This window comes from Ricinus communis, chromosome 10, assembly GCF_019578655.1.
Source record: "Ricinus communis isolate WT05 ecotype wild-type chromosome 10, ASM1957865v1, whole genome shotgun sequence".
NCBI classification, from domain to species: Eukaryota; Viridiplantae; Streptophyta; class Magnoliopsida; order Malpighiales; family Euphorbiaceae; genus Ricinus; species Ricinus communis.
The window spans coordinates 18850130-18911077 of record NC_063265.1 but is presented as its reverse complement, the minus strand read 5'-3'; the positions used below and the strand labels follow the sequence as shown (position 1 = coordinate 18911077).

At 29.4% G+C, this 60948-nt stretch overlaps 5 protein-coding genes and 1 long non-coding RNA gene across 10 annotated transcripts; 2 read left to right on the top strand and 4 right to left on the bottom strand.

The window, feature by feature from the left end:
- The first annotated feature begins 1197 nt into the window (after nucleotides 1-1197).
- On the top strand, nucleotides 1198-4556 carry LOC8277506 (protein ABHD18). The gene is made up of 5 exons (XM_002532351.4): nucleotides 1198-2244; nucleotides 2996-3080; nucleotides 3204-3373; nucleotides 3563-3837; nucleotides 4196-4556. Exons 1-5 carry the CDS (start codon nucleotides 1869-1871, stop codon nucleotides 4370-4372), a joined length of 1083 nt encoding a protein of 360 aa, XP_002532397.2. The 5' UTR covers nucleotides 1198-1868; the 3' UTR covers nucleotides 4373-4556.
- A 1065-nt stretch (nucleotides 4557-5621) lies between these two features.
- Nucleotides 5622-6863, bottom strand: LOC8277505 (polygalacturonase inhibitor). The gene has a single exon (XM_002532350.4). The coding sequence runs from the start codon at nucleotides 6730-6732 to the stop codon at nucleotides 5746-5748; it is 987 nt and encodes a 328-aa protein (XP_002532396.2). The 5' UTR covers nucleotides 6733-6863; the 3' UTR covers nucleotides 5622-5745.
- Nucleotides 6864-13939: 7076 nt separating this feature from the next.
- On the bottom strand, nucleotides 13940-18549 carry LOC8277504 (protein RDM16). Of its 4 annotated transcripts, none has more exons than XM_048380216.1 (7): nucleotides 18193-18549; nucleotides 17391-18081; nucleotides 16521-16802; nucleotides 15960-16382; nucleotides 15653-15847; nucleotides 15406-15566; nucleotides 13940-14969 (listed from the first exon to the last, which is right to left on the bottom strand). In XM_048380216.1, the coding sequence occupies exons 2-7, from the start codon at nucleotides 17982-17984 to the stop codon at nucleotides 14099-14101; spliced, it is 2526 nt and encodes an 841-aa protein (XP_048236173.1). In that variant the 5' UTR covers nucleotides 17985-18081; nucleotides 18193-18549; the 3' UTR covers nucleotides 13940-14098. The 4 variants fall into 4 exon arrangements, with proteins under 4 accessions (XP_048236173.1, XP_048236175.1, XP_048236174.1 ...); XM_048380218.1 differs by lacking the exon at nucleotides 18193-18549 and having other exon boundaries at nucleotides 16521-16639; nucleotides 16722-16802; nucleotides 17391-17451; XM_048380217.1 differs by lacking the exon at nucleotides 18193-18549 and having other exon boundaries at nucleotides 17391-18107.
- A 10639-nt stretch (nucleotides 18550-29188) lies between these two features.
- Nucleotides 29189-30904, bottom strand: LOC125371368. The gene is made up of 4 exons (XR_007217709.1): nucleotides 30724-30904; nucleotides 30579-30607; nucleotides 30336-30450; nucleotides 29189-30074 (listed from the first exon to the last, which is right to left on the bottom strand). It is a non-coding gene; the product is annotated as an uncharacterized LOC125371368 (long non-coding RNA).
- A 155-nt stretch (nucleotides 30905-31059) lies between these two features.
- LOC8277503 (FT-interacting protein 1) lies at nucleotides 31060-33952 on the top strand. The gene is made up of 2 exons (XM_002532348.4): nucleotides 31060-31257; nucleotides 31360-33952. Exon 2 carries the CDS (start codon nucleotides 31483-31485, stop codon nucleotides 33862-33864), a length of 2382 nt encoding a protein of 793 aa, XP_002532394.2. The 5' UTR covers nucleotides 31060-31257; nucleotides 31360-31482; the 3' UTR covers nucleotides 33865-33952.
- Nucleotides 33953-36626: 2674 nt separating this feature from the next.
- LOC8277515 (bZIP transcription factor TGA10) lies at nucleotides 36627-43574 on the bottom strand. Of its 2 annotated transcripts, none has more exons than XM_048380316.1 (11): nucleotides 43051-43574; nucleotides 42788-42888; nucleotides 42097-42179; nucleotides 41841-41966; nucleotides 41578-41649; nucleotides 41381-41440; nucleotides 41197-41274; nucleotides 41009-41087; nucleotides 40615-40886; nucleotides 39416-39655; nucleotides 36627-37378 (listed from the first exon to the last, which is right to left on the bottom strand). In XM_048380316.1, exons 1-11 carry the CDS (start codon nucleotides 43353-43355, stop codon nucleotides 37229-37231), a joined length of 1566 nt encoding a protein of 521 aa, XP_048236273.1. In that variant the 5' UTR covers nucleotides 43356-43574; the 3' UTR covers nucleotides 36627-37228. The 2 variants fall into 2 exon arrangements, with proteins under 2 accessions (XP_048236273.1, XP_002532393.3); XM_002532347.4 differs by having other exon boundaries at nucleotides 42788-42885; nucleotides 43051-43572.
- Between the last annotated feature and the right edge of the window lie 17374 nt (nucleotides 43575-60948).

The window sequence follows — 60948 nt, the reverse complement described above, 5'->3', positions numbered from 1 at the left end:
ATAATATACAACAAAAATAACAATAGAATGATATTTTTTAACTAGAAATTTTTATTTTATATTAACAACTAAAATTAAATTATATAGTAATTTAATAATATTATTATAAATATTAGTAGTTTTAAAATATTTAAATTTTCTTAAATTAAATTGTATTAAAAATAAAAGTTAGAGTAAGAAAAATAATATTAAATTTATTATTTAATTAGACACCAAAATTAACTTGTGTTAAAAAGAATATTTGACTTTAATTTGATAATAAAATTAATTCTATGCTAGTTTGATATTTAATAATAAAATTAAAGATCAAATTATAATTGTAAATTATAAATTAATTGTTGAACTAACATGGAATGTGGTAGTAGTTAATTTTAATATCAACATTGATAATAAGACCGATTTCTGGCAGTTGAAATAAAATCAAAATAGATCTCAAAACTTTCAAGCAGATGATTTGTTATTAACTTGTATGATTTTCATTCTCTGGTGCTTATGGAAGGCTGAGAATGATCTAGTTTTTAATAAGATTCAAGACACAACAAATACCATTGTTAAAGTTCTCAATAATGATTTTTATGAATTTCAAAATGTGTGGATGGAAGAAGGAATTGAGATTCCATATGTGTCGCGATCAATCATGTTTGCTGCAATCAATATTAATGAAGATTTCATTAAAATCAACTTCGATGCAGGCTGCAAAACTATCTTAAATAGGGAAAGCATTGGTTTTTTCGCTCGACAGATGCTAGGTGACATATTAAGATCAAGTTGCAAATTGTTTAACGGTCTTAGCCGGCCTTTCATTATAGAAGTCATGGCTATAAGAGAAAGTATGGTATGGGCTAGGAGTGCAAGATGAAACCGACTGACTATGAAGGCGATGATTTCATGTTAGTCTAATGCTATGGCTAATAGCTTAGCTCGATTTGTATTTGTTATTTAACTTTTTAAATAATAATATAATTTCAGTTAAAAAATAGCAATGAAGTTTGTATTTTGATACTCATTCACTGTAGGGCACGTGTTAATGAATAAGCTGTTGATAATCTTGATTAGCAAGCATCAACAGCTCAAAGAAATCCAATTATTTTTTAAACACATATAAGATGGTAAGCAAGAGCAATAATGTGAAAAAGAAATAGAAATAATAAATTTTTCTTATTTGAACAATAACAGGTGAGCCTTATCCTCCCCAGCAGCAGCAGCAACAACAACACAGGAATAAACAAAAACCACAAAGAAGTGGGTAAACTTAAAGAAAGCCTCTTTCGGTGGCACGTAGATAATATGGGTCCCATATCCAGCGTGTCATTGCGCAGTCTCAATCCTCAGCCCCCAGTTTTCTTTGAAATTGTTTTGTTCGTAAATCACCATCATCATCTCCATGCCCTGCTCCGTCTTCCTTCTTTTCATAGTTTTGGATCTTCGCTCGATTCTCTCTTCATTATCTGATTAATTAAATCCATTCTTGGTTCTCTCCATTTTATTCTCTTTATTCTTTTATATCGTTTTCTCCATTCTCTTTCGTCTTCCCTTTCTTTTCTTGTCAATTTCTATGATTTACCGGATCTAATTACTTTCTATATTCAAATTTATTTTCCTATCTAGATCTAATTATATGAAATAGATTCATCCAATTGCTTTGCTATTTTCAAAGTTCGGTACGTTTGTTTATTGGATTTGTGAGTTTCTTTTTAATTAATCTCGACTTTACCTCAGATTTCTCTCTTGAAAATTAACTGTATGCTTACATTGTTGTATGGGTACGATCTATATTAGTTCAACTGTATTAAAATCTTATAAAGTTCAATCCTTTTTTGTATTTTGAGTTTCTGGGTTGTTTTCAAAATCAAAAAAATAAAATAAAAATGGTGACAGTTAATTTAGGAATGCTTCATTATGTTCTCGACCATATTTATGGAGCATTAATGCATAGGAGCAAATTAAGCCCACCGTTTTTCTCCAGAGGATGGGGTGGTTCAAAGCTTGAGCTTTTGGAAAGAATGATTAAGCAGCTATTTCCTGAATTAGAGGGTCAGAATTGGCCTCCAAGTTTGATACAACCCATTTGGAGAACAGTTTGGGAGACCAGAACTGCTTGTTTAAGAGAGGGAGTGTTTAGGACACCTTGTGATGAGCAACTTCTTAGTGCATTGCCCCCTGAGAGTCACACTGCAAGGGTTGCTTTTCTTGCCCCTAAATTTGTTCCTCCACAGAAGATGGCCTGTGTGGTTCATCTTGCAGGTAAGCTGGTCTATTTTTGTCCTCTTCTTTTATTTGAGGTTATAGGCAACATTTTCTCTTAGCTTAATCTCCCTTCTGATTTTAAAGATTTTGTGTGTGCGTAATGTTGATCGGAATCATTATGGCTTTCTTTCTTGCCTAATCTGATATTTCCAATGCATTCGTGGGTTGTGCTGACAAGTTTTTACTGGCCAATTTATATGTGTGGTGCAGCTTAATGTTTGCATATATAGTTCTCTAAAGTTCAATTTTGACAGCTAATTTTCAGGATTGGAATAAGGAGTTTTAGAGATTTGAATAAGGTGTTTTCGTTTTATCTTTTCTAGTTTGCAGATGCTCATTATCTGCAAAGGTTTCACCTGTATAGGAGCAATAGTAAAAAGTCACTTTTTAACCTGGTTTATTAGTTGTGCGCTGCCGTTAGATTGTTGAATTAGAATTCAATTGAAGAAACTTGAAGCATTTGCTTAATGTAGATGCTACTTTTATGCTTTCCCATCTGGCTTGATGAATTTTAAATGGAGGATACATAATGACTCCACTTGCATAATTTTGCTCGAGCGGTTCCCCTTCTTTGGCAGAATGATTTGTATGCTTATACAATAAATTCAAATTTTTTCCAGTCAAAACTGTATCATCTAGGGAAAATTTTATTTTTATTGTGAATTGTGGGGTTTATTTAGCATTAGTGATGAATTTGACAGTTATCAGTTAGCTGTACGAAATTATAGGTATTAGCCACTTTTTTCAGGAACCGGGGACCATACTTTTGAACGTAGATTGCGACTTGGTGGGCCATTGTTGAAGGAAAACATTGCAACCATGGTATTGGAAAGGTTAGAACCAATCTTGTGCTACTACTACTACTGGAAGATGAAAGTTTACTCTTTTATTATTATGATATTTCTTTTTAGTTATAAACTAATAACGATGGATTCAACTTATAAATGAAATTCCAGCCCTTTCTATGGACAAAGACGCCCTATGCTGCAAACTGGTGCAAAACTCTTGTGTGTTAGTGACTTGCTTTTATTAGGTAGAGCAACTATTGATGAGGCACGAAGTCTTTTGCACTGGCTAGATTGTGAGGCAGGGTTTGGCAAGACGGGCGTTTGTGGACTTAGCATGGGTAAAAAAGATACTATTTCACAGTGCTCAAAATTGTAATAGCCTTTCGTGGTGCAGTAGAATTAATTTAGTTGGTTAAAAACCAATACATTGTCTCAGGGAAACAAAAAATTAACAGTCCCTGAGGATATATCTTCTTTTTTGTTTTGATCTGTGTCTCGTTAAAATTTGATGATCTTATTTCATTTAGGGGGAGTTCATGCTGCAATGGTTGGATCACTACATCCCACACCTGTTGCAACCCTTCCTTTTCTCTCCCCACATTCTGCTGCTGTGGCATTCTGTGAGGGGATACTAAGGCACGGTACTGCCTGGGAGGCACTGAGGGAGGATCTTGCAGTGCAAAAGGCTGCAATAACTCTCCAGGAGGTGCAAGAACGGATGCGAAATGTATTGTCTCTCACAGATGTCACGCGCTTTCCAATTCCCAAAAGTCCCAATGCTGTCATTTTTGTTGCTGCAACTGTAAGTAACATTTCTAGTAGCACCATAAATATGATGTCACTTAAAAGCACTAATGAGAACTTGGCAGTTATTTAGTTCTCAGTTTCTTGTCCAATATTCTTTATATTTTTTCTTTTGCCTTTATGGATTAGCATTTCATTACCTATCACATAGATATTATTGGTTAACGTTCCTGCAATTCTTGGCTACCATCATCTCTTTCTTATATCAATTAATAACTTAACAAGTCTTTTTCCTTCTGAAATCTTTTAGTGCTCATAATCGTGCTATGGTGCATTTGTTATTGTTGTTTCTAAAAGTTTCATTGCCAAATTTAATCTTAGAACTTATCTTAGTCAACTACATTCAAATCATTTAGGATGATGGTTACATACCGAAGCATTCTGTTTTGGAGCTTCAAAAGGCTTGGCCAGGATCAGAGGTGAGATGGGTTACTGGAGGGCATGTATCATCCTTCCTTCTGCACAATGGCGAGTTTCGTAAGGCAATTGTCGATGGACTTAGCAGATTAGAGTGGAAGGAATCTCAAGTGTAACATATTGATGAAGACCACATTTGTTTTTTCTTTAGGTAATCATATTCGGCCATTATTCTTGACAAACTTGTAAATGTACCATAACTTATATCTCAGAACGCCCCTTGAGAGGCAAAAACAAAGGGGGTGTTTTGTGAATGAATTACTTTGTTTCTCTTGAAGGGAACTTTACCATTTTCTTTTCTTTCCTTTGAGTTGGCAACTTTACTGATCTTAGGAATATCATATCTGAATTGGGGAATCATTGAACTACCGAGGGAAATCCTATTCAAAGTCGGTGGAGAAACATGCATGTAGGGTAATTTTAATGTCATAGAGCAACATATAACTGTAAGCCGCATGCATAATTCTATAAATAAAGCTTATACATAAATCCTTAAAGAATTGTTGGATGAAATTAATCTGTCATATACTAAATAAGTCTTTGTAGCACAATCGTGGTAGTCTTAAGAATATTTGCTGGGGAATCCATCCTGATGATCCACACTGCTGAATTCATGAAATAATAGCAGACAAAACATTAATTACTGAAGCTGTGGGGCGCTTACTGTTAAACATTTGCTTCCTAGAATATCAGATATCATGAAACACTAAAAAAATAATCTCATGAACACTGAAAAATGATCGGGTACACAAAAACAAATAGCTGTGATGCCAAGGAAGGAGTAGGTATTTTCAGCCAGAAGCAAGAACATGGGTTTTGACTTTTGGGCTACCCATCAATGCACTTCAAATGCGATGGAAAGAGACAAATACAGTTGAATCTTTCTACAGTGGACCAGTTATAAAAAATTTCAATTTTAATTTGAATAAATTATAAATAAAAATAATTATTAAAATTTTATAAATTCTATCTTATAATAATATCTCTCAATATAGTAATATTGTATATATTTTTTAAAAATATATACAATGTTTCATATTATATAATATAACAAAAAATTAATTTATTTTATTTCTGATTATTAATATTTTATCAAAAAAAATAAATATTAAATTTCTATTAAATCATAATCTCTTTTTAAACATAAATTTTATTTGGGCAGTGCATGAAAACGTTCCATGTAAATACTCCTGCAAAACATTTCTACGATCTAAAGATAAAGTTAGCTCTGGTCACTGGACATTTGCTTTTCACCCCTCGTGACTCCGGCAAATCTCCACCATCCCAATTATAAATTAGAGGAAATGCCATGGAAGTGGGTCAACAAATTCAGATGAATATCTGTTATCCCTTGATTCGTTTCACTTTCTCAAAACATAATTTATAAATTATTTTATAATTAGATTAACTGCCTCAGCAAAATTTCATCATTAACATACCACTTCCAAAATCATACACCAGAAAATACTTCTCAGGGTAGGTACCATCTCTACTTGCTGCAGTTTTTAAGAGGAGCACCACACAAGCACCGGTTGTGGAAATATGTCGTAGTATCGAACTTCTGCAGCTGACCACCATTTGGAATCTGCCCACAAAGCCTATTGTAACTTACATTGAACGATGATAAATTTACTTGAGTTAACTCCTCAGGAATGCTACCATAAATCTTGTTGTGATTCAGATCTAACGATGCCAAGCTGCTTGAAAACTCAACTTTTGATAGATTAAACTCCAACAAATTCCTTGAAAGATCTATGAATTGGGTAGTTTTGTTTGGTCCAAACAACATGGAAGCATCGCCTTCAAGTTTATTGCGAGAGAAATCGACTTCGAAATTGAAATCCATATTGGCTAATGAAGCAGGAATTGTACCTGAAATTTGATTGTGAGACAAGTAAAGAGCTGGTGCTCTGCCTTGAAATGCACCAAATGATTCTGGGATTGATCCTGTAAGCCTGTTTCTATCTAAATGGAGAGCATCAAGATTTGGCAATAAAGAAAGTGAACTTGGTATTGATCCAGAGAGACTATTGAAAGAAAGATCCAAGAAAGTAAGATTCTTGAGTTGGCTTAGAAATTTAGGTATAGAACCTGTAAGATTTAGCCGATCAAGCTCGAGTGACTTGAGGTTTTTGAGCTTGGCAATAGTGGGTTGTATAGGGCCTGTAATGTTTGTTAGCTTGTGGAACATAAGGGTTTCGAGATGAGGTAAATCACCAACTGCAGGAGGTATTTGGCCGGAAAGTTCGCCGGCGAAAATGGTGAGGGAAATGATGCGGTGGGTGGTTCTGTCACACTTTACTTGGTACCACTCTTTGCAGCAATCTGTGTCTGATTTCCATGAAGCAAGAAGGTAAGGATTGCCAAAGTCTTGTTTGATTTGGAGGAGAACCGTTCTGTCACGGGGATTGCATAGTTCTGAGAAGGAAAGGGAAAAGAGAGTGGAAATGAGTAGGGAATGGAAAAGGGTCTTCATTTTTAGAATTGGTATTGCTTCATGAATGTTACATTTATAGAGGTTAGGGTATTTAATCTTGTTTGTAGTTTTGGCTCGAAAAAGTCAAAAAAGAAAAAAATATATATATATATATGTTCCCACTACAATAATTGACGAAAGGCATTTTCAAAGAGTGCTGGCACTAGTGATAGCTCAAATTCAAGTAGAGGGAGGCCTGGAGTTAATATAGACACTACTTTCAATGGTTGGTTGAGGCCCTCAAAAATTGTTGGCTGCAATCGTATTGTTCTTTTTTGAACACAAGACAGGATATATTAATATAAGGATTAATACAAATAGTTGGGTCTCAGAAGTAAAAAAACAGACTGGGCAAAATTATGAGCTAAACGGTTATTATCCCGTTTCACAAAGCTAAAAAAGACAAAAGTAAAATTCCGGATAAGAGGTCCAAGTCTTAGAAAATAACAGCAACCTCAGCATGGGGGGTGACAAATCTGAATGACCATTGAAGCATCTCCTTCGAATACGATCCTTCTCCAACCTTTCTGAATCGCCCAGATGACAGCATTTCTGAACCGTATTGTTCTTGAATGGACTCGAATGTGGTTTTTCAAGCTTTGAACTCGCCTCCTCAGAATAACGCTTCTTCTATACTTGGAATTGTTTTAGATGAGTGTTTAGCTTTGCATCAGCTAAGATTATCCTACCTTTTGTCAGACGAAAAGCTCATCATGAGTTAGCAAGGGCTAGTGCTTTATTCACTGAACCTGTGACTGGGGAAGGGTCTATTCCCGATTGTCTAGTTGATGTCACGTAATCTGATTTAAGTTAATGAAGTTTTCCCATTTGCTTCAAATTATCTAATGAAGATAATAACCAAGACAATAAATAATAATCCAACAACAAAATAAGATTTGAGTTAGAAAAAAATAACTAAATATGGTTGCATGAATCATTACAATCGAACAACCATAAAAAGTTTAGTGTCTCTACGAAATTAACTATGAGTGTTCAAATAGAATAAAGAAAATTCTAAAAGATATAGGATCATGACTGAACTAGAAGATTATGTCCTAAATATTAAAACTTATTACTACAATTAGCTCTTGGAGTTTGTGTCGGACACAAAATCTAAGATTCTTTTGACTTCCTACCCGACTTGATAACTAATGTAAGGGTATCAAAACTAGTTTCTTGATATCCACCTAACTTCTAGATGCAAGGAGGTTAGAAAGCACTCAACTTTACGTTTGGTTAGTAGTAAATTATATTGAATGATAAACGAAAGATTGATTATTTACGAGGAAATTATACCCGCTATTTTTATTCCTTTTATATTTATACGCTGCATTTTTTTTTTTTTTTTATGCTTTTGAGTTGTATTTTGTTACTTTTTTTTTTTTTGTCTCTAACCATTTTCTTCACTTATTCTATTTCTCTTTCACATGATATTTTGCTTTTAGTTTTTGATTTTGCAATTTTTTCAATATTTTTTTTCTATTTTCTTTATTTTCTCTTTCAATCTCTATCTAACTTCTTATTATTCATTCATCTTTAGTGATTCAGTTCTTCTTGCAAGTGGTTTTATGAATTTTAATTTTATGTGTAGATTGTTATGGTTAATAGTCGATTGTCATCCTCCTCAAAAAGAAACTTCATTCTAATCTATAAATTATTAGAGATTTAAGCAATGGTTTTTCTTCTACTAGTAAAGATTTAGGTGTAATAAGTAAGGCTGAGTACGGATCGGTCCAATTCGGTTATTTATAAATCACCAGTACCATACCAAACCTCGGTTATTTTAAAATTGAAGGTACCAGTACCGTACCAAACATAAAAGGATCCAATACCGTATTATACCAATTTTACAGTTCAATACAGTTCGGTTCGGTGCTATTTTCGGTTCTAAAAAATTTAAAAAATATAACTTTAATCTTATATTTAATCAAATACATTTAGAGAAAATATGATTACCAACCTAAACAAAGTAGCATGAAAATCTAAATTAAAATTGCAATCACATTCTTGAACAACCTATTTCGCAATTCAATCACTTGCAAATATAATAATTCATTCAATATTCAAATACAAACCATTAAAATATATATTACTGCAAGCATAAAAATATTTTACAGATGACAATCATTAAAATAAATAAATTTACAAACTTTATGTAGCACTAAAATACATGTCCAAAATTAGCAAAGAAATGTTATTACCTCCCCTCAAAATTAGCATTCCACATTTAATCTTGGCATAAGGGACTCACCAATCTCAGGATCTTGAATAATTCCTACAATAAAAGTAAAAAATTACGTCAATAAGACTTAACAGCATCAACAATAAACAAACATATGTAAGAAGTAAAGAAATTTTACCTGACTCTATGCTTTCAATATCCTCTATTGATTCTTCTAGTTAGATAGGTTTATTTGAACTTCTAAGCTAATCTTGACAACAAATGAGGACCTTCGTTGTTAAGGGAAGTAAAGAACTTCTATATTGTTAAAAGATGTTTTGACAATTTTTTTCAAGTTTTGTTTGATCATTTTCAAAAAAAAAATTATAAAATATAATTTAATATTTTTTTATATTTTAATATTAATTTATAATATTTTAAAAGTTAATAAATTAATTATTTCTAAATATTTAAGTTTTTAAGTTTTATTAGTATAATAATATAAAAATTATTTTTAAAATATTTATTTCTTAATTTTAATATTTATATAAATTAATACTTTTAGTATAATTAATATAATTATTCTTAAAATAAAAATATTATATAATTAAAAATTAATTTATGAATAAATATAGTGTAAATAATATTATATTTATATAACAACATCTTTTTATAATTTTTACTAATTTATATAACTTTTTATTAAATTAAGTAATTTTTTAATTAACTTGTCAAAAATTTCTAGATAGTAAATAAATTTTAAATTTAGTATTATAGTATGTATACTCGATTACTAGTATCAATATACTATGTGACATATTAATATATATAACTTATATTTTTTATAGAGTATAAAGTATATTATAATATTATAGTTATTTTTAATATATATTATATAAATGATAAATATAAAATAATTTTTTATAGAGTATATGTATTATTTTTTTAATATATGTATTTTTTATATAATATAAATAATTATTTATAAATATATGTAAAAAATTCGGTTCTACGGTTTGGTCCGGATCAGTACAAGACGGATCGGTTCTGGTACTGTTACGATACGGTTTTTACTAAAGAACCAGTACCATACCGTAATAGTAAAAAAATTCGGATCGGTTCAATTCGGTTATAAAAATTTTTGATTTTTTCGGTTCTGGTACTTTTCGGTACGGTTATTCGGTTCGGGCGCAAATCACCAAGATTCATGCTCAGCCCTAGTAATAAGTAAGAAAAAGAATTTTCGTTCTACGGTAAATGGAGCTGAGGTGTTGAAGAAAAAAAAAATAAAGTTTGAAATCTCCTACTAAGCAGGATGGAGATTTTTTTATTAAGAAAAGAAAGTTATTGATGATTTTCATTCAAAGAAGAATATTGATGTTAAAGCTTCAAAAGTGCGAAATGAAAATATTGATGATGGTGGTAAAACTGTCATTTCTGTTATCTATAAATGCACTCTAAATGTTTAATAAAATGCAAAACAATTGCAATAAAAGAAAAAAATATATATGCGCAGTTTGAGAGTTCAGAAACTTAGAAGGTAAAGAAAATATAAAATAGAAAAATAAGAAAATGAAAATAAGAGAAGATTTGGTCATTTTTTGTGAACACTAAAACCTGAACTCCATAGTATGTTATCTATTTTTTTCTTTTTGTTTTATTATTGTTGTTTTGATTTTAGTTATTATAATAATAACGTCAATACATACTCATTATCTACTCATAATATATTTTGAGTATACTATATACTATTAACTGTAATTTTTTGTTGTAATTTTAATTTCTCTCATGTTTGCTTTAAAACTATTATTTAGTCAATCATAATTATTAGTTAAAAATTAGGGCAAAAAGTCCAGTTTTCTTTTCTATTCACATGATATGATCTTGTTAAATCATGTTAATATGTGCATAGGACAACTAAAGTTTTGAATTTTAAAAAAGTAAAATGTAAATCTTGTTAGATTGTTTTTATTAGATCTTCAAAAAATTAAAACTTGTAGTTTTTTTTTTGTATTTTCTAGTTTTATATATGTATGATTTTCTTTTTTATGGAAAAATTCAGGTGTAACTATAGTTTTTTAAATGATAAGCTTACGAACATCGGAAGAGGCTTACTATCATGTTATTCCTTATGTAAAATTCAAGAAAGATTAAGATTTTTTATTGTGAGTTTGAATTATGTAGTAAGCTTAAGGAAGTGGATATAGCAAAGAAGAATTGGAGGAGGAATTTGATGTAATTGTCATATGATTTTTTAGTTAACGCATTATACATAAAAGATTATTAGAGTATACTTAGTAGGACTTATGGCTATATTTAAATTTAAAAAAGATATAAAAGATGATTTTAAAAATTGAATGGAAAAAATTCAGTAAGAATTAATGTATTATGTACTTGAAATAAACTCGTTATATGCTTACTATATATTGTTTATTGTATTCATTTAGGTCAATAATAACAATAGCAAGAAAATTATTTGGTTATGTCCGCACATGCATTTTGTCAAACATCTAAATTGCAATATGTGATTCAATAAAATGATTACATTTCCATAATTTGATAATTTTGAGTTTGATTTATGATTTTGAGTTCATGAAATATAATGAATAAAATTCAATAAGAATCAAGTATCATATATCTAAATATACTTGTATACTTAATATATATTATTTACTGTATATCTTTAAATCTTAAATCAGTATTATACCATAAGTGGTAGCGTATGACTCATGAATAAAAGAAAAAAAAAATTCTAAATACTTATTTGTTTTTAATTTTCTAATTCATTTAATACTTTTCTTGAACAAAAATGATACATAAAAAGCTTGAGCTAATTGATTTCCTTCTTTCTAACAAAGCTCACTCAAGAAACAATAAATAATATAATTATTATCTTTTATTTTATATCTCATTTCTTTCATTCTCACATAGTCAAGAACATGACAAAAATGATATTAATGAGAGCAAATAAAAAAAAGCTCATCAATATCTAAAAAGAAATTCACTGTATACTTAATAAAATAAAATCGGAATGGAGAAAACTCAATGAGAATCATAGTATTATACACTTAAAATAAACTCATAATATACTTAGTATATAGTATTTACTGTACACTTTTAAAATTGTCCTTTGATAATAGAATACCCTTTACATTAAAGTTTATATATGTGATATTTTCTTTTCAATTACCGTTGTGGTGAAGAAAAATAAATACTATTGCAATGTCTATATATGAGAAAAAATATAAAAGATTATCTCATAATCAATAATAGTCGCAATATAATATATACTTAAAATATGCTAGTTATATACTCATTATATACCTTTTATTGTTTACTTTTAAATATATTTTATATGCTTATTGTAAATATATACATTTTGTGTACCTGTAGATACTCATTAATTCTCAATATATAAATTTTGTACAATATATATGAATAAAAAAAATTATTTAAATATTAGTTTTCTACAATTTCATGATAGATACTTATTACCCGGCTCTATATATTTATGGTATACTTTTTACTTTGTACTTTTTTCCTCTGATATATACTTATAAATGTATGCTCATTAATACTCTTTGTTGTAACTTTTAAAATTTATTTTATATTTTTTTAAACTACTTTTTATGATCTATTATTGATTTATTTTTTATTTTTTTATTTATATCAATATAATAGTCAATACAAGTATTTTACAAGATATTTATCAATAACACATAAATTTGAATATATTTTTACAAAATTTCAAAAGATATACTTATAGTATATCTCTGTATACTTGTTATATACAATTTTTCTGAGTTTTTTACAGATAATTTTTGATTACTTACTTATCTTTAGATTTGAGAACTTAAATTCTATATTCACCTTATTTTACATGCAAGTAGTTAAGTAAATTACATAATATATTTGTTTTCAAGAGTTTTAATGCATTTTTTCGAACAACAAAAAGTCAAAAAGATAGATAGATGAAATTACATTACCTATTTTCATATTTGAATTTAATGAATGTTTGTTGAAGAAGCTTTATGTTCTCTCATTCTATTATTTATTATAGATTATTGTCGAAATTTCTAGTTAATTTCTTAAGATTTTGTGATATAATCTTGTTAGATTAAGTTATTGTAATTTTTTAAATATTTAAATCAGTTGTTTTTGAGCTGAGCACGTGTGTTAAAAGTAACTTTTTTTAGCCAGCAACGCATTTTTATAAGGGTTTATATCTTGTGGGATAAAAGTTAGAAAGCTCTATTTTTTAGACATTTCAATAAATTTTCCATTATTTATTGTATACATACGCTTCAAGCAATTTCATAAGCTTTTATCATTGTGCTATTTGAATTATACTAGCTTCTTAAACTCAATTTCACATTCTAATATAAATGTGTTTCCTTTTATGGGCATAATCTCCTAACTCGGACATGATCCTATATTTTTGGAATCTTTTATTATATACTAAAATAGTTTTTTAATAGTTCATTTGGATTAAAATAATAGACTTAATTACAGAAAAAAAAAAAAGCTAAACTAGATTAAATTTTCCTTTTATAGTTATTATAAAATTTATTACAAGTATTTCACTGTTATATTAAATATATAAAAATGATAATAATTGAAAAAAAAATTGAATTAATAGAGAACGAAGAGAGTAGTTATTACCATAAAATTTTATTACAATAGTCCTTTACTAGTTTCGGTAGAGCATTTATGCTCAGGATCTGGGGCTAATTGTATAGATTTTGGTCTAATTTAACTGGAAAAGCTGATTTTGGGAGTAAATTGATCCTGCGTTTAATTGTTGAGGCATTTACAAAGCACTAACAATTTAATCTCATAACAAAAAGACAGCAACTGCAAGATAGTGTGAACTACAACATAGGCATGGACCTCCTTAATTCCAGCCTCCCTAATAGATTGTGAACAGATCAGGAGCTCAAAAGTGTTATTCAATTGCCTAACCACAGCAGCTATTAAAGTTCATATAGTTAATGCATTTTCTGCCTAAGCACATAGCTCGCTTGATTCAGAAACATGGAACTCCAATTTACAGAAACTCTAAAGAATATATTAGCTGATGATAATCGGTTGAAATACTGCATCAAAGTACTTTCAAACTCTTCACTGCCAAAACGTTTCATATAGCTCAACTTTGACAAAAATATTAATGATGAGGAAAATTACAATTGAGGCAAGCACTCACATTCAATCATCAGAGAAGTTGACAGAAAGATCCCAATAGTGAGCAACACCGGCATCAGCAAACACTTTCCGGGCTGCAGCTTCAGTCACACACTCATGTACAGAAAACTTATTGAAGCTCAATTTGGCAACACTTCCTTGCCAGACCAAGACACATTTGTTCACAGGCTTTTCCTCAATGTCATCATCTTCTTCTTCTTCTTCTTCCACAGCCTCAGCCCAGTTTATGCGCCTAAGCATTAGCTTCCCATACCTCTTAATGGATTTACTTCCTCCTTCGACAACCACAACATTCATTCCTTCAGAAATTACAGCACAGCCGGTCAAGCGGTTTTCATGAGCATTAACATCCACTTTGAAACGGGTCTTCTTGTGTGAAAGGTCATTGATCTTGTAGACAGAGACAATAGTTTCTACAGAATTTGGATCATCAAATAGCTTCCTCTCCTTCTTCTCACGGCGTTCAGTAGGAGTGAGTTTGCGTGCAATATTCCTGTCAATATGAGCTTGTTCACGCTCAGCAGCTGCAGTACGAATTTCTTTCTCAAGTCTTGTAGGATCTTGTGTAGCTTCAGAGCCAAGAACTTTCATTAAATTGCTCATTTTAACTTTAGGTTTTGGGGGTTCAATCAAGCCTTGCCTAATCATCTCCTGCCTATCTTTTTCTCGGGCTAAACGACGCTGTGTACGAAGCTTCTTCTGCTCCTTCTTTGTTAGCTTCAGAGGCTGAGGTGGTGGTGGAGCTGGCTCAGCAGGGGGTTCAATGGGACGTGGGTGTTCTATATAGATTGTGATCTTCTCCATCTTCAGCTTATCACTTATATTGCAGTCATCAATTTCATTATATGTACCACCAGACAGAAGTGGTGCATCCCTGAAACCCAGCAACCATAACCAGATTAAGTTTTTCCATCAATAAACAGGAAAATAATAACTGATAAAAGAACCAAGAAAACAAAGTGGAATAATACAATTAAACTAGGAATTAAAGACTACCACTAAGACTTCAGTTATTGGAGCAGCAGCTAATTTATGCCAATAGACATAGAAATAGGACTCTTAAAAAGACTAGAAAGTACTGTAACAATATTCCGCATAATATCTACAATAAATCTGAACCACGTTTAAGTCTTTAATCTTTTCTTTTACCATTTAACTCTCTCTCTGTCAGAAACAAGAGCAGAACTAGTTCCCACCCAAGAGCCCAGGATAAGAGCCAGCAAGTCCACCCCAAATACTTGATGAATAATAATAATATGCAAATGGGATTAAGCCTAATTGACAGTCCACCATTTGAATAATGAACTTACCACCACTCAATTTCAGGAATCGGTTCCTTGGGCTTTTCTTTGATTATAACTCTCTCTGATACCTCTATCAGATTGGGATTTATATCAGGAGCTACGTTTGCCTTTGCATGTAATGCTTGTCTTGCCTTCTTATCTTTTGCACTTTCTTCTCCAAATTGGTTCTGTAATTACCAGATGAAAAACATAAAAACAGGTAGAATATCAAATAAAATGACGAAAGAGAGGATCAAGAGAGAGCAAAAGGCACCTTAATTTTTATTATTTCAGCATCCTTTGACCATTTTCCTTCCTCTACAAACTGGAAAGTCATCCGTTTGGGCCTCAAAAGCTTAGTCTTATTTATACCCATTCTTGGATCGAAGTGAGGATTTGACTCAGGATCAACATCTAATTCAGGTTTAAGAAGCTGAAAAGCATCCTTTTTCTGCTTGTTGATATTCACCTGTAAAGTTTATGACATAGCAACATGTAAAATTAATAATAAATAGTACAGATTTTAAGAAAATGGAAACCCAATCAGTATAATTGTTTTAATTTTTTAAGAATAAACATACCTTCAGTGTGCTAAGGTTGCTTGGCTTAGTCAGATTCACTATATTTCCATGTTCATCTATTTCTCGGCCAAGTGCATCTATACGAAGAACAGGGGCCTTTGTAGGCTTCTGTGGCACAGAAACTTCTGCTGGCACCTGTCCAGGGAACAAGTTTATAAGAGGAGGAAACTCAGGGTCCTGACGGAACCCAATTTTAGCAGCAAGCTCCTGAGCACGCTTAACAGCTTCAATATTGGGTAAACTAGCAAGTCCAGGAACAGAAGCCACGCCATTTGCAGGTGATGAACTTGGCAACGCCCCTACTGCAACACTAGCAACCGGTTTTGATGGAGCTGACCCCTGTGTAACTCCAATACCATAAGACTGCGGTTTCATTACAGCTGGAGCTTTATTATCTGAACTTGAGTTAGCACCCTTGCTCAACTACAAATTTATCAAAGTTAACATGCTATAGAACATTCGAAAAAAATGACACCCAACTTTAAAGTGCACGTGAGCAAGTGATTGCAGGATAGAAAAAGCATACAAGTGTTTGATAGATATGCCATAGTTGAAACTTACTTGTGGAATCTTCTTCAATTTCTCTGCAAGTTCCTTCTGCATTTGTAAAGCTTTTTTAGCTTTTGCTAAAGCATCAAGGGGTAGAGTTCCACTTTTCCCAGCAGCTGACGATGTCCCATCTGTACTAGATTTTCCAGGAACCTCATGAGATCTGGTAACACTAACTCCCTTATTTTCATTTGTGTTTGAAATTGAAGATACCTTGGTAGGAAGAGGATAAACATAGGCCATAGAGTTCTCAGCCATAATGCTTGTCTTAGTGAATGATGCCTGGGCAGGACCCTGAAAAGATCAAATTAAATAAGCATGTTAACATTCTAAGCTATGATAAATCAGCATTGGAATTAGGAAGGGCATTGCGATCAGCAAAATGATAACTAAGGAACTGCCACAGATATCAATGAACTTTTATAAGAAAATAGTGATACTAATAATAGTTATCAGTAACAGTTCCACAAAATAAAGTCTTTGAAAAGGCAATAACAAGCACTGGGCAGCATCATACAAAGATCAAACTAAATTACCTTCCAGTACATACCCTCCTAAAGCCTATAGCAAACGAGGCTCAATCACAAATCTCATATCCTAAACGTATTATCCTTGTAATTCCACTGCTGTTTAATTCAAGCATTATGGTAAACCAATTCACACAAAAATGCTAACAACAAATGTAGGAAAAAAAATCCAACTCAATCAAATTTTAATAGACCAAGAATCAAGCAGGCAAGCAAATAACAGAACATAAGAACTAGGAAAGTAGTGAAGTAGTAGTAGTAGTAGTAGTAGTAGTAATAATAACAATAATAATAATAACAATAGACATAGAACAAGATTAAATGTTTAAAAAATAAGCTAGCAAACTACACTCACATTCTGAGTTCCAATGCCACCAATAGCAGTAGTGCCATCACCACCACCACCAGCAGATGCCAAATTATCATTAACTTGTTCTACTTCTTCTTTAATCCTAATATCATAATTATCATCTTCTTCTTGTGGTTTTGCTTTATCACCAAATCTCCTCCTCTCTCTCTTATGTTCTTGTTGTTCGGACAATGAAACCCTAGCCCTTTTTTCACTCTCATTAACAACAGAAACAGCCTCCTTATTATCATTATCTTCACCATCTCTCTCCTTTCTCTTCCTTCTAGAAACTTCTTCATTCTCCTCCTCCTCCTTAATCTCTCTCCTCACTTCTCTCTCACGTGACTTCTCCCTCTCTCGCTGTTCTCTTGGTTCATAAGAACGTTCGCTCTTCGATAATTCACGCTCGCGAGAGCTCTCTCTCTCCTCACGCCTCGACTTGTGGTGCTCACGGTCCGATCTGTGGTTGTGGTGGTGGTGGTGGTGGTGACGATGAGAATCGGGCTCTCCGTCTTTATCTCTGGACCTGTGTTTGTGCTCACGCTCACGCTCACGGTGGTCACGGTCGTCGCGAGAGCGTTTAGAGGAGGATCGATCCATGGCCTAGGGTTTGGTTTGGTGTGGTACTGCACAATATCGAAGTGACGCTCTCTCTCTCTCTCTTATCTGTACCCTTTGCCTAAAATACAACTTAAAACTAGAATAATCTAATAATTAGAAAGACTTACTAAAGGAAAAACATTAATTATTTGAAATCCATTACATACATTAAAGCTGTAATCAATTTAGAGCGTGTGAAGTCCCTTACTTGCCCTTCTCGCTGATGCTTCTCATAATAAACGACGTCGGTCTTCGACCTTTACCGTTTAATTACTCTTCTGCCCCTGCGTACTTCTCCCGTTAACAAAGGCAAACAGCGCAAACTGCGTTATTGTGAGGCCAGGCACCTTTCTTCTCGCTCGAACGACACCGTACGTCCTCTGCATGCGTCCATCTACCTTTATTATTACTGATCTTTGTTTGCTTTTCTTTGACTGCAAAATTCATTGCAAGGCCTATGCAGAACAAGAGCCAGCATAATTAAGCACGTCAGATTAGGGGTGGATTTTGAACCCAATTACAAAATACGGAAATGGTTGAGATAGCTTTACTGCGCAATCAGCAGCTACATTTGCTGATCTATGAACAAAAGAAAAAATCACACACATTCAAAAACTTAGCTTTCTCCTTGATATCAACGAAAAGGAGAACCCAACTCCCACCGAAGAGCATCTGTAGTATTAGAAAAAGCCTGAATTGCAATTTTGGTATCAGATTCTGCTATTACTCTGTCGCTCCCATTTCCACAAGAAGGTTCACACCTTCGACAACGGCCATCATCTCAACATCACAAGAGGAGTGACAAAAGGGTCTCCTTAACCCTCCATCTAATAATTTTACCTTTACAATTACACACCATAACTGCCCGAAATTGCTCCTTTAATTGTACAAAATTGCAAGACGCATCACAATTAACTTTAATTGTTACTTGATTCTTGCATCTTATGACAGGTGTTTGTTTTGCATCTTTTTTTTTTTTTTTTATATCAAATGCATGGATCTTTTCTTATCTGATTATAATAGCTTGGGTTTTAAAAGTGATCCTCATTCGTGTGTTTACTTATTTTTATGCTCTCTTATATTTCCAATTCTTTTATTTTTTCCATGCTAAAATTTACATTGCTCTCTCTTTTTTTTGAAACGCACATTTGCTTTTTTTCTAATAAAATTCTCAAAAACTCACAATTAAGACTGACAATTCAGGTTATTGTGTTGTGTTGTAAACGTGTTGTGTTAATGTGTAACACCCGGAATTTTTTTATATATATTTAATAATGAGTTTTTTTTTATTTAAGTTAATTTTAGCTTTATTTTTATTCGGTTTAATTGGAATGATTTAAATACAAATTTTGAATGTTCATGTTAGATAATAATGAATTATTTTTCCATATCCAATTAGTTTGATTTTTAAAGAGTTAATTAAATAAATTATTTGAGGAATAAATTATATTTTTTATTTAGTTATTCAAAATTTTCCCAAATGCATATTTATATAAGTAAAATTATATATTGAAAAATTATGGTAGAAATTGTAAGGGACGTTTTTATAAAAGAATTTTGGAAAAAATTTGTATTATAATTGATTAGTAGTATTAAATTTTAAGTTGGAAATTGATTATTTAATTTAATTTAATTGTGTGTTAGGACTAAATTGAAAATTTATTTTGGAATAAGGATTAAAAGTATAATTTTATTTTTATGGGGTTTTAATGGAAATTTGTGAGTTTGGTATTTTCGTAAATAAATATGTCGGTCAGGGGTATTTTTGTAATTGTGTATTTTCAATAATTCGGTTTTGGCCCAAATTAAATAGTTAAGGGCTTAATTGAAAGGCTAAAGGAAAGTTCGGGGGTTAAATTGGAATTTTGATGGATGGAATTGTAAGTAATTAAGAAGTTGAGGGACCAAATTGTAATAAGGAAAAGTTCAGGGGTCAAATGTCGATATTGAAAGGAATGGGATCGGGGAGAGAGAAAGTAGATCGGGAGAGAGAGAGGGTGATGGTAGAAGAAGAGGAGGAAGTCGGTCGTCGTCGCTTGGTGTCGTCGGCGGGGGAGGCAGTAGCGTGGTGGGCCCGAGAGAGGGTCAGTCGGTTCCTGACACAGTGTCGGTAGCAGCGTCTGGCGTGCAAATGGCATGAGTCAGCGAAGGTCCGTTCGTCATGCGCAAGTTGAAGGCCGGTATTGCGACGATCGATACTCGGGTTTTGTAGCTTGTGGTGTCAGTCGAGGTGGCGCGAAGCCGGAAGATCCGGTGGAGAGAGAAAATGCGTACGGCGGCGACATTTGGATTTTTCCTACGGTCCGAGATCCCGGATGATGGACGATCGGGAGACGACTCTCCGACTCTCCTCCTCACTTGCGCTTGGCACCGGGTTTCGTGGCGATCGGGCTTTGTTTGCGAATCGACGGTCGAGATCGTCCGCAAATCTCCGAGATGATCGGGTGTCGGATCGGAAAATCGAAAGCGGGAGTCCGATGGTGTGTTCGGATCGTCGATCGGACTCCGGCGGCCGGAGGCGAGTCGACCGAGCGATCGAGCGTCTCGGTAAATTTCTCTGGCCGTTGATCTTAGAAATCCTTGATTTTAAATTTGTGTTTATTGGGTTATATTGAGTATTTGATGATATTTGTGAATCAAAAATAATTGTCTGTCGGTTTGCTTGCCTCGTATTTTGTCTTTGTGTAGAAGTCGGGAAATAGTGAAGTTTGGGGACCCGACTCCCATTGTTTAAATTGTTGGATATTTGAAGTGTTCTTCCCGGCAGTCCCTGGACCCGTTTTCACGGGGGGTAATGTTCGTGTTGTAGGGGAGGTTCTGGGATTTTCGAGTCGAGATTCTCGATGAGTCTAGACCTAGGATTAATGATCGATTGTTTCAGCGTTTTGATAAATTGTTTTCCGTGATTAGATGATCTGTCGCTCGCCCAACCGAGGAGAGCTAGGAGGTCGCCCAATCCCTGTGAGTTAAAGTCATTTAATCATTCTTGCTTGTTGCTAAGTTTGATTTTAATATGCTATTTTGAAAGTTTATGCATAATATGGTTATTAGTATCGCAACGTAAATAATTTCAACTGGACTATTAATTATTGGAAATAATATAAATATTATTATTAGTAACGTTATAATAATACGATATTACGTAAATCATCAATTGCACGTTGCCTTATCCTAAATTTTTAATCTTTATTTTGATATGTGTTGAATGATTTTATTAGACAATGATATTTATTAAATGTGGTGATTGCGATTTGGGAAATGTGGCTTGTAGAACATGCTGGGAATACACGGCAGGTACCATTAATGATCATGGACATGTAATAAGATTTTCATGGGTTTGCCCTGGTCAGTCGACTGCCGGTATTAGCCTGCTCGAGGGCTTCCACAGTCGGCATTGCTCCCGGGCCGACTTATTGGATATATATAACTTTCTGGTCGGTTGAGCGGTAGCCATTGCCCAGCCTTATTGGATTAAGAGAGGACAATGGCTACTAGATTCTTATTTGGATACTTAAGTGACTACCCAGGTAAGGTCCATGGTCGAGCATTGCTCTCGGGGCATGATCTTATTGGATTAAGAGAGCCGAATGGCTACTAGATTTGGGGTTTAGGTCCTCACCGAGCCACCTTTCCCGTCCGTATAAGTAAAAAATATATTTTTTATTTATTTCATTTATTTATTTTATTATGGAATTGATTATAATATGGATTGCATTTACGTGCATGGTTGATATATTGATTCGAATGATTAATATTTTATGTGAAGGAAATAGTAGGTATGATTATAGTATGGTTTGATATACCGATTTGAATAATCTATGTTTTCCGAGAAGAAGCAATAGTCCCTAGATTATTTGATTTTAACTCACTCTCGACCGATGTCTCCATTTATGTTTTTCATATTAGTTCTCCCGCGACTCTTATTCAGTAACTAGACTCCTTCATCATCGGGTGATGTATTTGATTTGGTATGTAAATTGGTAAATCTTAGATTCTCATGAGTAATAGTAAATGTATCAGTTGTAAATTTTCTGAGCTTCGGGTCTCGCCTAGTTTTTCTGGTAGACCGAAGTAATTTTGTAAAGTGTAACTATTAAGATAAATTGTGGCTTTAATAATATTAATTTGAGATGAGATTTGTTTAAATTAGTGAGTGTCAGGCTTACTACGGGTTTCGGTGGCCTTAAGCCTACCCATTCCCTAGTGCCGGTCACGGGCCCACGGGTGGGGTCGTGACATAATGTATAGATATAATATAAAAATAACAGGTTATAATTTCATCCATTTGTTTGTTAATCATGTCAATGTCAACTCCAACAAGTTTATTAAATAGATAAATTAATATAGTATGTTTAACCCGTTTAAAAATAAGAATCAAAATAAATATTTACATCATATGACCCATATACAAATTTAATCTACAAAAATATAAATAATATATAAAATAAATAAATATATGGTTTTAGTTTTTTTTATAATATTTAATATGTTTAAACATTAATTATTTTAAAAATAAAAATAGTTATACTAAAATAAAGTAACTATTAAAAATAGATTTAAATGGATTATATATTATACATTAATATAGAAACCTAATTAAGCGAATTATGTCTTATAATTTTAAGTTACGTGCATACTCTCAAATTTTAATGTGTAGTAAAAAGATAGACTTATAACCCAAATCCATTGTATCCCAGCCTAAAATGTCTAATGGCGCATCGTATAAATAGATTGCATTAAAATTGCCAACTTTATTGAAAAAATTATTAAAAGTATATCTATAAAATACTGAAATGATATTATTTTTAATTGTATTATTGTAAAATCAATCATATGAGATAAATTAATTATTTGTATTTTATATCTTTATATTTAGTATTAGTAAATCAAATGATTTTATATTTTTTTTTATAACAACTAGTATATTGATGACATAAAGATGTGTGATTTAAAAATATATTATAATATACCAAATGCAGAAGATGTAATTAAAATAGAATTAAAAAGTCATTTAACAATAACAAAAATATATTTAAAAATATGAATAAAATATCAAAAGAATCCACAGTGCAGTTCAAAGAAACTGTATAAATAAAAAACTCTTAAAAATCATAAAATAATTTTTTTGAAAAAGAAAATCGTAAAAAAGAAATATTGACTGCTTTCCCATAGTTATGTAAAAATCCCTAAATATATATATATTATGAACTCTAAATTTTTTTTGACATGTGTGCTTAATTTTTACACATGGAATTTTTATTTTAACATGTGTACTACTTTTGACACGTGGGATTCAAGTTTATGTGTAATTTTATATTTTTCTATTTAATTTATTAATTAATGAATTATATTTCTAAGTAAACATCGACTCTAATCCTAAAAGATAATATATTAATTATATTTTAATATTATATTAACTAATAAATAATTTTCTAAGTAGATAATGATACTAATTCTATCCTAAGATATAGTAGCATATTAATTATATTCTAATATTATATTAACTTAATCAGATAATGATATTACATCTATCCTGAAAAAATATTATATTAATTATATTTTAATATTTTATTAACTAATAAATTAATTTTTAATTAGATAAAAAATTTATATAAAAATAATATCTTAAATTATATTTTAATAATAAATTAATTTTTTATTTAAAAGATAGAAAAATTAATTATATTAATATATTAATTTATAATATTAAAATTAATTAATAAATAATTTTTATATTATTATATTAATAAAATTTTAAATTTTTATAAAATTAAAGATATTTAAAAATAGTTAGTTTATTATAAAATAATATTAAATATTAAATTTTTTGTTAAATTATATTTATCAACTTAATTTTATAATTAAAATAATAATAACAACAGTGTAAGACACGGATAAACGAGTATGATTATCAATTGTTATAATATAGATCCATTTGCATATGGCATTATGGACCCGAAACAAAGAAGAAATATGAAGATGTGTCATTCCTTTTCTTTTCATTTCTTTTCTTTCAACTTTTTTTTATTTTTATTTCTTTATCTACTTTCATTATTAATTTTAATATTTTCTTCTTTATTTTTTATTTTATTATAATTAATAATTTATTACACCTTTTATTTTAACTTATACATTCGGATATTTTATATTTTTATTACAATATTAAATTTATTTTGATATAATTTATTAGTATTTTATAAAAGGTATAATATATTAAAATTAAAATTTTATATATACCTAAAATTTTAATAACGGTTCAATTGTTTTGTGAAAGTATAAAATCTAATCACGCTTTAGTATATATTTATATTTAAAATTATATTACGTCTTTTTTTAAATTTCAAAATTTTATAATAAAATATATTAAAATTAATAATTTTAAAATCATAATTATAAATTATAAAAAACATCATAGATCATAAACATAAATTCATCAATAAGAATTATAAATATCAATTATAGAATTATAGATTTGTAAGTTAAAAATGATAAATTCATAAATTATAAACTATAAATTCATTGCATGAGGTTCATGTATTATCATCTAAAAGTACATAAAAAAAACTACAGGTTCATAGATTAAAGACAAAAGAGTTATAAATTGAAATTATAGATTCATACGTACGCAAGAAATTCATAAATTAAAAGATAAATTTATATGTAAACTGATGAATTTATAGTTCATAAATGATGAATCAATACAATATATTTGGTGAACATATAAATAATACTTAACAATTTTGTTATTTATAACTATATGTAATAGTGAGATTTTATATGGACCTACATCGTATTAGCAGTAGACCTATAAGTTATGTTTAATAGACTTATAATTATTTTATGTGAATATGATAATGAAAACTCAATATTATATAAAAGATAAAAATAATATTTTATAAAGATATAATTTTTTAAAAGTTTTTTTAAAATAACCTGTAAAATATTACAATTTTTAAATAAAAGTTCTATTAAAAATTTTATGCAAAATAAAATTTTAATTTTTTATTTTTCTATTAAATACTCATGATACTAAAATTATGATTAAAAAATTAAATAAATATAAAAACTAATCCATTAATGTAATTTTAACTTTAATTAAAATAATTAAGTATATAAAAATATAATTGTTAATTAGACTCGAAGAAAGTGTCTTATCAATGGAAAATAACATCAGTGCTTCACTATGGGCAACGGTTTCGGGCAAGTACCCAAGTGTTTTTAGCGACTATGTCACTGAAAGGTTTTTCAACCTAATTGGGAACACGCTAACTAGTCATAGAGACTAGCGCAGAGATGGGAGTCGCCACCCGAGTAATTCACCGGGACACTTTTACTAAAGATTAGCGTTTCTTGATTCCATAAGGAAGCTTTATGCCACAAATTCAGAGATAGATTCGGAAGTCAATTTCATTATTTGTGTATCTTTATCTTTAATTTTATTATTTAATGGGATATTCTCTATAAATGCAACAATTATATTTTTACACATTAAGCACTACAGCTACTGAGGTCTACCTAAAAGTCTATCCCATTTTTATTAAGCTCAGTCCACGTTTAAAGTTATTAATTTATTTTACTAATTAATTGTGTACGGGCTTTACCTAGTCTAGCTCAATTACAAGTTATGTTTTGGTTCGAGCCTTTAAGCCTGGATGGACTATTTTTTATGCTGACGCCGAATTATGTGTTCTTAAATTTAATATGGCCCAATTAATCATTTAAAAATATGGCAAAGCCTGCTAGGTCTATATTGATTTTAGATTTAGCTCAATTACCATTTGATTAACCTGATTGAGCTACAATTTCATGTTGGGTCTAATTTTTAACCTAAGATCTTTGTATCCAAATTTTAATTAGGAAATTACTTTACAGTTATTTGGCATATATCAAGCATAAAATAAAGATAAAATGTGCAAGAAATTAAATCTAGCTATTACACTCCTTCCTACAACTGAAAAATATAAAAAAAAAAAAAACCTAAAAACTAAGAACAAGACATGAAATCGCCAAAATACATTAAAAATCAGAAAATGAGGGGCCGTGATGTGTAAAGCCATTCGGCTTAAGGCATAGAGCAAGATTAGCTCAACGTAGAGTCGAATCGGCTCTGCATTAAGCCGGTCGACTCTAGGGCTTCAGATGGTCTTTCTGCCATTTTTCCTTTAGTTTTTTGCACCTAAAAGCCAATTCACATGTGCAGAAGATAAAGAATTGATCAAAACAAGTAAAATGAAAGAAGCAAAAAAACTATGAAATCTAACTAGAAAACTTAAAAAAAAATACAAACCTTTTCTTCTTTTCTGATAGATATAAAGTCAAGTAAATAAAAAAACCATTCGAAGCGTCTTTCTTTAAAAATTATAACAGCTAGTAGGCAAATATAATATTTTAAGAGAGATTTCAAATTTTAATTATATAACCCTAAAATCTAATTCGCATAGAAATATAAATCAATTATATTTACCTATTCATTAACTAATCAGATTCAAAATTTAATAAAATCATATTATCATATTCAAAATTTTACATGTTCATATTATCAGATTTAAAATCCAAGAACATAAAAGTTATCTGCTTCAAAATCCAAGAACCATGCATGTCATAAAAAATATGCAAATCATGTAGGAAATCTAATTCTAATACATATAACATTAGAAGAAATAACAATCATAGAAAGAAACTACAAAACCCTAACATCTTTCTAACAAAGAAAATATGAAAAAACAATAAAGGAAATTATAAGAGCAAGAAAAGATGATGATGTGGATGCTTTAAAACTCTCAAGTTATCATCCTATTATGGAGATCCTTGAGTCTCAAGAGTAAAGGAGGAAGTTGATCCAAAGTTGGGTAGGAATCTAAAATATTTAATGAGTTTTGTGTTTACTTTTAGAAAGCACAGTACGCATGCCAAAATCTTACCAATCGTTCTGTACTTAGTTACCCCCCTAAGCCTAAGGTTTCCTTTTCTATTTATAGAAAAATATTTTAAATATCTATAATTAAAAAATCTTAGTTTTTGGACTTATCAAAATATTTAATGATAATTATCGATAAATATTGAAAATATTAAAAAAATTATTAAAATTTGAATAATTATCAATAAAAAGATTTAGAAGATGTATTTTTATTTATTTTGACATTTTAAAGTGAAAAATACTAAAAAAATGACGCGAAATTTGATTTTTGGACCAGCCGGCACTACATAGAATCGAGCAGCACTATACAGGACCGATTCGACTTTATGCTAAGCCAACCGACTCTGTATATACCCGATTCGGCTGTACGCAGAGCCGATTGGCTTAAGAGGTAAAAAGTTTTAAAATCTTTTATAGTTTAGACCTTCAACTTGTAAAAACCATCGTTTCAACTCTCAAGCTTAATTTTTTTCTACCAATTAGGTCCAAATTAATTCTAAAAGAGCAATTTTTGATCAATTATTCTCAACCCTAATTGGGATTCTCCCATCTTCAATCTCCCAAGACTCGAGAAGGCAGTGACTTTCATCATTTGGGTTTTTGTAACTCTCTCGATATCTAAATCCGAAAAATGGATGTTGACATTCATGTTATTACTCATACACACTCAAATTATACAAAAAATTTCTCTATTTATTATTATTTTTATAAGAGCACACACATATTTTTGCTATAAAAAGGATTACGATAAGAAACATTTAGGGCTTGTTTATTTGTACAGAATTTTTTTCATTTTCATTTTCTAGTTTTTAAGGAAAATGTTCATAAAAAAATTTGAAAAATTTGTAAAACATATTTACTTTATTAAAAAAAAAATTTCTATTTAGATAATATTTTAAGTATAAAGAATAGACTTGAAAAAAATGAAGTGAAAACTCATTGTTTTCATTTGAAAACAAGTGACTTCTTATATAAAAAAAATATAGAAAATATATTAAACTTATTTTCAAAAGTCTTTCAAAATTTAGTTATAATTTTAAGAATATAAAAAAAAAATTTCTATTTCATTTTAGAAAAATAGCACCAATAAACACAAAGTTCTATTTTCTGTTTTCAATTGAAAAGTTTCTAGAAAACTGACATAATTTTCTATAAGTAAACAGACTATTAATTTTCCTTGCTCTTGCTATAGTTAAACAATCTTTTTTAGACAGTTGGTCTAAATTAAGGATAATAAGTAAATTATTATGTTAGTACTAAATGTTTGTACCTTGTATTTAATTGGCTTTAATATTTTAAAATTTTCTTTCTTTTATGAGTATTTTTTTTTCAAATTAGAGTATCTATGATTTTTTAAGTATATTTTTATTGATGAGGCCATTGAAAATGAGATATTTTTAATTGATTTACCATATCAATAATGTCGATTTACTAATAGTCTATCCTACTAAGCATGTGAAGTCTACATCTAAATGTATTGAAAAATCTATTTGACGTGGACATCACATGCTTAGTAGGATAATTTATTAGTTAGTTACAAAACTAACACAATGAATCGATTAAAAATATTTTATTTCCGATAGCCTTATTAACAAAAATAAACTAGAAAAGTTGTAGACTATATTACTTATCAACTGATAGCTGATTTAGTTTTTATTTATTTATTTAAATTTTATTATTCTTATTAAAAATTATTAATAATAATTTTAAATTGATCTTATATTATTAAATTTTTTTATTTTATAATAAATAATTATTATTTTAAAATTATTTTTAATAATTAAATAATTGTAATGTTTATAATTATGGTATTTAAAATCAAAAAATTTTATTAGTAGAAATTTAAATTTAAATTTCTACTTTTAAAATAACTTTAAAAATATTTTTAATAATAAACATAATCAAGCTAAAGAAAATTAATTATAATAATTTTAACTATTATAAATTATTTTTATTAATTTATAACATTGAATATAATATGATATTATTTAACAATGAATTATATCATCAATGGTCATTTAATATACTAACAACAATCACTAATAAGATTTTACTAAACAGTTTAGTTTATCAACCATCAGCTATCAACTGCATTGATTAACCGAACCAAATAGGCTCACAATATGTTACTTTATTAACCCGGTTAATAATTATTAAATAAATATTTTTATATATACTTTTTAATATTTAATTTTTATTTTTATTCTTATGTTAAGATATAATTATTTATTCTTATTAATAAAATATATACTTTTTTTCTAAAAAGAGTAAATAAATAAAAGGAAAAGTCTCTCGCTCCACCCATCCATAATTACTAATAATAATAACATACTTTTGGCACATAATATATAATTAATGATTTTAGAAAATATCAATTTGCAATCAAATAGAAAACATATATCATATACTTCCTGCTATCTATGTCATATAATTCAGTTCAAATATGTTGAATTTGATTTTAAATCAAAGCTTAAGTGATGCCTGAATATTTTACATACACTTCAATAAATTCCCCTTCTCTTAAAATAAATCTAAAAATGTATTTGTACTAATAAAAATTTCGAAATCATATAATATTTTTTTAATTGCACTCAAATACAAAACAAATAGTTAATACTGGCTGCAATGAAGTATGGTGCCATTCAGAAAGTATTTCTTTTTCCTTTCCCTCTCTCTAAAAAAAAAAAAAAAAAAAGTGAAATTCTTTTATTAAAAGCTGAATCAGTGGGAAATTCGTAACCCCAAATAACCAATCACAAACTTGAGCACAAGACCAATTTGTTATGCCAATATGGTATAAAGTTACTCCTTCTTTTAATGTCAAAAGCATCTTAACCCAGAGAATTAATAATTATTATTATTATAATACATGCCAAGCATAACATTTTTGAACCTGATAATCTTAAAATAATCACATACATGCAATTAATCAAACGTTTGTGATTAAGCAATCATGATGTTCCAAATACAAGAACCGCAAAATAAGTCTACTCATGTCCTTGAGAAAGACAGCAACTGCATGATTCTGCAATAATTGTAATTGAAAGTTACAATCATCTCAAATCTTTACAGTACAGAATGCATCTGCAAATCAATCTACTCTGCTGTATTCATCACTTCCGCGCATACGAAATTCCATCATTATTATATAGCAGAAGATGCTCCTCCTCCTTCTGTAAAGGGACATTTCTTGGTTCAAAAATGTTTAGTACCTAATCTATGATCCAATTAAATTACATCAAGCACAAAGAATTATGCCCATTTCATGATTCTATGGCCACTAACAAGCTTTTGACTAGCACTATGGAACTGGGTTTTCCCAAAACAAAATTTTATTTATATGAAGAAAAGTACTAGTGACAGCAAGAAATTAAATTAAAGAAGAATAAAGATGGAGAATATTAGATAAAGCATCTTTATGAGTAAGGCCTCACCCCTAAGCTTTCTTGTTTTGCTTTTGCTTTCCTGAAGGTCACCATGCTACTTTAGCTGTTTATAATTACTTTAATCATCTGTTTGGCCTCCTTTCTCTTCACATTGACTTTGTACCTGAAACCAGAAAGAAGATAACAGTCCACACATGAACAGTCTTAACTGATGCAAAGTTACCATAATTGTGGTGCCTCGTATGCTTTTTGTTTCTTTTGTTTTTGGTTCAAACGAAAATGTATGTGCACCTGTGCCTCGAATGCTAAAGTTCTGTAATCTGTAGAAAGAGAAAGAAGAGAAAGACAATGTGCATAGCTTAAATTTTGTTCTCTGTTTGATAAATTAGACAAAGAAAAGAATCTAATCTATCAAAGTAAACATCCACCAGTTCACCTTGTTTAGAAAATCTAGAAAGGCTCGCTTTGTCCTCTCGAGTGGGTATCAATCCCCTTTTGTTAAATGGCTAATTATGCACCATCCCAGTGTCCATATATGCTTTTTAAACAAAGCATATACGCCTTCCCCATTACACTTCCTCTTGCAAAAAAATAGCTTACATTCGTGTAGCAGTCACTTTCTTTTCTATGAAAATCTTGATCATTCTTTCTCTAATCTTTTTTCCCGTAAAATGAAGATTCCTTTGCTATTGATAGCAGCCAAAAAGGTTATGTCAAGCTGGTAGTGGAGTTGGCAGATGCTCTTATGTCAAGCCTTAGGACAGATAATAACATCTGCACTTGTTTTTTAGGAGTTGTCTTCCCAAACCAGAATTCCTATTTCCTAATGCACTAAATCCTCCTTAAGTAACCCAAATTTCTTGAAGTTCACAAAACTCTACTGAGAGGAGCATTTCATGATTGCTACTTGCTTGCAGAGACGTTCACTGTCAAGATATAAATGTTCAAAGAGTTTTTCTTGTTTACCAAGGTAATCACTAGACAGTAATCAAACTACTTAGTGTTGGCGTCCTTTATTTATACAATATACTTCTATTACTATTGAATATTGATATTGCTGTTTCTACTTCAGCCACTAAAGCTGCAAGAGCAGTGAAGGATACTTCAACTTCCAGATTTCCAAAAGCTCAAAATTGCATTTGCTTGCTTTTCTACAAGAACATTCTGTAAAAGAAGTGCACTCAAGTTTGTGCCAATGAATCCTCTAGATGCTAAGGAGGACTTCAAGCTGAAGGATACCAAGCCTCAGCTTGGAGAACGATGGCCACATGGTGGAGCACGTGGAGGAGGCGGATGGATTAGCAGCGACAGAGCTACAAGCACCTATGATCTTGTTGAGCAGATGTTTTATCTCTATGTTCGAGTTGTCAAAGCCAAAGATCTTCCCACAAACCCTGTAACTGGAAACATTGACCCGTATATAGAAGTGAAACTTGGCAACTACAGAGGAAAAACAAAGCATTTTGAGAAGAAAATCAACCCTGAATGGAACCAGGTCTTTGCATTCTCGAAGGACAAGATTCAGTCTTCAGTTCTTGAAGTGTTCGTTAGAGACAGAGAGATGGTTGGAAGAGATGACTATATCGGGAAGGTAGTCTTCGACATGCATGAAGTGCCTACAAGGGTTCCACCAGATAGCCCTTTAGCACCTCTGTGGTACAGATTAGAGGACCGGCACAAGGATAGCAAGGTAAAAGGAGAGGTAATGCTTGCAGTCTGGATGGGAACTCAAGCTGATGAAGCTTTTCCTGAGTCTTGGCATTCAGATGCTGCAACAGTGCAAGGAGAAGGTGTTTACAATGTTCGATCAAAAGTTTATGTATCACCAAAACTCTGGTATCTCAGAGTCAATGTGATTGAAGCTCAGGATGTAGAACCACATGACAGAAGCCAAATGCCACAGGTTTTTGTAAAGGCTCAAGTTGGAAACCAGGTACTCAAAACCAAGCTATGCCCAATTCGCACGTTCAACCCAACATGGAATGAAGATTTGATTTTTGTGGCAGCTGAACCTTTTGAGGAACAGTTGGTACTTACTGTAGAAAATAAGGCGACCTCTGCAAAAGATGAAGTTATGGGAAGGCTAATGTTGCCCCTTCACATCTTTGAGAGACGATTAGATCACCGACCTGTCCACTCTAAATGGTATAACCTTGAAAGGTTTGGGTTCGGTGCTTTGGAGGGAGACAAGAGACATGAGCTCAAGTTTTCAAGCAGAGTTCATCTCAGAGTCTGTCTTGAAGGTGCTTACCATGTACTAGATGAATCAACAATGTACATAAGCGACCAGCGGCCAACAGCTAGGCAGCTGTGGAAGAACCCTATTGGCATTCTTGAAGTTGGTATCCTAAGTGCTCAAGGGCTTCTTCCAATGAAGCCAAAAGAAGGTAGAGGAACTACTGATGCTTATTGCGTAGCCAAGTATGGATTAAAGTGGGTTCGAACTAGAACAATCCTCGAAAGCTTCAATCCCAAGTGGAATGAGCAATATACGTGGGAGGTCTATGATCCTTGCACAGTGATCACAATAGGAGTTTTTGACAACTGCCATTTAGGTGGAACTGAAAAACCAGCTTCAGGTGGTGGAGGTCGTGGCGATTCAAGAATTGGAAAGGTAAGAATTCGACTATCCACCCTTGAAACAGATCGAATATACACACACTCTTATCCACTTCTTGTTCTGCAACCATCTGGACTGAAAAAGATGGGAGAACTCCAACTAGCAGTTAGGTTCACCTGCCTATCTCTGGCAAATATGATTTACCTCTACGGGCATCCATTACTACCAAAAATGCATTATTTGCATCCATTCACTGTAAATCAGCTTGACAGTTTAAGATATCAAGCCATGAATATTGTAGCTGTAAGGCTCGGCCGAGCCGAGCCTCCACTAAGGAAAGAAGTTGTTGAGTATATGCTGGATGTAGATTCTCACATGTGGAGCATGAGAAGAAGCAAAGCTAACTTCTTCCGAATTGTTTCATTGTTCTCTGGTGTGATTTCAATGAGCAAGTGGCTTAGTGAAGTATGCACGTGGAAGAATCCGGTCTCTACTCTCCTAGTTCATGTTTTGTTTTTCATTTTAATCTGCTATCCAGAGCTAATTCTTCCGACTATGTTCCTATATATGTTCTTGATTGGAATATGGAATTACCGATTCCGACCTAGGCATCCACCTCATATGGACACAAAACTATCATGCGCAGAAGTTGTTCATCCAGATGAACTAGATGAGGAGTTCGACACTTTCCCTACATCAAAGCAGCAAGATGTAGCACGAATGAGGTATGACAGACTTCGAAGTGTTGCAGGAAGGATTCAGACAGTGGTGGGAGATATGGCTACACAAGGGGAGCGATTTCAGGCTCTGCTTAGTTGGAGAGACCCAAGAGCAACCAGCCTCTATGTAATTTTCTGCTTTATTGCAGCTGTAGTTCTCTATATTACACCTTTCAAGATAATTGCCTTAGTTGCAGGCTTATTTTGGCTTAGACATCCAAGGTTTCGAAGCAAGCTACCATCGGTTCCAAGCAATTTCTTCAGGAGATTGCCATCTCGAGCTGACAGCATGCTCTGAAAAGGAGAAAGAGAAAGTTTCTTTCCTGTTTGCTTTCCAGCTTCTATTATGTTTCTTAGATCTGTTTCTGATAAACTATCATTTCTGACTCTGTTTTGTTTCTTTCACGTAATTTGTTTAGCAACCACGGCCATTTAACACTTCATTCTCCCTTTCACTACATTAAACCCCTCTCACAAATAAGCTCCAGAATTGGTTGAGAAATGAACATAATTAAAATAGACACCATAGATCCAAACAAGAACACTTCAGAAACAGCACATCTATCTGTTACATATGATTGGACACATAATGATCACATTGAGGGCCATCTCATCACAAATTTGAAAAATGGAAGGAAGGTTCTTCCCACGGATAAGACTATTGTCACCCATGTATTTTTTATTCCACATCCTTGAAGATATGCATGTCTGCGGTGTACTATGCTTGAGTCTTCTGAACCCATACCATTACACACACAGCGCACACTGAAGCAGACCAAATAATAAAATTTACTCGCATAGACATTTTCAGTTCACACCATTCTTATCAATATGTTTCCTGTTCTTTACCCAGCAACCAAAAGTAAACCAGAAGAAGAAGACTGCTTCCAGAGAACAACTCTCTTCTTCAACGCCGTCCCTGCCTCCCCCTATCAAATAAAAACCAACAAATTAAATTTAATAATATATATATAATTCATTATTTAGTTTTCAAAAATTGAGAAATGACACTATAATCTGCTGTGTAAACCTCAGCAATCCCATTGGTTTTGCAGTAATACATTTAAACCCATTTTTGCTACATAAGCTAGAAACGTCATAGAACATTGAGGAAAAGATAAAAATAACATCCTTTCTCTTTTTTTTTTCTTTTTTTTTTCTCTCATCCTCCATATCCATTCTTTCTGTATCTACAAATGCTATCCATCTTCAAATGCAATAATTTACAGACTTGTTCCTTAAATCAATAATTTTAATAATAATATATAAAAACTCACTCAATTTTTAAATTTAAAAAGCATCAGCCCTTCATCTTAACTCATTAAAGGATACATATCATAAGTTTTTTTAATTATAGTTAGTTTTAAAATTAGAAATTGATTGCATGTATGGAGATATTAAAAATGGACATAGAAGAAGATAGGGAAAGAAGAAAGAGAAAAAAAAAAAAAAAAAAAAGAAAAGAAAGGAAGAAAATAAAGATGAAGTTATTTTATATTTTCATTAATTTTGTATCATATGCCTAATTGATTTTATAAAAAGCATACCGATTTTGTTTAATTATTGGTCCAGTGAGTCTAAAATTTTTAAAAGAAGTTAAATGTATCATATTTTTAAGATTAAAAACTTTATTTTTTTTCAAAAATTAGCCACTAGGTTGAACAAAAATATTAAAAAAAAATAAAATCCTAAGACTTTTAACATTTGTATGACGATATGATTAGGTTAATTGACATATTTGTAAGAGCTTTTTATCTATGAGTTTTTAATTTTAGCTTTTAACTTTTAAAAATTTAAATATTTATTTTATTTCAATCCCCTCTTAACTTTAAAAAAATAAAATTGCCACCACTTAAATTTTCTAGATAGTTACGTCAACTATTTGATTTTAACTTTTAATTTATTTTATTTTAAAAATTTAATTTTTATTCTATTATATGAAAATAAAATAAAATTATTTTCATAAATATGATGTCGAGGAAAATATTTATTGTGAAAATGAACAATGCTTTACTAGGGATCTTTGTAAGGTTGGTGCAAATGTGAATCATCATTCTGAAGGTAGCTGCTACATGAGCAGCGGTCTTCGTTTAATGGGCCCAGCCCTATTTCATCCGCACGTAGGCTGCTTCTAAGCTTTTTTATGTTTATATTTTATATGTTTATTTTATTATATATTTCATGTGTGTAATTTTTTTAATGATTTAATTAACTTGAATTATAAATGATTATAAGAATAAAAATATAACCAATAAAATGGTTAATTCTAATCATTTTGGTATTGATTGGATCCAAGTCCGACTAATAGAATTTAGTTGTACATTTATTCATTTAACTCTTATCTTAATTAATTTATTCAATTTCTAATATAATATCAGACTGTATCTGATCCGATTTCTTAATTTCTCGCTTTTCCTATAGATGTTGAGTTACAGCAGCCCACTTCGATATTGCCGATGAGTTTCAATTCAACTTCGAGTTTCAAAGTGGGATTTCAATTTCAATTGATAAGCGGACGTCAAAGTCAAAATTTAATTGCATCTTATGGAAAGTGTTAGAAATCTCACGTTACTAAAAAATAAAAAATATAAACAATTTATAAAGATAAGATCCAACCAACTAAGTAGTTAGTTTTAATCATTTGGTATTGATTAGATCCAAGCTAATTCTATTAGCTGAGATCTAACTTTTAAAAAAAAAAAATTTTAAAATCTATCTTTACTATTTATTATAAATTTTCAAATAATAATTTCACTTTAGATATTTATTTTTTTTTTTTTTTTGTATTTAGGTTGTCTAAATTTCTGTTTAACGTTTTTTAGTAGTTGATATGTCCATTTTTCAACAAAGGCAAGAGTTTTTAGCAACTCTGCAAGTATTCTTTAGGATTTTGGTTATTAAATTATTTTTACCCATTAATTAATTTTGAATTTTTTTTTTGTTTCTCCTTTTCAGAAGCATTTGACACGAGTGTCTGAATGTAAATATGGATACATATTGACTAGAATTTCCTACTAATTAATTATCTCAAAGTGAGAGACGCCAAAAAAGAAAAAGAAAGAAGTAAAAAGCAAAAAGCTTGTATAGTTGTGAGTATGAACCTACATAAAGAAAAGAAAAAAGAAAAACCAATGCATGCAGCTACACCACAACCACAAATAGGACAAATGGACGTTGAGGTTTCAAAACTTTCTAACACTCGGCTTCTACTGGAACAATATAGTTTTGGTCTTACTCTTACAATTACAAACAAAATTATTAAAAAAGAAATAATAGAAAAAAAAAAAAAGAACTAGATCAATCTTTCTTCTTCCTTCTTCTCTATTTTCAATGCCTGCCTGTTTCTTCCTCTTCGGTTACTTCTCTCTGTTAATTTCCAGTCAAAAAGGGCTGCCAAATCATTGCTTCACTGAATTTTAAAATCCTAATCCAAGAAGAGACCAAAATGAAGGGAAAGAAAGTTCTACTGTTTTTTTTTAAATTTAATCTACCTTTTGTTCTGTCTATACATCGATCTCTGCAGAAAGTAAGCAAAAGGAATATATAATTAATTCTATCAGATGAAAGACATGTATTTCTTTTTTAAAATATATAATTGATAAGAAGAGATATTTATATATGAAAGTGGCTAATATATATTGTTCTAGCTAGGGTTTCTTCCATTATTCTTGCCGTGGACGAGCCAACCACAGAGAGCTCAGAGCTCTAAGACGATGAGAGTACTCGGCAATGGCCAGAAAACACCTTGCAGCTTGCCGGGTTGTCAATACTTGATGCAGCCTATGAAGGGTTTGGTGCCTCAGATTATCTGCCTGTAAGTTCAGTTTCTATATCAATCACGGAATATGCTTTACTGCAACTATATCACAAAAATCTAGATTTTATTTTTGTCGCATTTGCTGCTCATTATTTGTCTTGTTCACAATATATATCTACCGTTAAACTAACCCTGTAAAAAATATATTAAATCAAACTTGATTAATTGACTTCTAAGAGCAATATAAAGAATAATTAGGTTCAATTCTTGAATATTTAACATGTAATAGCTATCTACGATGACTTTACGATAATATGGTGAGTGGTTTCAATGTCAAATAGGCTAAAGAAAGAAAACCCTTGAAAATGAAATGTAAGTGAATAGTTGTGGCTAGCTAGTAGCCTCTCACTGTCACTGATATGTCCAGAAGTTTGACAGGGAACAAAACTAATAAACATTTATAAATAAATATATATATATATATATATATATATATATATATATATATACTAGAATAAGAAAAATAAAGAAAGAAAGAAAACAAAGTAATACTTTGGAACTTAAAGGATACCTAATTCCTTGATTTCAACCAGTCCTCTCTGCTTATAAATCTCTATAGATGACTATCATCAGATATTGATGGTAATTAATGATCGATGTTCATGTATTTAGACCACACAAAATCATGGTCAATTACTTGTGCACACATAGGTGATTACTATTGCTATCATTGGCATGACTTTCAGCAGATTAATTTTGATAGATTTTCTTGATTAAAAGTTTTCTAGTTGGAATTGTTCAAGAGTAGAGACCAATGCAATGCAATTAAACTCTTCACTTTTTCTATTCTAGGTCTAAATTTTCAAAGGCTGGTGCCCCAGCATTCCAACAATTGGCCCACCTCATCCTAATACATCTTAGGATCATAGTCTAGAAAATATCTTATAACCAAAAATTAAAGTAAAACTAAAATGATTAAATTCTGATCTGTACACTTTTGTTGTCAAATTAAACAACCTTAAGGAATAAAAAAGTATATGAACTACCAATTTCTGTTGAATAAAATTAAATAATAATAATAATGGTCCACCTAATTAATTCATTCAAGCTCTAGGGCAAGCATATACATAACAAATGAGGTGAGTTAACTCGGTAAAAATGGTGAATTCTCTCATGTTCATAATCATCATCAAGGGAAGTCTAAGTTTATGAATGCTTAGATTTGGTGTTCAATAGTCAAAAAGGAAGTTATGGAGAATGGACTGCATTAATTTGTCCTTTTTAAGTCAAACGGTTACGACTCTGACATCATAAAAACATGGGCTTATGATCAGATATGTTGTGCTTTAGATGTTGATACGTATAAACTTATGTTTGTGGGGACTAGCTTGTCGTGTACTGGTTGGGGTCTGGTAACCATCATGGTGTTGTCTTTCCCTTAACCAGGTTTACTATGGTCTGAGCTCATAAGGCATGTATAAGACCCAGTCTTCCCTGCATGCCTCTCTAATCAAAATTCAATCTAGTGTCCTTTCATTCTGTAACTTGGTGTGGTTGACTAGTTATTTTTTTGTGTAAAATATACATTAAGCTGACTAAATAAAAAAGAAATTGAGATAATCACCTAGTTTTATTAGTTTGAAATTATGCAACTGTGTGTGATGAAAACTTACATGTAGGAGTCGCTTTTAGAAATTATGTATAGCCCAACAATGTTTTTGTATTTTTGGGTTCATATGCATAATACCCCAACATTTCCTGTAGTAGCTGATATATTTGTCTATACTATGTAACCATAAAAGCCACCACATGAGGGTGAGACATGGAGTAGTTCATGTGTTTGGGGTAGGTTTTCCCAAATAGAACAGAATTTCTGTCCTTTGGGACCCACACTGTATCCATACATGTGGCCCATAAAACCCTAAATTATTATTATTATTATTTTTTAAGAAAAAAAGATGTTATTTAAATTAAGATTTTCACGTATTTAAGCTGTGGGTGAAAATTGATTTAACAGAAAATGTTATAATTATGTCAACTTTGAGCTAGGAAGAGGAGAGAGCGAGAGAGAGATAAAATAACAATATCATACCTGTCTAACAAAACCTTCAAGTGTAGAAAGCTTGTTCATGGCTACAGCCATCTGGCCCATGTAATTAGCCATGTTAGGAGGGCAGCTCAATGAATCAGAGGCTATTGTATCAGATAGAGATTGATTGAGAGCTTCAAGTCCTTGTGACAAGGCTTCTTCGGCTTCTTGTGTTGATTGCTGTAATCCACATATACCTAATATTTGTTGCTCTGTTAAGGGCTCGATTTGGTTCAGTATAACCTGGAAAGCCAATTAACAAAATCGACATTACATGAATTAAGCACCCAAAAAAGGAAAAACAAAAGAATCATATTCTTCTTGTCTTAGTCATTTTTCCTTTTTTCCTTTCTGTTCTTTTATCTGCCAAAATATCTTTGTTTGTGATGGTTTGGTGAAAGTTGCGGAAAACATTGCAACATTATTCACTACACACCAAATGAAGAGATGAAAATTTTAAAAACAAAAGCTATTGTGAGTAAAGGGAAAGAGAAGACAGGGGAGTGAGTAGAGAACCGTGCAATTCTATCCTAACCAACTCGTTTCTGTGGCACTCTATAACCATAACTTGTATTAACAGACATGAACTTTATTGGATTGACACCTAACTCTACCTTTTAGTAGAAAAACCTTCACTACTACCTCTCGTCATTCTTTGATATTTGATCATTTTTGTGGGCTTTGTTTTCTTGCTATTTATCTTTTCTTCTTTGAAATCCTACCGACAAGTTGCGCCATGCAATTATAACGTTCTACATGCCTCGTGCACAATTTCTTGATAATTTGTATCCCCTCATCATGCTCTATGCACCCTATCTTTCTTTTTTCTATATCCTAAGAGGACTAGGAAGGTTTCTAACTTAGAAAAATTGTAGAAAAAAATTTAATTTAGAAACTGCCCATGCAGGACATCGGGATGATAAATAATAACTTAGTTAAATTTAAAGAAGCCTTTTATTATATTATCTACAGCCCCCTGTTGAAATGTGAGTACGTATTACTACTAAGACAAAACTCATTATTACTTCAAATCCAATATTTACTGCTTTCTTTGTTATTTATCTTGACCTAATATTCCACCGAGTGCCCGCTAGCTTATGTCATTTTCTTGTCACATATGTTAGGACATCCTTCTTCTAATTGCTAAGTACTTGAAACTTATTTTTTTGCTTAATAGGAAAGGGTAAGATTTGATTATATACCTTGATGAGCTCCGACGGCCGGAAACCTCCCATCCACATGAAGCAACGTTCAGCCGGAGTCTTCCACATGCCAGAAACAAGATGGAAGACGTCGGATTTGGCAACCATGCTTTTGAGGTTCATCACCTCGTCATAATGAGCTAAGCAGTTGTCCACAAAGAGCCTAAGCTCGTTCTCAGGTAAATGCTCCTGTACTGCTGCTCGAAGCTCGCATGTGAGACGATGATGCTCCTCTACCCATCTTGCGTACTCCAGGTCAAATACAGCAGCATCTACCCAAAAACGAAGATAAGGTAAATCCTTCATTATTTTACTTCCAAGAGAAAAAAGAAAAAGGAGGAAAGTAACCTTTAAAAATCAAGAAAATTAACTGGATTTGCTCTAGTGCCAATACCTGAACTGATGTTGTTGATACCTACAGGAAGACCTTGATCTCCAGCCAGAAGATTTCCTCCTCCTCCAAAGAAAAGGCCCTAATTAAGAAAAAATTAATAAAAAAGAAAAGAAAAGAAAGGTCATGTCATTGATAAGCACATGTTAAAAGGGTTTATATATAACTTAAAAAGGATTAGATTAACTTACTTGAGCTCTAGCTCTTTGTAGCTCTTGTTCAAGTTGGGTTAGCCTAATTCTACTTGACTCTAGCTGCTGAACGTAAGCCTGTAATCATGAAACAAGAAAAGGAAGCAAAATTCATAATTTTATGCGTTGAATATACCATTGTTCGGAAACTGGAAAGAATAAATAATTTCCAATATGGACTAACCTTTTTTCTTAGCCTACTTTTCCTTGCTGCCTCTCTATTCTGAGCAAGTCTTCTAAGTGTCTTCACGGAAATGATCAAGGCAGAAACATTTCAATAATGGAACAAAAAGAAGAAGAATAAAAAAAACTATATAGAGGTACAAATGAATATAAATTTATCTGTGCTATAAATAGCGAACCAAAGAATCTATAATTTACCTTTGGGTCTGGTGTCTTAGGTCCTTCTTGCTCTGAGCTTGAAGTGGTTGGACCTTTGCGGTTCCCTTCACGCTGCCATAAAACAAGAACCAAAGACTTTATATTAATAATACAAGTTGAAAACACAGAATCTCAGTTTTCAACTAATTTATATACAAAGACTTCGGTATGGTTCTTGATTTAAAAATCCCATAGTCTATTGTTCTGTTTTAATTTTTATTTAAGTACTGCCCCAATCGATCTTAATAATATTCTAGCTATACCTTGAGAGTTTTAGCTGGTTCAGGAGCAGATGCAACATCATTTCTTGCGTTGGCCAACTCCATGGACGGCTCTGATGGTCTCTTTGAACCACTAGTTGCTGAAGAAACTAATCCTGGAGTATTAGTCTACCAAATCCAAACAAACCCATTAGACAGAAACATTAAAAAAAGAATATTAGGTTATATAACTCACAAAACAAGAAAACAAGACTAATAAGTTAATTAACGGTTTGGTTAGATATGAAACTGATTATACCTTTGCTGATGATGGCTCTACTACATGCATAGGCTGAGAAGGGAAAATGTTCAAAGTTGGAGGCCTCATTCCAGTATTACTCTCTGCAGGAAAAAAAAACACAGAAAAAATACTTGCACGCATTAATTCTCTTTATAGGTATTATATAAAAAAGAACAAAAGAGAAAGAGAGATATTGAGTCATTAAGTGAGGACCCAAGACAAAGAGAGAAGAGACAAGGCAACAGAGGTATGAACTATTGAGTAGAAGGATAGGAATCGTCATGCGATTATAGCTCTATGCCATGAGAACAGAAAAAGCAAGAAAGCAAATGGTAAAAGGTAGAGAAAACCCATACCCTATTAAGTACCCATCGTACAAATTTAAGTGATGGAGTTCAAGAAATCAAAAATCCATTCTAAAAGAGAAGAGAACCATTTTTGTTAATTCTTGAAAATTGGGGGAGAAAAAAAGAAGAAGAAGGAAAAAGGAGAAAGAAATCTTTTTTCTTTCTTTTATCTGCGCAAGGATCTGGTCAAAGAAAGTACCAACTGAGTTGATCAGTTGAACATGCTTTACCTGTGACCCAAAACAACCAAAGAGAATCTCCCAAGTCCCGAACAGAAAAACAAAAGTAAGGAAAAGAAAAAAGAAAAGAAAATGAAATTATTGTATTCTGATATAGAGATAGAGATAGAGGAGAGAGCTAACGTCTTTGGTCTTGAACAGCAGAAGGGTCTTGTCCATCAAGATAAAGAAAAAGTGCTTGATCCAATTCTCCCAAGTCATATGCTCCAGCATCTTTGCTTCTGCTGACACCAAAAGTACATCAGCTATATAAAAAGTACCCAGATGACTTATTTTGCAGTACTAATAAACTAGACTGCAAGAAGAAGAAGAAGAAGAAGAAGAAGAAGAAGAAGTGAATTGTGTAAATGGATTTTTGATGCTTTATTTAGTACTAAAGAAATTACATAAAGCTTCCAGGGATTGAGGATGATGATGATGATTGCAACATTCCATAAGGAATTTGCTGCTGCTGCTGATGTGGATGATGATGTTCCTGTAATTGATGATGATGTTGTTGCTGATGATGATGGTGATGATGATGATTTTGTTGTTGCTGTTGTTGTTGATGTTCTAATTGTGTTGAGTGATTATTGATGACCTTATTACTAGCCATGAAAGAGCTGTCAACAAGCTTTCTTTCTTCTGCTTGATTTTCTGTTTCTCCTACTACAACTCCTTGAAATGCCCATGAAAACCCCATTAATGACATAACCGCCTTGTTTCAATTCCTCCTTTCAAGATCATCATCTTTTATGAACAAAGAAATATAGAGTCGAGAGAGAGGAAAGATTCAATGGTGCCAAAGAAAAAGAAAGAAATGAATTCAATGCAATACAAATAAAAAGACAAACTCTTTTTCTTTTTTTCTTTCTTTCTTTCTTTCTTTTATATTTGTATCCTCTCTCTTTCTCTGCTGTATAAAAATTAGACTGACTTTTTATACACCAAGATTATTATTATTATTATTATTTTCATATAAAGCGGTCTTGAGATATCTTGTTTCAATTTTATTTCTTTTCCTTTCATGGAAGATTAAATAAATAATAATATGAACATAAAGAAAAACCAGGAGACCTGGAGAAAACAGCTCTACATTTTGTATAGAAACCGCTTCATTATGGCTTCCTTGTCCAAGTTTCTTTAGTGGATCTGTAAAATGACCAAATTGCCCCCCTTTGGCTGTTGTGAGAAGTTCACTGTTTGACATTTCCATGCAAACTTACACGTAGACAGTGAGGCGGCTGTTTTCTTTGCCTTTGGCTTTTTCTTTTTTCTTTCCCTTATAATCTGGAAAATTTTTAGGAAAATGAAACTATTTTTCTTAATTATTATAATTTTTTTGGATGTGGCAAGTCAATTTAAAGAATTAGGACTTTGCAATTGCATTGGGAAAATCAGCTTCTCGAACATCTGCTAATTAAGGAGCGGTATAGTATTATTATTTCTACTTTCTAATCAATATTAATAAAATAAATGAAAAATAGAGGCATAAAATGAATTATGAAAGATATAGTATGCTCAAAATAATATATCTTTAAATTGTAAAAATATATTTTTATATTTGATTTATATGATAGTTTAAATTAGTTATGGAAAATGACCATGTCTTATATTTATAGAGAGATAACAAAGATAATGTAATAAGAACAAAGTTTTGTCCCGCTTCTGTGGGAATAATTATCGCTTTGTATTCATATAAATTAATTTAGTGTTTCTATCTCTTGAAAATAAATATTTTTACTATTTAAATTAAATTTTGAATATAATTTATTTTAGTTTGTATATATGTACGATTTATTATTATTATTATTATTATTATTATTATTATTATTATTATTTAAAGTGATTAATAAAATAATTTTGTACCAATAATCAACTTGCAAAGCTTAGTAAGATCTAATTCTAGTCCTAAAACGATTTGACACCAATTTTCTAGTTTGGAGTGTGAGTAGTTCTGCCTGCATGCTCAGAATAAACTCAGTAGAACTAATTGCTTCATTTGAGCTAAAGCTAGCTCCAAATACTGCAACTAATTAATGTTTCTCCTAACACTGTCATATTGCTTGTAGCTTTCTCCCCTTCAGCCTCTTTCAAAAGGAATTAATTCTGTTTTAAGATGATGTTTTGAGATAATTCAGACACCGTTAGGTTTTTTTTTTCAATTCATAAAAAGTTCAGTGGGCCGTGAACTAAACGGTATGAATAGTTATTCCGTTATACTTACTATAAAGATGAAATCTCACCTGCAGAGGCTCAAACTCAACTCCACCTCTCAAAAGCAATGAACTCTTGTCACTTGATCTAATATATTTTTAGATAATTCAGACACATTAGTTAGTCAACTATGTTTATACTACTTCATTCCTTAATATTGTGTGTTGATAAAATTAATTTTACAAACAATTATTTGACTTGTAAAAAAAATATATTTGGGGATTGTTTATAAATGGATTTTTATATCTTTTTTCTATAAAGAATCAAGAGTTTTTCAATCCTTTAAATATAAAAATACAATTTTATTAATGATAAAAATAAAAATAAAAAATACAATTAAGAAGTATAAACAAGATTTCTCAATTAAATAGGATAAATTATATTCATATTTTTCAATCTCATTGACAGAGTTCTTTCAATATGCAACTACCAATCTAGGCGCTTTACTAAGTGGCTATATGAAACCACATATTAACTCTTTAAGTCTTTATATGATTCTGACTATTAAGAACTTCCACAAAAAAGGTTTTACTACTAGCATCTCAGATCTATTAGATTCTATGAATATTTCTACAAAAAAAAAAAAATTAATGTCATCAACTCCACGTAGGAAATCAGATGCTCCATAAAAAAAATCAAAAACGTTTGATAATTAATTAAAATATAAAACAGATAAATCTTAAAAATCTATATTCTTTCATAGATGGCAGAGTGTTCTTCGAATCTGGAAATTCGATCCAATTCGCCCCAAACTCGAATTTGTTCCTACCTGAATTTTAATAAAAAATATTACAGATCTAAACTCAAAATGACCCAAAACTAAAACTGCTAGGAGCCAAAATGACATAGACCTGAAGAAACCTGAGACCGAAACGATTCGAAATCCAAGTGATCCAAAACTAAAACATCCTAAGCTCGAATATTTCTGAGATCCGATAATCCCTGAATTTAAAATCAAACAACCCGATTCAAAATCTAAAATAACACTAAATATAACATCTTGTTAAATAAAATAGTATTTTGGTGATATTTAATTGTTATAATAACTAATTTTGATATTAATTTTCTTGATATATTTTATTTTCACTTAAAATTTAAAAAATATCTTTTGTAATATTATTTTTGAATTTTTAAAGTTATTGCTTAATAATTGTTAGTCATTAAATAAAATAATTGGCTTGTTATAATATACAGTTACCTCCCCTATCTCTTAAAGCTTCTGCCTTCAGACTTGCCTTGCTTTCCTGCCCTCGGCCTTCGGACGGGATGCTCTTGTTGCTGCTGGCTATCCTTTTAGATAGATAATTAAAATTTTAGATAGATAATTAAAATATATATATATATTAAAATGTAATCAAACAAAATAATTAAAATTAAGAATCTTAATAATATAGTTTAACTTCTATTTAAATTTTTCTTTAAGAAAAAAGAAAAAATTAAAATATTTTATGTTATATATATAAAGAAAAAATATTTGAGATTGAAAATAAAATTATACTTTGAGTAAAAAAATAAATTAATAATTATAAATCGTTTTCTTATAAAAGTTAATAAACTTAAATGGTAATGAAATTAACTAGATAATTTTTGATGATGATACTATTTTGAATTTAAATTTTTTAATTGCAACATTTTTGTAAGTAAACTAAATAATTAAGTTAATTATTTTTAAAATTAATAAAATTTATATCTTTTATTTTTTTCTTCAATTTTTGAAGAAAAATTCAAGATAAACTAAAACTATGCTTCAACAAAGACTTAGATATGCATATATAAGGTTGAGGACAGTTCACCATAATATAGAGATTTAAACTTCGAATCTTCAACTGGAAAAATAAATTAAATATATAGAATTTTATTGGATAAAATTTATTAGATAAAAAATTTTATCAGATAAATTAATCATAAAATTTAACCTAACACGATAAGTTAATATGAAATTCGATTCAAAATTCGAGGAAATACGAAATAGATTTTGTCTAAACCCAATTTGAACCGAATCTGTAATGATCTAAGTCCGAAAAAAAAAAAAAAAGCAAGACTAGACAGATCTATATCTAGACTAACTGAAATCCAACCCGATCCAAATATGAAACCACCAGAACCTGAAATTACTTAAAAATGAATGAGGGAAATAAATAAATCAAGATAAATGTATACAAAAATTAGATATATTAAAATGTAATTTGGAGGGAAGACGGAGATAGTAGGGACGAAATAGAATCGCCACTAACATCGGTTCCTTTTAAATTGAAGACCTAATCTCTTTTAAACAAATTGTAGTTATTAAAAGGGTGAAGTTTAAAAAACAACCATTAGTTTGATGTTTTTACACTTGAGAGATGTATTTTTTATATCAAATGAGTAATATGAGTTTCCTTTTTATAGTATTTTTTAGGTACATTCAATATTTTTCTCATTTTTTAAATCATAAACATTAATAGAAATATAAATATTTGATAAAATAAGTATTTTTAATTAATTTAGCATCCAATTACATATTTTGTGATCATAGAAAATTATTAGAATATATATTCTTTAATTTTAATTAAATCTAAGAAATAATTTTTTAAAATAAAATTTTAATATATTTATGGATTCTTTGATGCATTATTAGATGTCAGATTGCTTAAAAATCATAATTTAATAATAGTTTATATTAAAAAAATATCAAATTATGTGAAAAATAATAAAAAAATATAAATATACACTTAATAAATGCTAAGAAAATAAAAAATGTGGTACTCATTTGATGCAAAAAATATCTCAAGCAATAAAGTATCAAACCACAAACTAGTATTTTGAATTTTATCCTTATTAAAACAAATTACATCAAGCAATTGTATAAATGTTTCTATTAAGCTTTCTTTTTTTCTTATAATTTAAAGCATAAGATGTTAGCTTATATTTCAACTAAAACGATGCTCTTCTCTGGATAATTCTATAGGTACATTTTCAGATTCAATTTATATTTAGAAAAAAAATTTAAATAAATTTTTGTGTTGTATTTGATTGAAATCTATATATTACAAAAATTATTTTATTTAAGAAAGAAGACGTAAAGCAGAAAGTAAAATGAAAATGATAAAATTATTTTTTAGTGTTATGAATGTATAAATTTAGTGATGTGAAATTTACTCTATTTATTTTATAAGAATTTAATTTAATTATAATAAAATTTTAGATTAATTTTTATTTTAATCACAGCATATAAACTTTAAAATAGCAAATAAATTTTATAAATTTTATAGAATTCAATCAAATACTGTTTAAATATTTTATAAATAAAATTTATTAGTTTGAGTCTTTTTGGTCATCCTTCTAAACTTTAATACTAACAAGTTTCTATAAAAACAATTGTGTTAAAGATACGTACGTAAATTGCAACAAATGCTACAATATTAATCTTAGCAATATATATATATATATATATATATTTTTTTTTTTTTTGAGAACTAAATTCTGATATGTATATTTAATTTCTTATACATAAATTTTTTATTTTAACATGTGTATTTACTTTTAATACATAGAATTCAAGTTTATATGTAATTTTATAGCTTTTCTTATTAATTTATTATATCATTTTTAATTATATTTTAATATTATATTAACTAATAAATAATTCTCTAATAAGTAATTCTATCATAAAAAATAGCATATTAATTATACTTTAATGTATATTAACTAATAATTAGTTTTGTAATTAGATAATAATTCTATTTTTAGAAAATAACATCTTAAATTATATTTTTAATATTATATTGAATAATAAATTAATTTCTGATTATATAATAAATTTATAATCTTAAAAAATAGTAATATTAATCATATTGATAGATTAACTTATATAATATTAAACTTAATTAATAAATAATTTTAAAATAGTTTTGCTATTATTGTATTAATAAAATTTTAGAATCATAAAAAATTTAAGTACATTAGTTTGTTATTATTTTTTAAAATCTTATAAATTATATTAAATATTAAATATTTTATTAAATTGTATCTATCAACTTGATTTTATAGTTAAAATAATAATAACAATCGTGCTCATGAATAAACGACTAATATTTACTAATTTTGATATAAGTTCACATACCTTCAAGTTAATTTACATAATATTAATATTAAAGAATTATACTATATTTATTTAAAGGCAAAGACTTATAATATATGACAATTATTTATTATTTGCGGTTTATAGACCAATACCGATTTGATTTTACTCTTAATTTTAAGCTCTAATTTGAATATATATTTTTATTAAACCTTCTTTCACATCAAATGATTAATTCAGACTTTCATTTGTTTAAATAACATTGGCGATAAATAAACTATAAGAAATTATATAAGTAAGTATTTTACATAGCTCGATACATGTTTAATACATAATAAACAATGTATACAAAGATTTATTTATGTTTCGATAAAAATTATAAATTTTTAACAGATAAATTTATAAATATTGCAAGTCGAGTATAAAAAATTAGTATACATAAAATGTTGTTTCAATTTTTTGAGTTAAATTAAATATTTATTAACAGATCATAAATTATTTTTATTCTCGAAGTTTAATATAAAAAACCAACGTGTATTGTAAATGTTCTGCATTACATCAAATTAGGAGATAAATATGTTGGCTAAGAAACGAGGTATAGCAATATTACATTCTTAATGCATTAATAAAAGATGTTATATTATTAGTCAAATTAAAAATTGTCAAGAGCACATATTCAAACATAATTTCAAAAGGGCATAACAATCTGCAGGGTAAAATTGCCAATAAAGGGAAGTATCACCACCGCAATCAGCTGTCGACCGATGGATGCAGGAAGGATTGTTGACTATAAAACACGTGTCACATTAGCTTTATTGGGTCTAATAAAATGGGAAGAGGGTCGTTGGAAGTGGGACCCATCAGATCAATCAAAAATAAAATTAGTATAATCGTACGGCTGGAAATTTAGGAATTCAGTAAACTGATTAAAATAGTGTGGGACCTCCAAAACCGGCCCCACTGTTCTCGCGATTTTTAATTCTGAAATATTTTTTTCAACCACTCCCGAGACAAGGATTTGTCTGCTAACTGCAAGGAAAAGGATATAGAAACTCCATTTTAATATTAATTAGTAATATGCATATTATATGTTTTTACAATCTTGTTATTTGTGGGCACCCACATTTTTTGCAGGTCGAGGCCCACCTACCTCTTTTTGTTTTTAAGAAATTTCACTATTTATTTATTTTTCAAAAATTATTATAAAAATATTTTCACTTTATTGTTTTCAGAATTATCATGGCTGTTTTTAGAAGGATTTTTTTTATTATTTTTTTAGAATTAATTTTAGATATTTTAAATATATCTAACATGTATCATATTTTAATAAATATATACCGTTTATTGTTGTTGAACAGTTGAGTTGAATTCCTTTTTATTTTTAGTAGTTTAAAATCTCTAAAATATATTTTTATTTAACAAATGTATATTCTTTATTGTTTAATTGTTTAAAATTTATATTTTATTTTATTTGAAAAATATTGAAATATCTAACATATATTTAATGTATACTATTTTTAATCAAATATATCTTTTATTGTTATTTACATTAAAAGTATAATAAATATCTATTTTTTCTTTTTCAATATATACAAAATATATACTTCTTTTATTTTGTAATAATTTATCTACCTTTTCATATATGATATTTTCTACATACCTCTAAATCTATAAATCAGAAAAATACTTTTTAGATTTATTTATTTATTTTATCCATTATTAATAACATAAAATTAAATAAAATGTAACAATATTTTATAAAATTAATATATTTTAGATTTATTGTTTATAAAAAAAACTGAACATATAAACTATTCCTTTAAATATATCTAAAATATATTTTTCATCTAAAAAAACAAGTCAAATATTATTAGAATAGGATTCCGTCTTAGGATATTTTTATAAATAAAATTAACTTTAGTATTTTTATTATCAGTAATTTTTATAGATATTTTTATAATTATTTTATAGTTTTATGGCATTATAAAAGAAATTTTTTATTTTTTTTTAAAGATGTTTACACTGCAAACTTTTTTTAAGAAAATTATTACATTTTTTATAATTTACCTTTTTTTAACATTTTATGTTTTTCTTTTTAAATTTTTACATTATCTCTCCTCATTTCAATACCGTTTTCGGCCAAAGTAGGACAAACAGTCGTTGTAAAAAAATCCAAAGAGAGACGAGATGATTTCTACCAATTTTAGCTGTTACATCATCAGAGGAGAGAGATTTGACATTTTGAAACTTCAATTGCCGAAATTTCTTTAACCAGTTTCGCCGTTGGTAGTCGTCGTCCACCGCTGTTACTACTGCTGTTGAATTCGTAAATGCTTCCTCTACCTCCAGCTAAGTTCCTAGCCTCCGTCTCCCTTTCTAACATCGTCCGCCATTAATGGCAGCTAAAAAAAGAGAGTTTCTCTCTCTTTGATCTTTTTTCTTTTTCTTTTTCTTTTTCTTTTTCATTAACTACCCCGACAATTTCCATAAGACTCTCCATTGTTGTATTTTCCTTTAATTTAAGTACATAAATATATAGATTTGGTAGATTGAAATTATTAAAAGTATAAAATTACTATTTTTAGCCTTGTTTTAGTATTAAAAGTAACTAAATTACCCCTACCAACTTAAATAATTATAAAATTACCAGAAAATATTTCTGCATAATAATCCCTCAATTATCAAATTGTTATAAATAAGTGCATTTATATTTTAAATATTATTTTAATATAATTACTCCTTTAATTTGATAGAATAAATTCAAATAACTTAATTAAAAAAATTATGATAGCTAACCATGCTTCATTTAAAAAGAAATACTAGCGATATTCAAAATAATCCTTCAATAATATAAAATTATATATATTCTACTCTCATTAATGTTATTAAGTTATATATTAATTGCATAATTTAGTTATATATTAAAAGTTATGCAGTTAAAAATAATGTTACCGCTACCCTAAATTTATTATTTATTTATTTTAAAATAAAGTCCTATAAACATAATAAGTCTAAAAAATTTGAGATATTGTATAGCTACTTTGGATTTTTTTTTGGTGATGTTTAGTGGATATTAATTGATGTTATGATGGCTATAGTTTATGTTGGTTGATGTTTGGTTAATTTTCGATCTATAAATAATTTTATTTTCAATTTTCTTAAATTGATTTTTCTTTTTGTCTCTATTTTTTTTAACAGTCGCTAGACACTATTTTCTTTTGTAATAAACCTATATTATTTGTTGATTTTATTTATTTATTTATATAAAATCTTCGTAACTAAAATATTATATTGATGTTTGATTTTATTTCCAGGTCTATCAAGAATAATCTTCAATTTTTTTAGTCAAACTGTTTTTTTTTTTTTTTTGAGGTTTCCACTTTTTTTTTCTAATTGTCATTTTAGGTTTTTTCTCTGGTTAAATGTTTTTAATTCTTTTCTTTATAAAAGTTCAATTTTTTCAGATTTTATATAAAGTAAATTATTTTGATTATATATAATATATATTATATATATGTTTCAAATCTTGTAATTGTTTTCATTATGTATGATAATATTGTTATTAGATATAAATTAACTCTGTAAGAAAGACTAGCAATTTCTTGATATTGAAAAAAATAACTTTGAAAGTGTATTTTTATAAAAAATTTTGCTTGAAAAGAAATTTTTATGAGTTTACTTTTTCTTTTTTAGGATAAGAATGTTATTATCTTACGAAATCTCGATACATCTTTTTTATTTATTTACTTTTTTCTTTTTTAAATTTTTTATCTTCCATCATGTTTTCTGCTTCTTTCTCCATTTATTTCTTTATCATTTTCTATGCTTTTCATTATTCTTTTATTGCTCTGTTTTATAATTTTTCCTTTTATTTCTTTCATTTCTCAATACTTTTATTTTTTATGTTTATTTTTCTATTTTTTCTTATTCCTCTATGTTTTCTTTATCCTCCCATCAATTTTTCTTTGTATCACTTATTATTAGTTATATTATTATTATTATTTCTTCCTTTTAACTTTTATTATTATTACTATTAAAAATATATTGGATATTAACATATACGTAAAAGAACAAATGCAAATAATTTTATTAAAACTTAATTGATATTAAAATTAAATTAATAATTAGACAATCAATTTAAATAGATATATATTTTTACAAAATAGTTAAAGCTTAACGATAAAATAGCAACAGAATTTTTCTATATATTTTTCAAAAACAACTAACTTTAGCGATGAATATTTTGTTGCCTTTAAATTTATCGAGGGATTATCTGTTACTAATTCGTCACAAAATAGTCAATTTGTCGCTAATAATAACAACTATTATCCTTAAAATTAATGTGGGACGGTACATGTTAAATTAGTAATAGATAAGAATATTTTATTGTTAAAACATCAACAACAACTATTTACGCGAAGGATATTTGTCATCGCTAATCTGTTTGTAAAACTTTTTTAGTGATAGATTTTCCAGCTTTAGTGATAAATTATGTATATTGCTAAATATATTATATCTTTTTTATAAAATTACCAAAATCTGTCCAAAAATACAAGCACTAAATGACAATATATTCAAAAGAAAAAAAAAAAGAAGAAGAAAAGAAAAGAACCAATAGGTTGTCTAAGACTATGAAACCCATTGACATCCGCTACACCGCCTCTCAGCCCCCCCGACTAATTCTTCCATAGAGGAGAAAGGTGAGATAGAGAAAATGGTGGTGGGAGAGAAAGCGTAGCAAATGGCTTGGAGACCACTTTGATGTGCCATTTACTCTCACTTGCATCATCCCAAATGGACTTAGACTACTTTGAAGGTTGAAATTTTATTTAAGACTTTTTTTTTGGACTAACATAACAAACCTTTTCAAGCTTCCAGAGCACCACAACCTTTCTTTTTGGGGATGAAAAAACTGAAAACAGGCATAGTTTTGGTTAGCACGTGTATTCCAGGAATTCTTGAATGACATCATGGGTTCAATACTGAAAGTGTACAACAACAACAAAAAAATCGAAATTCAAGATCAAAGAAGAAATGAAGCTTCAAAATTAATGATAGTGTGGACCATTCTAACTATTATGCAAATATATTAAGAGAGCAATTCATATTGACCCCTCTTCCCACCCTCCTAAGGTCGGATTTAATGGTAAAAAAAAATTTAAATTTATTGATTATTGTTGGTAATTTTGACAAAAATAGTTTGAAGTATGAAATTATTTATTAATTTGATCAAAATTAGTTCAATTCAACAGTAGTTTATTTATATTAATCATCTCATATACCATATCATTTACTTTTCACTAAAATTGATAATTGTTACAATTCTAATTATTTTTACTAAAATTATAAAATGAATTAGCTAAAATTATTAAAATTCATTTAAATTTCAATTCTTTTGGGTTTTTGGACCTAAATAGTATTGATTATGGGTACAATTTATAAGTAAAATTTATCTATTTTTGTTGTATATACTATAAAAATGTATTTAACATCAAAATGTTTGTTATTGTATGTCACTCATATACTTAATATATGGATGGATACATATATTTAATAAAAGTATTTTTCACAATTTAGATCAATTACGAGATTTTTTGTATGGTCAGTTAATGACATCAATGATCCTATTCATCCATCTTTCTTCATTTTTCTCTAATGTCTAAATGTTGAATTCATTTGCTCAAAACAAGAAAATGTTGAATTCATAACTTTAGCCTGTCCATGTATATTCAGGATACCAATCGTCGAACCAAACGTGTCCATACATGCATATATAGAGTCGGACACCAGCAATGATTTCTGCTTTTCTAATCTACCATTTTGCATGAACTTGATTAATGATAGAGTCGGACACCAGCAATGATCGGGTGAAAGTTAATTTCCTCATCATGTGAAACGTTCATTTTTGTCCGGGGTTTCTGAGATTAATTTTAGGAATAAATATTAAAAAAAAATATTAGCATGTGCGATTTCATTATTTTATGATTTTTAATATATATATATATATTATTTTTATTTAAAGAAAAACATATAGTTATAAATTATGATAAAAAATATATTTTATTATTAAAATATCTTGATTCTTGCAAATTTAATCATTTTTATTCTCGTGTTTGATAGTATAATTTTAGAGTTTAACAACTTTTTCATTATTTAACTCTTAAATTATAGTTTGAGATGTTAGACTCTAAATTAACTTATATTATTTAATAAAATAATATGATAATAATGACTCAGCAAAGTGAAAATAGTTAAATATTTCTAAATGATAATTTTTAATGATTAAATACTTTTCTCTTGCTATAATTTTTAATCACACACTTTTTTATTTATAAAAAAAATTACATTGATACTTATCCCTTAATTTTAACCTCATTAGTAATAGTGTCTCACTTGAATCCATCATTATTTATTTTCTTATTATAGAATATTAAACCAATAAAATTCGATTATTGTGGAGGATAATCATGATTTTCTATATTTCCATATTTAATATATATATATTATCTTTACAATTTTTTGTAATTGAATCACAGATTTGACTTTAAATGTGAAATTGTCTTCTGCTTTGCAATTAAACTGGCCAATTTATAGCTATAAGCTTTTTTGCAAAGCCACTCGCCATATACTATAATATTACTAATTTTTTATAATATATTTTAAATATTTAAATATTTCATTTTTAATTCTAATTAATTCATATATTATATTTATACTTATATCCAAATTAAAATTTTTAAAATATTAATATTTAATTATTAAATTTAATTATTTCTTACATCTTTTCTTATCATTATTTCTATTAATTTAGAATATTGATGGGGATGACTATCACCAATGGCGGATATAGGCGGACAGAGGGGGCCACCGCCCCCCAAACTTTCTTTTGAAGATCTTTTATTAATATCTTTTATATTTCAAATTTTAGTCTATAAATTTCTTAGATTTTTACAATTCAACCCCTTAAGAAAACTTCCTAAAAAGACTTATTTTACTAATATTATTCATATTTCAGTTTCTATTCCATATATTTATTAAAAACTTATAATTTACCTCTCGAAATTTGTAATACTCCATCCGCCACTGACCATGACATTACTTGTTCCATGCGACATAACGCGAAATAAATTGCTGATATCAAGCTTATGTTACATGCTTATTTCTGTTTGTGTTCTTAAAATTCGTCCCCTGCTAGATTTATTTATTTATTAATTTGTGCTCAGCTTAAAGCTCAAACTACCCACCTCACAATTTTTTAAAGACAACATTAATACCATTGGTAATTCAAATTAATCTCATTTGTTTGTCAGACCATATATATTTTCATAACAAAACATAATACATGTTCGGCATTACTGGCCAATCAATTTTTACAAATTACTATTTGATCGATTATAATATATGTGAGCCAAATGCTTTCTAGAATAATAATGCTAATGTTAGTAATAAATGGAAGTGATGTTTGACAATGCTGATAGAAACCTAATAATTAAAAGTTATTTTTAATGAGTTTAGGGAGCATGAATAATGTTGATTTCAAGAGTTTTTTTTTTTTTTAGCATGCTCTCGAGTTATTTGGAATGTATAGTTAAGTTCTTATACTTGTTTTTAGTGCAATCAAACCTATTTATGGAAATCCAAATAGGCCCTAATGCTAACACCATTTAAATCTTCGTCAAACTTAGTGAGCTGCTTTTCACAAAGTGCGAAATATAATCGCTCTTATTCTAACATCAAAACTCGACAATGAACCCAGAAACTGTGACAACATACATTATGCAACTCCTTAATAAAAGGAATCAAACTCTCACCAATACACTAAGACAATTGCTTCCATGAATATTAGAAGAAAAAAAAAGTTGGTTCTTGCAATTTTAGAGAACCAGATGAAATGCAATTAAACATAAACGATAATATCATTATTAGGTAAAATATTAATTAACAGCAAGCTTAGAAACAATATCCCACAACTTTTTCAAAATAGACTTAGTCAATGTTGAATACAAGTTAAGAGAATAGATTTTAGTTGTTGATTGAGTAATGACCAGAGATAAGAGGAAGAATCAGTGTCCATGGCCATGTAATTGTCACTCTTAGAAGCTTATGGAGGAGGAGGACATACATGGCACGTGCATCGATGTGAGGGAAGAATTGTAAAATGTGACAGAGTGTTTGAATTTATTTGTTTGCAAAAATTGAATAAGACTTTTTGCTTGTGATCATTGCTCGTTTTGCGATGATAAAAGTGATGAAATTAGGGTTTCAAATGGAGCTGAGTCTTGGCCGAGAACGGCAACAAGCTATGATCCGGAATTAGTTGGCTCTGTTTGTTAAATTTTTCATGTACCATTGTTTTAATGATATGAAACTTCTATCAAAAAGAAAAAAAGAGAGCAAAGTGACTTAAAATAGAAAAGGACCAGCTAACTTGATGGAAATGGAGATGCTGTTAGTATTAGGGTTCAATTGGACTTTTCAGAATTGTTCATGGTTTTAGGTGCTTCAAAAAGGTAATAAAATAGTGCTTTTAGTAAAGGAATGACAATCGAGTAGTTAAATTTTTAAAATTAATAATTGAACGTGGTAACCTGTAAAAAGATAATAAAATAGTGCTTTTAGTAGATGACTTTTAAATTTCCTTTAAATTTTTATAAATATAGATAAGAGAGTAAAAATTGTTGAACAAGTTAAAAACTAAAATGAATTTATTAGTGATATAGTCTTAAACTAAATTTTATCTTATGTATATATTTTTTGAAATCTCTTTTTCTTAACTCTCTTTCTCTAAGTAATCATAATTCTTAATTTCGAATTTATAAATCCTAAAATTTTATTGAACTATAAAATTCTAATAACTTAGTAAAATTACAATTGTATATGATGGACAAGTTCATCATTTTATTATTTTTGTAACACATTTTGATCACATGTCTCTTATTTTTCATCTCATTTAATATAAAAAATCTATATCGGTATTTATAATGTGTGATCTGCTAAAAATATTATTTTGTTATTTTTTTACAGATTATCACATTTAATTGTTAGTTTTAAAAGTTCAATCACCCGATTGTTACTTTTTGATAAATTTAGACATCAAAAATATAATTATCCATTTCCTAGAAGTTGAAGGAAAATATTTGTACCTCTACAATTTTTATGCCACCGACTAAATGTGCATTTTTTTTATGTAACAGTATACATTGCAAACATATATGACCATTTCGTTGTCTAGTAATATTGATATCATAATCAAAACAGTCATCATCAAAGTTTTCTGTTAAATAATAAATAAGGAAATAGGGGAAATGAGACGCGAATTTTATTAATTACATTTTCTTATTGTTCCTAAATCCCACTTCAGTCCTTCATTAATTTTGAGAAATAAAATCAATTGGGTGTGAAAACAAATCCAGAGGAGAAAGATAAACATAGATTATTAATTTGGATTAGGTATATCAGAACAAACCCACAAACTATAATATCTTATAATAATTAGATATAATAAGTGGAAAATATAACTAGGCTGCCATCAATGTTTATATTTTGTGCTCTGATTATAAAAAACTCTAATTTTTTTTTAATAATTAATGATAGATTCTTTCTTAATAAAAAACTTTAATGAAAAATAAAAACATGAAATTGAGAGGACTAAGGGTGAGTTTAGCATTGAGGTTGGAAAAATCTCTTTCAATTTTATTTTGAATGATTTTTTGAATTTTGAAATTGCTTTCTTTAACAGTAGATAGATGGAACTTTCCTAAAAACAGATAATAAAACGTTAAAAGGACTAATATATTAAATTAAAAAAATTTGAAACACGCTCTAATTACCTCTCAATATCATGCGAATAAACCTCAACGACTTCAATAACACAAGATCATAAAAGTTACTGTACCACGAACATGGGCATAATACAAACACACAAAGTTCCTAATAACACGGAAGTGATTCAAGATGTAGTCATTGCTATGCTCCTTGAAGTGTCTCCGATTAGTTTCTTCTATTTTATGCCTACTAAAAGAATGACAATGATAGTGAAATATGAGAAGCCCTAAAGCTATGGTTGGTAAGAAGGATGGAGAAATGGAAGGATGGAATAAGGTAAGATGTAAGGAAGTACTTGGCTAAGCTAATGTCGGTAGCCGATATGCAGTAATCGATAGTAGTTACTTATAGCTACTAGCCGATCATTGATTGATGATTATGTTTGATAAAATCAAACGTAATTGTTGTTGTTTATATGTTAATAACTAATATAGACATCAATATAATGATTTTTATTTTGATATTACTTGTATAGCAATGTTGTTAATTCAATAAAGAAATAAAATAATAATAATAATAATAAGAAAATGTTGAGTAGCTAAAAAATAAGAAATATTTTAAGAGATACAAAAAATACTTTAAATTATTATTTATTAATAAATAAAATAAAATAAAATAATTATAAATTAAAACTAAAAGAATAATAAATAATATTAAGTAAGGAATAAAAATATTAATTTAATCTATTCATTTAAAACTAAGAGCAAGCAGTGAAAAATTCAAATTAAAGCTGCTGTAAATTGAGATTGTGCTATCGGCCGCTCTTCTACAGCTATCTAAATACTCTTTAAGAGGATAAACTCAGTAGTAAATAATTGCAAGGAAGACCGAAGATATTAAATATTTGTACATTGACAATTAAGCCAAGCAAAAACAATCTATATTTATTTAATTATTGTAATCCTTCCAATTTGGGTGATTTAACTTTTGCCGGGCCCGATGGAGGTATGGAAGGAAGTACTTCTTCTCTCTCTAAACAATGAAAAAGTGGCTTTTTCTCTTTGTTTTTTCCCCTCAAAATTCTCCTTCCTGCCCATCCCTCCTCCCCACTGAACATACTGTGAATTTGAGATCAAACAAGGGCCCTCATATGTGAATCTAACTTCATTTTTTTGCACCAAAACATCCAATTGAAAAGACACGTGTGTCGTTAACTCCTCATTTTTCTCTCTCTTTTAATTAATTATAAATTAGTGGACCAATTAAATTTTCCAAATTATATATGATCAGTCAGACCTACCAATAGGCCTAATATCACATATTAAATTGGTAAAACCCATGATAGCATGGAGTAGGAAAACTTACAGATATAATAATAATAATAATAATAATAATAATATCTGTATTTTAAGATATATAAGTACTGCAACCCTCTAATCCGTTAACAATAGATTCTCTACTGTCTTTTTTTTTTTTTTTTAATATTATGTACAGCCTAATAATCAGTTTCTATGGAAATTAGGTCACCCATATTTGTAGGCATGTATACAAATGAACCGCCTAGGAGAGGGTATACAGGTATTTTCCTTTTCTAGATAATGACTTATCTAATTGTTTTTTTTTTATAAAAAAGATATAGATATTTAATTAAATAAGAATTAATAAATACATCTTGACATAAAAAAATATAAATAAATATCAAATATAAATAAATATAAATAAATAAATTTACTCATAACAATCATCAATCGTGTTGACGGAGCAGTAAATTACAATTCTGTGAGAAGAACGCTCAGCTCGGCAGTACTAAGCCACATATTGATTTTATATATGTTTTTTGACGAGCCTGATTGTTTGAATGTTGGATTTGATTTTTTTTTTTACCATTCCTATAGAGGGAGAACTCAACAGTCTTGCAATGGATGACTATAAAACTCATGTAAAAGAAGAATTCAACTCCTATAATGGAGGATTATAAAATTCCTCAAAAAGCATTAATATTTATTTATTAAAAATAATTAATAATAAAAAAAGGACCACCATGATAGGCCAATATATGAAACTTTGGTAAAAATTTAAAAAGAAGAAAGAATAGATTTTTTTTTTCTTTAACTTAATTGTTGAGTGTAACAGAATTTATACTAAATTTAAAATGACACTATAAGATTGTGAGGTTTAAGCTTCATTATTTTTTCAAATACGATTCTCAAATTTTTATTATTAGCTTGATTATATAATATTTATTTTGCACTTGCATGAGATA

What these genes read in the sequence shown, in the direction of transcription:
- LOC8277506 (XM_002532351.4), top strand. Translation starts at nt 1,869, where the DNA reads ATGGTGACAGTTAATTTAGGAATGCTTCATTATGTTCTCGACCATATT. An exon ending in CTGTGTGGTTCATCTTGCAG is followed by an intron (nt 2,245 to 2,995) that starts GTAAGCTGGTCT and finishes CACTTTTTTCAG; the next exon opens with GAACCGGGGACCATACTTTT. An exon ending in GCAACCATGGTATTGGAAAG is followed by an intron (nt 3,081 to 3,203) that starts GTTAGAACCAAT and finishes ATGAAATTCCAG; the next exon opens with CCCTTTCTATGGACAAAGAC.
- LOC8277505 (XM_002532350.4), bottom strand. Translation starts at nt 6,732, where the DNA reads ATGAAGACCCTTTTCCATTCCCTACTCATTTCCACTCTCTTTTCCCTT.
- LOC8277503 (XM_002532348.4), top strand. Translation starts at nt 31,483, where the DNA reads ATGAATCCTCTAGATGCTAAGGAGGACTTCAAGCTGAAGGATACCAAG.
- LOC8277515 (XM_048380316.1), bottom strand. Translation starts at nt 43,355, where the DNA reads ATGTCATTAATGGGGTTTTCATGGGCATTTCAAGGAGTTGTAGTAGGA. An exon ending in TGCTGTTCAAGACCAAAGAC is followed by an intron (nt 42,180 to 42,787) that starts GTTAGCTCTCTC and finishes TTTTTCCTGCAG; the next exon opens with AGAGTAATACTGGAATGAGG. An exon ending in AACCAGCTAAAACTCTCAAG is followed by an intron (nt 41,650 to 41,840) that starts GTATAGCTAGAA and finishes GTTTTATGGCAG; the next exon opens with CGTGAAGGGAACCGCAAAGG.
- LOC8277504 (XM_048380216.1), bottom strand. Translation starts at nt 17,984, where the DNA reads ATGGATCGATCCTCCTCTAAACGCTCTCGCGACGACCGTGACCACCGT. An exon ending in GTGGCATTGGAACTCAGAAT is followed by an intron (nt 16,803 to 17,390) that starts GTGAGTGTAGTT and finishes TGATCTTTTCAG; the next exon opens with GGTCCTGCCCAGGCATCATT. An exon ending in GCAACCTTAGCACACTGAAG is followed by an intron (nt 15,848 to 15,959) that starts GTATGTTTATTC and finishes TAAACTTTACAG; the next exon opens with GTGAATATCAACAAGCAGAA.